Below are 70,860 nucleotides of genomic sequence, written 5' to 3'. Positions count from 1 at the left end.
TCCTCTTGAGGTGCTTGTGGTTAGGTGGTATTGCTCTGGAGTCGAAGCCAGGGCCTAACCTTTCATCTCGAGTTGATTTTTGGTCCACGGAGCTCTTTCGTGTTGCTACAGTGACCTCAGGATCCCTCTAGCCTTGAAACAGTGTTCTTGGGGTTTCTCTGGAGTGCCATCAAGGAAATCAAGGCTCCTTTCATGTGTGATGTGCAACACGGAATTGCTCTGCACGCAGTGCAGGGGAATCGGGCCTCATCTCGCGGCGAGGGGGAAGTCTCATGGTTTTTCTCGAGTTGCGGCGGGAACCTGGGCTATATTCTCGAGTTACAACGGGGATGGCCCTTCCACACACGTGTTTGTTCAGCGACGTCAGGACTCCTGCCTAGTTGCGAGGGACAACTCGGGATTCTCCTCGAGGCTTGGCAGGGCAATTGGGACGCCTCTCCAGCTGAGGCGGTAGACCAAGTGTCCCTTTCCACGTGCCACAGGAATCCTGGGACTCCTATCAAGGTTCATGAGGAGTCAGGCATCGTCTCCTTTGGAGGCACTGATCTCCACGTACCTCTGGAGTTTTCAAAGGATGTGAGGCCTCCGGTCGCGATGAGGTGGGGAAATAGGTCTTTCTCTGTGGTCTCCACAGGGGATTCACACATCCTTTCGTCTTGGGAGATGCAAGACGAGCCTGCATTCAAGTCACTGCAGGAATATCCGGCCTTATTTCGAGTCAGGGCATCGCGGTGTCCATTCCACTTGAGGCCGCAAACTCAGGGTCCCTCTCAGATACCTAGAGCTGAGAGAAGCCTCCTCTTGAGGTGCTTGTGTTAAGGTGGTATTCCTCTGGAGTGAAGCCAGGGACTAACATCTCATCTCGAGTTGATTTTTGCTCCACGGAGCTCTTTCGTGTTGCTACAGTGACCTCAGGATCCCTCTAGCCTTGAAACAGTGTTCTTGGGATTTCTCTGGAGTGCCATCAAGGAAATCAAGGCTCCTTTCATGTGTGATGTGCAACACGGAATTGCTCTGCACGCAGTGCAGGGGAATCGGGCCTCATCTCGCGGCGAGGGGGAAGTCTCATGGTTTTTCTCGAGTTGCGGCGGGAACCTGGGGTATATTCTCGAGTTACGACGGGGATGGCCCTTCCACACACGTGTTTGTTCAGCGACTTCAGGACTCCTGCCTAGTTGCGAGGGACAACTAGGGATTCTCCTCGAGGCTTGGCAGGGCAATTGGGACGCCTCTCCAGCTGAGGCGGGAGACCAAGGGTCCCTTTCCACGTGCCACTGGAATCCTGGGACTCCTATCAAGTTTCACGAGGAGTCAGGCATCGTCTTCTTTGGAGGCACTGATCTCCGCGTACCTCTGGAGTTTTCAAAGGATGTGAGGCCTCCGGTCGCGATGAGGTGGGGAACTAGGTCTTTCTCTGTGGTCTCCACAGGGGATTCAGACATCCTTTCGTCTTGGGAGATGCAAGACGAGCCTGCATTCAAGTCATTGCAGGGATATCCGACCTTATTTCGAGCCAGGGTATCGCGGTGTCCATTCCACTTGAGGCCGCAAACTCAGGGTCCCTATCACATAGCTAGAGCTGAGAGAAGACTCCTCTTGAGGTGCTTGTGGTAAGGTGGTATTCCTCTGGATTCGAAGCCAGGGACTAACCTCTCATCTCGAGTTGATTCTTTGTCCACGAAGCTCTTTCGTGTTGCTACAGTGACGTCAGGATCCCTCTAGACTTGAAACAGTGTTCTTGGGGTTTCTCTGGAGTGCCATCAAGGAAATCAAGGCTCCTTTCATGTGTGATGTGCAACACGGAATTGCTCTGCACGCAGTGCAGGGGAATGGGGCCTCATCTCGCGGCAAGGGGGAAGTCTCATGGCTTTCTCGAGTTGCGGCGGGAACCTGGGGTATATTCTCGAGTTACGACGGGGATGGCCCTTCCACCCACGTGTTTGTTCAGCGACGTCAGGACTCCTGCCTAGTTGCGAGGGACAACTCGGGATTCTCCTCGAGGCTTGGGAGGGCAATTGGGACGCCTCTCCAGCTGAGGCGGGAGACCAAGGGTCCCTTTCCACGTGCCACAGGAATCCTGGGACTCCTATCAAGTTTCACGAGGACTCAGGCATCGTCTCCTTTGGAGGCACTGATCTCCGCATACCACTGGAGTTTTCAAAGGATGTTAGGCCTCCGGTCGCGATGAGCTGGGGAACTGGGTCTTTCTCTGTGTTCTCCACAGGGGATTCAGACATCCTTTCGTCTTGGGAGATGCAAGACGAGCCTGCATTCAAGTCACTGCAGGGATATCCGGCCTTATTTCGAGTCAGGGCATTGCGGTGTCCATTCCACTTGAGGCCGCAAACTCAGGGTCCCTCTCACATACCTAGAGCTGAGAGAAGCCTCCTCTTGAGGTGCTTGTGGTTAGGTGGTATTGCTCTGGAGTCGAAGCCAGGGCCTAACCTTTCATCTCGAGTTGATTTTTGGTCCACGGAGCTCTTTCGTGTTGCTACAGTGACCTCAGGATCCCTCTAGCCTTGAAACAGTGTTCTTGGGGTTTCTCTGGAGTGCCATCAAGGAAATCAAGGCTCCTTTCATGTGTGATGTGCAACACGGAATTGCTCTGCACGCAGTGCAGGGGAATCGGGCCTCATCTCGCGGCGAGGGGGAAGTCTCATGGTTTTTCTCGAGTTGCGGCGGGAACCTGGGCTATATTCTCGAGTTACAACGGGGATGGCCCTTCCACACACGTGTTTGTTCAGCGACGTCAGGACTCCTGCCTAGTTGCGAGGGACAACTCGGGATTCTCCTCGAGGCTTGGCAGGGCAATTGGGACGCCTCTCCAGCTGAGGCGGTAGACCAAGTGTCCCTTTCCACGTGCCACAGGAATCCTGGGACCCCTATCAAGGTTCATGAGGAGTCAGGCATCGTCTCCTTTGGAGGCACTGATCTCCACGTACCTCGGGAGTTTTCAAAGGATGTGAGGCCTCCGGTCGCGATGAGGTGGGGAACTAGGTCTTTCTCTGTGGTCTCCACAGGGGATTCACACATCCTTTCGTCTTGGGAGATGCAAGACGAGCCTGCATTCAAGTCACTGCAGGGATATCCGGCCTTATTTCGAGTCAGGGCATCGCGGTGTCCATTACACTTGAGGCCGCAAACTCAGGGTCCCTCTCACATACCTAGAGCTGAGAGAAGCCTCCTCTTGAGGTGCTTGTGGTAAGGTGGTATTCCTCTGGAGTCGAAGCCAGGGACTAACCTCTCATCTCGAGTTGATTTTTCGTCCACGGAGCTCTTTCGTGTTGCTACAGTGACCTCAGGATCCCTCTAGCCTTGAAACAATGTTCTTGGGGTTTCTCTCGAGTGACATCAAGGAAATCAAGGCTCCTTTCATGTGTGATGTGCAACACGGAGTTGCTCTGCACGCAGTGCAGGGGAATCGGGCCTCATCTCGCGGCGAGGGGGAAGTCTCATGGTTTTTCTCGAGTTGCGGCGGGAACCTGGGGTATATTCTCGAGTTACGACGGGGATGGCCCTTCCACACACGTGTTTGTTCACCGACGTCAGGACTCCTGCCTAGTTGCGAGGGACAACTCGGGATTCTCCTCGAGGCTTGGCATGGCAATTGGGACGCCTCTCCAGCTGAGGCGGGAGACCAAGGGTCCCATTCCACGTGCCACAGGAATCCTGGGACTCCTAAGAAGTTTCACGAGGAGTCAGGCATCGTCTCCTTTGGAGGCACTGATCTCCGCGTACCTCTGGAGTTTTCAAAGAATGTGAGGCCTCCGATCGCGATGAGGTGGGGAACTAGGTCTTTCTCTGTGGTCTCCACAGGGGATTCAGACATCCTTTCGTCTTGGGAGATGCAAGACGAGCCTGCATTCAAGTCACTGGAGGGATATCCGGCCTTATTTCGAGTCAGGGCATCTCGGTGTCCATTCCATTTGAGGCCGCAAACTCAGGGTCCCTCTCACATACCTAGAGCTGAGAGAAGCCTCCTCTTGAGGTGCTTGTGGTAAGGTGGTATTCCTCTGGATTCGAAGCCAGGGACTAACCTCTCATCTCGAGTTGATTCTTGGTCCACGAAGCTCTTTCGTGTTGCTACAGTGACGTCAGGATTCCTCTAGCCTTGAAACAGTGTTCTTGGGGTTTCTCTGGAGTGCCATCAAGGAAATCAAGGCTCCTTTCATGTGTGATGTGCAACACGGAATTGCTCTGCACGCAGTGCAGTGGAATCGGGCCTCATCTCGCGGGGAGGGGGAAGTCTCATGGTTTTTCTCGAGTTGCGGCGGGAACCTGGGATATATTCCCGAGTTACGACGGGGATGGCCCTTCCACCCACGTGTTTCTTCAGCGACGTCAGGACTCCTGCCTAGTTGCGAGGGACAACTCGGGATTCTCCTCGAGGCTTGGCAGGGCAATTGGGACGCCTCTCCAGCTGAGGCGGGAGACCAAGGGTCCCTTTCCACGTGCCACAGGAATCCTGGGACTCCTGTCAAGTTTCACGAGGGGTCAGGAATCGTCTCCTTTTGAGGCACTGATCTCCGCGTACCTCTGGAGTTTTCAAAGGATGTGAGGCCTCCGGTCGCGATGAGGTGGGGAACTAGGTCTTTCTCTGTGGTCTCCACAGGGGATTCAGACATCCTTTCGTCTTGGGAGATGCAAGACGAGCCTGCATTCAAGTCACTGCAAGGATATCCGGCCTTATTTCGAGTCAGGGCATCGCGGTGTCCATTCCACTTGAGGCCGCAAACTCAGGGTCCCTATCACATAGCTAGAGCTGAGAGAAGACTCCTCTTGAGGTGCTTGTGGTAAGGTGGTATTCCTCTGGATTCGAAGCCAGGGACTAACCTCTCATCTCGAGTTGATTCCTGGTCCACGAAGCTCTTTCGTGTTGCTACAGTGACGTCACGATCCCTATAAACTTGAAACAGGGTTCTTGGGGTTTCTCTGGAGTGCCATCAAGGAAATCAAGGCTCCTTTCATGTGTGATGTGCAACACGGAATTGCTCTGCACACAGTGCAGGGGAATCGGGCCTCATCTCGCGGCGAGGGGGAAGTCTCATGGTTTTTCTCGAGTTGCGGCGGGACCCTGGGGTATATTCTCGAGTTACGACGGGGATGGCCCTTCCGCACACGTGTTTCTTCAGCGACGTCAGGACTCCTGCCTAGTTGCGAGGGACAACTCGGGATTCTCCTCGAGGCTTGGCAGGGCAATTGGGACGCCTCTCCAGCTGAGGCGGGAGACCAAGGGTCCATTTCCACGTGCCACTGGAATCCTGGGACTCCTATCAAGGTTCATGAGGAGTCAGGCATCGTCTCCTTTGGAGGCACTGATCTCCGCTTACCTCTGGAGTTTTCAAAGGATGTGAGGCCTCGGTCGCGATGAGGTGGGGAACTAGGTCTTTCTCTGTGGTCTGCACAGGGGATTCAGACATCCTTTCGTCTTGGGCGATGCAAGACGAGCCTGCATTCAAGTCACTGCAGGAATATCCGGCCTTATTTCCCGTCAGGGCATCGCAGTGTCCATTCCACTTGAGGCCGCAAACTCAGGGTCCCTCTCACATAGCTAGAGCTGAGAGAAGCCTCCTCTTGAGGTGCTTGTGGTAAGGTGGTATTCCCCTGGAGTCGAAGCCAGGAACTAACCTCTCATCTCGAGTTGATTTTTGGTCCACGGAGCTCTTTCGTGTTGCTACAGTGACCTCAGGATCCCTCTAGCCTTGAAACAGTGTTCTTGGGGTTTCTCTGGAGTGCCATCAAGGAAATCAAGGCTCCTTTCATGTGTGATGTGCAACACGGAATTGCTCCGCACGCAGTGCAGGGGAATCGGGCCTCATCTCGCGGCGAGGGGGAAGTCTCATGGTTTTTCTCGAGTTGCGGCGGGAACCTGGGGTATATTCTCGAGTTACGACGGGGATGGCCCTTCCACACACGTGTTTGTTCAGCGACGTCAGGACTCCTGCCTAGTTGCGAGGGACAACTCGGGATTCTCCTCGAGGCTTGGCAGGGCAATTGGGATGCCTCTCCAGCTGAGGCGGTAGACCAAGGGTCCCTTTCCACGTGCCACAGGAATCCTGGGACTCCTATCAAGGTTCATGAGGAGTCAGGCATCGTCTCCTTTGGAGGCACTGATCTCCACGTACCTCTGGAGTTTTCAAAGGATGTGAGGTCTCCGGTCGCGATGAGGTGGGGAACTAGGTCTTTCTATGTGGTCTCCACAGGGGATTCACACATCCTTTCGTCTTGGGAGATGCAAGACGAGCCTGCATTCAAGTCACTGCAGGAATATCCAGCCTTATTTCGAGTCAGGGCATCGCGGTGTCCATTACACTTGAGGCCGCACACTCAGGGTCCCTCTCACATACCTAGAGCTGAGAGAAGCCTCCTCTTGAGGTGCTTGTGGTAAGGTGGTATTCCTCCGGAGTCGAAGCCAGGGACTAACATATCATCTCGAGTTGATTTTTGGTCCACGGAGCTCTTTCGTGTTGCTACAGTGACCTCAGGATCCCTCTAGCCTTGAAACAGTGTTCTTGGGATTTCTCTGGAGTGCCATCAAGGAAATCAAGGCTCCTTTCATGTGTGATGTGCAACACGGAATTGCTCTGCACGCAGTGCAGGGGAATCGGGCCTCATCTCGCGGCGAGGGGGAAGTCTCATGGTTTTTCTCGAGTTGCGGCGGGAACCTGGGGTATATTCTCGAGTTACGACGGGGATGGCCCTTCCACACACGTGTTTGTTCAGCGACTTCAGGACTCCTGCCTAGTTGCGAGGGACAACTAGGGATTCTCCTCGAGGCTTGGCAGGGCAATTGGGACGCCTCTCCAGCTGAGGCGGGAGACCAAGTCTCCCTTTCCACGTGCCACATGAATCCTGGGACTCCTAAGAAGTTTCACGAGGAGTCAGGCATCGTCTCCTTTGGAGGCACTGATCTCCGCATACCTCTGGAGTATTCAAAGGATGTGAGGCCTCCGGTCGCGATGAGGTGGGGAACTAGGTCTTTCTCTGTGGTCTCCACAGGGGATTCAGACATCCTTTCGTCTTGGGAGATGCAAGACGAGCCTGCATTCAAGTCACTGCAGGGATATCCGGCCTTATTTCGAGCCAGGGCATTGCGGTGTCCATTCCACTTGAGGCCGCAAACTCAGGGTCCCTATCACATAGCTAGAGCTGAGAGAAGACTCCTCTTGAGGTGCTTGTGGTAAGGTGGTATTCCTCTGGATTCGAAGCCAGGGACTAACCTCTCATCTCGAGTTGATTCTTGGTCCACGAAGCTCTTTCGTGTTGCTACAGTGACGTCAGGATTCCTCTAGCCTTGAAACAGTGTTCTTGGGGTTTCTCTGGAGTGCCATCAAGGAAATCAAGGCTCCTTTCATGTGTGATGTGCAACACGGAATTGCTCTGCACGCAGTGCAGTGGAATCGGGCCTCATCTCGCGGGGAGGGGGAAGTCTCATGGTTTTTCTCGAGTTGCGGCGGGAAAGTGGGATATATTTCCGAGTTACGACGGGGATGGCCCTTCCACCCACGTGTTTCTTCAGCGACGTCAGGACTCCTGCCTAGTTGCGAGGGACAACTCGGGATTCTCCTCGAGGCTTGGCAGGGCAATTGGGACGCCTCTCCAGCTGAGGCGGGAGACCAAGGGTCCCTTTCCACGTGCCACAGGAATCCTGGGACTCCTGTCAAGTTTCACGAGGGGTCAGGAATCGTCTCCTTTTGAGGCACTGATCTCCGCGTACCTCTGGAGTTTTCAAAGGATGTGAGGCCTCCGGTCGCGATGAGGTGGGGAACTAGGTCTTTCTCTGTGGTCTCCACAGGGGATTCAGACATCCTTTCGTCTTGGGCGATGCAAGACGAGCCTGCATTCAAGTCACTGCAGGGATATCCGGCCTTATTTCGAGTCAGGGCATCGCGGTGTCCATTCCACTTGAGGCCGCAAACTCAGGGTCCCTCTCACATACCTAGAGCTGAGAGAAGCCTCCTCTTGAGGTGCTTGTGGTAAGGTGGTATTCCTCTGGAGTCGAAGTCAGGGACTAACCTCTCATCTCGAGTTGATTTTTGCTCCACGGAGCTCTTTCGTGTTGCTACAGTGACCTCAGTTTCCCTCTAGCCTTGAAACAGTGTTCTTGGGGTTTCTCTGGAGTGCCATCAAGGAAATCAAGGCTCCTTTCATGTGTGATGTGCAACACGGAATTGCTCTGCACGCAGTGCAGGGGAATTGGGCCTCATCTCGCGGCGAGGGGGAAGTCTCATGGTTTTTCTCGAGTTGTGGCGGGAACCTGGGGTATATTCTCGAGTTACGACGGGGATGGCCCTTCCACACACGTGTTTGTTCAGCGATGTCAGGACTCCTGCCTAGTTGCGAGGGACAACTCGGGATTCTCCTCGAGGCTTGGCAGGGCAATTGGGATGCCTCTCCAGCTGAGGCGGGAGACCAAGGGTCCCTTTCCACGTGCCACAGGAATCCTGGGACTCCTATCAAGGTTCATGAGGAGTCAGGCATCGTCTCCTTTGGAGGCACTGATCTCCACGTACCTCTGGAGTTTTCAAAGGATGTGAGGCCTCCGGTCGCGATGAGGTGGGGAACTAGGTCTTTCTCTGTGGTCTCCACAGGGGATTCAGACATCCTTTCGTCTTGGGAGATGCAAGACGAGCCTGCATTCAAGTCACTGCAGGGATATCCGGCCTTATTTCGAGTCAGGGCATCACGGTGTCCATTCCACTTGAGGCCGCAAACTCAGGGTCCCTATCACATAGCTAGAGCTGAGAGAAGACTCCTCTTGAGGTGCTTGTGGTAAGGTGGTATTCCTCTGGATTCGAAGCCAGGGACTAACCTCTCATCTCGAGTTGATTCCTGGTCCACGAAGCTCTTTCGTGTTGCTACAGTGACGTCAGGATCCCTATAGACTTGAAACAGGGTTCTTGGGGTTTCTCTGGAGTGCCATCAAGGAAATCAAGGCTCCTTTCATGTGTGATGTGCAACACGGAATTGCTCTGCACACAGTGCAGGGGAATCGGGCCTCATGTCGCGGCGAGGGGGAAGTCTCATGGCTTTCTCGAGTTGCGGCGGGAACCTGGGGTATATTCTCGAGTTACGACGGGATGGCCCTTCCACCCACGTGTTTGTTCAGCGACGTCAGGACTCCTGCCTAGTTGCGAGGGACAACTCGGGATTCTCCTCGAGGCTTGGCAGGGCAATTGGGACGCCTCTCCAGCTGAGGCGGGAGACCAAGGGTCCCTTTCCACGTGCCACAGGAATCCTGGGACTCCTATCAAGGTTCATGAGGAGTCAGGCATCGTCTCCTTTGGAGGCACTGATCTCCACGTACCTCTGGAGTTTTCAAAGGATGTGAGGCCTCCGGTCGCGATGAGGTGGGGAAATAGGTCTTTCTCTGTGGTCTCCACAGGGGATTCACACATCCTTTCGTCTTGGGAGATGCAAGACGAGCCTGCATTCAAGTCACTGCAGGAATATCCGGCCTTATTTCGAGTCAGGGCATCGCGGTGTCCATTCCACTTGAGGCCGCAAACTCAGGGTCCCTCTCACATACCTAGAGCTGAGAGAAGCCTCCTCTTGGGGTGCTTGTGTTAAGGTGGTATTCCTCTGGAGTGAAGCCAGGGACTAACATCTCATCTCGAGTTGATTTTTGCTCCACGAAGCTCTTTCGTGTTGCTACAGTAACCTCAGGATCCCTCTAGCCTTGAAACAGTGTTCTTGGGGTTTCTCTGGAGTGCCATCAAGGAAATCAAGGCTCCTTTCATGTGTGATGTGCAACACGGAGTTGCTCTGCACGCAGTGCAGGGGAATCGGGCCTCATCTCGCGGCGAGGGGGAAGTCTCATGGTTTTTCTCGAGTTGTGGCGGGAACCTGGGGTATATTCTCGAGTTACGACGGGGATGGCCCTTCCACACACGTGTTTGTTCACCGACGTCAGGACTCCTGCCTAGTTGCGAGGGACAACTCGGGATTCTCCTCGAGGCTTGGCATGGCAATTGGGACGCCTCTCCAGCTGAGGCGGGAGACCAAGTCTCCCTTTCCACGTGCCACAGGAATCCTGGGACTCCTATCAAGTTTCACGAGCAGTCAGGCATCGTCTCCTTTGGAGGCACTGATCTCCGCGTACCTCTGGAGTTTTCAAAGGATGTGAGGCCTCCGGTCGCGATGAGGTGGGGAACTAGGTCTTTCTCTGTGGTCTCCACAGGGGATTCAGACATCCTTTCGTCTTGGGAGATGCAAGACGAGCCTGCATTCAAGTCACTGCAGGGATATCCGGCCTTATTTCGAGTCAGGGCATCTCGGTGTCCATTCCACTTGAGGCCGCAAACTCAGGGTCCCTCTCACATACCTAAAGCTGAGAGAAGCCTCCTCTTGAGGTGCTTGTGGTAAGGTGTTATTCCTCTGGAGTCGAAGCCAGGGACTAACCTTTCATCTGGAGTTGATTTTTCGTCCACGGAGCTCTTTCGTGTTGCTACAGTGACCTCAGGATCCCTCTAGACTTGAAACAGTGTTCTTGGGGTTTCTCTGGAGTGCCATCAAGGAAATCAAGGCTCCTTTCATGTGTGATGTGCAACACGGAATTGCTCTGCACGCAGTGCAGGGGAATCGGGCCTCATCTCGCGGCGAGGGGGAAGTCTCATGGTTTTTCTCGAGTTGCGGCGGGAACCTGGGGTATATTCTCGAGTTACGACGGGGATGGCCCTTCCACACACGTGTTTGTTCAGCGACTTCAGGACTCCTGCCTAGTTGCGAGGGACAACTAGGGATTCTCTCGAGGCTTGGCAGGGCAATTGGGACGCCTCTCCAGCTGAGGCGGGAGACGAAGGGTCCCTTTCCACGTGCCACTGGAATCCTGGGACTCCTATCAAGTTTCACGAGCAGTCAGGCATCGTCTTCTTTGGAGGCACTGATCTCCGCGTACCTCTGGAGTTTTCAAAGGATGTGAGGCCTCCGGTCGCGATGTGGTGGGGAACTAGGTCTTTCTCTGTGGTCTCCACAGGGGATTCAGACATCCTTTCGTCTTGGGAGATGCAAGACGAGCCTGCATTCAAGTCATTGCAGGGATATCCGACCTTATTTCGAGCCAGGGCATCGCGGTGTCCATTCCACTTGAGGCCGCAAACTCAGGGTCCCTATCACATAGCTAGAGCTGAGAGAAGACTCCTCTTGAGGTGCTTGTGGTAAGGTGGTATTCCTCTGGATTCGAAGCCAGGGACTAACCTCTCATCTCGAGTTGATTCTTGGTCCACGAAGCTCTTTCGTGTTGCTACAGTGACGTCAGGATCCCTCTAGACTTGAAACAGTGTTCTTGGGGTTTCTCTGGAGTGCCATCAAGGAAATCAAGGCTCCTTTCATGTGTCATGTGCAACACGGAATTGCTCTGCACGCAGTGCAGGGGAATGGGGCCTCATCTCGCGGCAAGGGGGAAGTCTCATGGCTTTCTCGAGTTGCGGCGGGAACCTGGGGTATATTCTCGAGTTACGACGGGGATGGCCCTTCCACCCACGTGTTTGTTCAGCGACGTCAGGACTCCTGCCTAGTTGCGAGGGACAACTCGGGATTCTCCTCGAGGCTTGGGAGGGCAATTGGGACGCCTCTCCAGCTGAGGCGGGAGACCAAGGGTCCCTTTCCACGTGCCACAGGAATCCTGGGACTCCTATCAAGTTTCACGAGGACTCAGGCATCGTCTCCTTTGGAGGCACTGATCTCCGCATACCACTGGAGTTTTCAAAGGATGTGAGGCCTCCGGTCGCGATGAGCTGGGGAACTGGGTCTTTCTCTGTGTTCTCCACAGGGGATTCAGACATCCTTTCGTCTTGGGAGATGCAAGACGATCCTGCATTCAAGTCACTGCAGGGATATCCGGCCTTATTTCGAGTCAGGGCATTGCGGTGTCCATTCCACTTGAGGCCGCAAACTCAGGGTCCCTCTCACATACCTAGAGCTGAGAGAAGCCTCCTCTTGAGGTGCTTGTGGTTAGGTGGTATTGCTCTGGAGTCGAAGCCAGGGCCTAACCTTTCATCTCGAGTTGATTTTTGGTCCACGGAGCTCTTTCGTGTTGCTACAGTGACCTCAGGATCCCTCTAGCCTTGAAACAGTGTTCTTGGGGTTTCTCTGGAGTGCCATCAAGGAAATCAAGGCTCCTTTCATGTGTGATGTGCAACACGGAATTGCTCTGCACGCAGTGCAGGGTAATCGGGCCTCATCTCGCGGCGAGGGGGAAGTCTCATGGTTTTTCTCGAGTTGCGGCGGGAACCTGGGCTATATTCTCGAGTTACAACGGGGATGGCCCTTCCACACACGTGTTTGTTCAGCGACGTCAGGACTCCTGCCTAGTTGCGAGGGACAACTCGGGATTCTCCTCGAGGCTTGGCAGGGCAATTGGGACGCCTCTCCAGCTGAGGCGGTAGACCAAGTGTCCCTTTCCACGTGCCACAGGAATCCTGGGACCCCTATCAAGGTTCATGAGGAGTCAGGCATCGTCTCCTTTGGAGGCACTGATCTCCACGTACCTCGGGAGTTTTCAAAGGATGTGAGGCCTCCGGTCGCGATGAGGTGGGGAACTAGGTCTTTCTCTGTGGTCTCCACAGGGGATTCACACATCCTTTCGTCTTGGGAGATGCAAGACGAGCCTGCATTCAAGTCACTGCAGGAATATCCGGCCTTATTTCAAGTCAGGGCATCGCGGTGTCCATTACACTTGAGGCCGCAAACTCAGGGTCCCTCTCACATACCTAGAGCTGAGAGAAGCCTCCTCTTGAGGTGCTTGTGGTAAGGTGGTATTCCTCTGGAGTCGAAGCCAGGGACTAACCTCTCATCTCGAGTTGATTTTTCGTCCACGGAGCTCTTTCGTGTTGCTACAGTGACCTCTGGATCCCTCTAGCCTTGAAACAATGTTCTTGGGGTTTCTCTCGAGTGACATCAAGGAAATCAAGGCTCCTTTCATGTGTGATGTGCAACACGGAGTTGCTCTGCACGCAGTGCAGGGGAATCGGGCCTCATCTCGCGGCGAGGGGGAAGTCTCATGGTTTTTCTCGAGTTGCGGCGGGAACCTGGGGTATATTCTCGAGTTACGACGGGGATGGCCCTTCCACACACGTGTTTGTTCACCGACGTCAGGACTCCTGCCTAGTTGCGAGGGACAACTCGGGATTCTCCTCGAGGCTTGGCATGGCAATTGGGACGCCTCTCCAGCTGAGGCGGGAGACCAAGTCTCCCTTTCCACGTGCCACAGGAATCCTGGGACTCCTAAGAAGTTTCACGAGGAGTCAGGCATCGTCTCCTTTGGAGGCACTGATCTCCGCGTACCTCTGGAGTTTTCAAAGGATGTGAGGCCTCCGGTCGCGATGAGGTGGGGAACTAGGTCTTTCTCTGTGGTCTCCACAGGGGATTCAGACATCCTTTCGTCTTGGGAGATGCAAGACGAGCCTGCATTCAAGTCACTGGAGGGATATCCGGCCTTATTTCGAGTCAGGGCATCTCGGTGTCCATTCCATTTGAGGCCGCAAACTCAGGGTCCCTCTCACATACCTAGAGCTGAGAGAAGCCTCCTCTTGAGGTGCTTGTGGTAAGGTGGTATTCCTTTGGATTCGAAGCCAGGGACTAACCTCTCATCTCGAGTTGATTCTTGGTCCACGAAGCTCTTTCGTGTTGCTACAGTGACGTCAGGATTCCTCTAGCCTTGAAACAGTGTTCTTGGGGTTTCTCTGGAGTGCCATCAAGGAAATCAAGGCTCCTTTCATGTGTGATGTGCAACACGGAATTGCTCTGCACGCAGTGCAGTGGAATCGGGCCTCATCTCGCGGGGAGGGGGAAGTCTCATGGTTTTTCTCGAGTTGCGGCGGGAACCTGGGATATATTCCCGAGTTACGACGGGGATGGCCCTTCCACCCACGTGTTTCTTCAGCGACGTCAGGACTCCTGCCTAGTTGCGAGGGACAACTCGGGATTCTCCTCGAGGCTTGGCAGGGCAATTGGGACGCCTCTCCAGCTGAGGCGGGAGACCAATGGTCCCTTTCCACGTGCCACAGGAATCCTGGGACTCCTGTCAAGTTTCACGAGGGGTCAGGAATCGTCTCCTTTTGAGGCACTGATCTCCGCGTACCTCTGGAGTTTTCAAAGGATGTGAGGCCTCCGGTCGCGATGAGGTGGGGAACTAGGTCTTTCTCTGTGGTCTCCACAGGGGATTCAGACATCCTTTCGTCTTGGGAGATGCAAGACGAGCCTGCATTCAAGTCACTGCAAGGATATCCGGCCTTATTTCGAGTCAGGGCATCGCGGTGTCCATTCCACTTGAGGCCGCAAACTCAGGGTCCCTCTCACATACCTAGAGCTGAGAGAAGCCTCCTCTTGAGGTGCTTGTGGTAAGGTGGTATTCCTCTGGATTCGAAGCCAGGGACTAACCTCTCATCTCGAGTTGATTCTTGGTCCACGAAGCTCTTTCGTGTTGCTACAGTGACGTCAGGATCACTCTAGACTTGAAACAGTGTTCTTGGGGTTTCTCTGGAGTGCCATCAAGGAAATCAAGGCTCCTTTCATGTGTGATGTGCAACACGGAATTGCTCTGCACGCAGTGCAGGGGAATGGGGCCTCATCTCGCGGCGAGGGGGAAGTCTCATGGCTTTCTCGAGTTGCGGCGGGAACCTGGGGTATATTCTCGAGTTACGACGGGATGGCCCTTCCACCCACGTGTTTGTTCAGCGACGTCAGGACTCCTGCCTAGTTGCGAGGGACAACTCGGGATTCTCCTCGAGGCTTGGCAGGGCAATTGGGACGCCTCTCTAGCTGAGAAGGGAGACCAAGGGTCCCTTTCCACGTGCCACTGGAATCCTGGGACTCCTATCAAGTTTCACGAGGAGTCAGGCATCGTCTCCTTTGGAGGCACTGATCTCCGCGTACCTCTGGAGTTTTCAAAGGATGTGAGGCCTCCGGTCGCGATGAGGTGGGGAACTAGGTCTTTCTCTGTGGTCTCCACAGGGGATTCAGACATCCTTTCGTCTTGGGAGATGCAAGACGAGCCTGCATTCAAGTCACTGCAGGGATATCCGGCCTTATTTCGAGCCAGGGCATCGCGGTGTCCATTCCACTTGAGGCCGCAAACTCAGGGTCCCTCTCACATACCTAGAGCTGAGAGAAGCCTCCTCTTGAGGTGCTTGTGGTAAGGTGGTATTCCTCTGGAGTCGAAGCCAGGGACTAACCTCTCATCTCGAGTTGATTTTTCGTCCACGGAGCTCTTTCGTGTTGCTACAGTGACCTCAGTTTCCCTCTAGCCTTGAAACAGTGTTCTTGGGGTTTCTCTGGAGTGCCATCAAGGAAATCAAGGCTCCTTTCATGTGTGATGTGCAACACGGAATTCCTCTGCACGCAGTGCAGTGGAATCGGGCCTCATCTCGCGGCGAGGGGGAAGTCTCATGGTTTTTCTCGAGTTGCGGCGGGAACCTGGGATATATTGTCAAGTTACGACGGGGATGGCCCGTCCACCCACGTGTTTCTTTAGCGACGGCAGCACTCCTGCCTAGTTGCGAGGGACAACTCGGGATTCTCCTCGAGGCTTAGCAGGGCAATTGGGACGCCTCTCCAGCTGAGGCGGGAAACCAAGGGTCCCTTTCCACGTGCCACAGGAATCCTGGGACTCCTATCAAGTTTCACGAGGAGTCAGGCATCGTCTCCTTTGGAGGCACTGATCTCGGCGTACCTCTGGAGTTTTCAAAGGATGTGAGGCCTCCGGTCGCGATGAGGTGGGGAACTAGGTCTTTCTCTGTGGTCTCCACAGGGGATTCACACATCCTTTCGTCTTGGGAGATGCAAGACGAGCCTGCATTCAAGTCACTGCAGGAATATCCGGCCTTATTTCGAGTCAGGGCATCGCGGTGTCCATTACACTTGAGGCCGCAAACTCAGGGTCCCTCTCACATACCTAGAGCAGAGAAGCCTCCTCTTGAGGTGCTTGTGGTAAGGTGGTATTCCTCTGGAGTCGAAGCCAGGGACTAACATCTCATCTCGAGTTGATTTTTGGTCCACGGAGCTCTTTCGTGTTGCTACAGTGACCTCAGGATCCCTCTAGCCTTGAAAGAGTGTTCTTGGGATTTCTCTGGAGTGCCATCAAGGAAATCAAGGCTACTTTCATGTGTGATGTGCAACACGGAATTGCTCTGCACGCAGTGCAGGGGAATCGGGCCTCATCTCGCGGCGAGGGGGAAGTCTCATGGCTTTCTCGAGTTGCGGCGGGAACCTGGGGTATATTCTCGAGTTACGACGGGGATGGCCCTTCCACACACGTGTTTCTTCAGCGACTTCAGGACTCCTGCCTAGTTGCGAGGGACAACTAGGGATTCTCTTCGAGGCTTGGCAGGGCAATTGGGACGCCTCTCTAGCTGAGAAGGGAGACCAAGGGTCCCTTTCCACGTGCCACTGGAATCCTGGGACTCCTATCAAGTTTCACGAGGAGTCAGGCATCGTCTCCTTTGGAGGCACTGATCTCCGCGCACCTCTGGAGTTTTCAAAGGATGTGAGGCCTCCGGTCGCGATGAGGTGGGGAACTAGGTCTTTCTCTGTGGTCTCCACAGGGGATTCAGACATCCTTTCGTCTTGGGAGATGCAAGACGAGCCTGCATTCAAGTCACTGCAGGAATATCCGGCCTTATTTCGAGCCAGGGCATCGCGGTGTCCATTCCACTTGAGGCCGCAAACTCAGGGTCCCTATCACATAGCTAGAGCTGAGAGAAGCCTCCTCTTGAGGTGCTTGTGGTAAGGTGGTATTCCTCTGGATTCGAAGCCAGGGACTAACCTCTCATCTCGAGTTGATTCTTGGTCCACGAAGCTCTTTCGTGTTGCTACAGTGACGTCAGGATCCCTCTAGACTTGAAACAGTGTTCTTGGGGTTTCTCTGGAGGGCCATCAAGGAAATCAAGGCTTCTTTCATGTGTGATGTGCAACACGGAATTGCTCTGCACGCAGTGCAGGGGAATGGGGCCTCATCTTGCGGCGAGGGGGAAGTCTAATGGCTTTCTCGAGTTGCGGCGGGAACCTGGGGTATATTCTCGAGTTCCGACGGGGATGGCCCTTCCACCCACGTGTTTCTTCAGCGACGTCAGGACTCCTGCCTAGTTGCGAGGGACAACTCGGGATTCTCCTCGAGGCTTGGCAGGGCAATTGGGACGCCTCTCCAGCTGAGGCGGGAGACCAAGGGTCCCTTTCCACGTGCCACAGGAATCCTGGGACTCCTATCAAGTTTCACGAGGGGTCAGGAATCGTCTCCTTTTAAGGCACTGATCTCCGCGTACCTCTGGAGTTTTCAAAGGATGTGAGGCCTCCGGTCGCGATGAGGTGGGGAACTAGGTCTTTCTCTGTGGTCTCCACAGGGGATTCAGACATCCTTTCGTCTTGGGAGATGCAAGACGGCCTGCATTCAAGTCACTGCAGGTATATCCGGCCTTATTTCGAGCCAGGGCATCGCGGTGTCCATTCCACTTGAGGCCACAAACTCGGGGTCCCTTTCACATACCTAGAGTTGGGAGAAGCCTCCTCTTGAGGTGCTTGTGGTAAGGTGGTATTCCTCTGGATTCGAAGCCAGGGACTAACCTCTCATCTCGAGTTGATTTTTCTTCCATGGAGCTCTTTCGTGTTGCTACAGTGACCTCAGGATCCCTCTAGCCTTGAAACAGTGTTCTTGGGGTTTCTCTGGAGTGCCATCAAGGAAATCAAGGCTCCTTTCATGTGTGATGTGCAACACGGAATTGCTCTGCACGCAGTGCAGGGGAATCGGGCCTCATCTCGCGGCGAGGGGGAAGTCTCATGGCTTTTCTCGAGTTGCGGCGGGAACCTGGGGTATATTCTCGAGTTACGACGGGGATGGCCCTTCCACACACGTGTTTCTTCAGCGACGTCAGGACTCCTGCCTAGTTGCGAGGGACAACTCGGGATTCTCTTCGAGGCTTGACAGGGCAATTGGGTCGCCTCTCCAGCTGAGGCGGGAGACCAAGGGTCCCTTTCAACGTGCCAGAGGAATCCTGGGACTCCTATCAAGTTTCACGAGGAGTCAGGCATCGTCTCCTTTGGAGGCACTGATCTCCGCGTACCTCTGGAGTTTTCAAAGGATGTGAGGCCTCCGGTCGAGATGAGCTGGGGAACTATGTCTTTCTCTGTTGTCTCCACAGGGGATTCAGACATCCTTTCGTCTTGGGAGATGCAAGACGAGCCTGCATTCAAGTCACTGCAGGGATATCCGGCGTTATTTCGAGTCAGGGCATCGCGGTGTCCATTCCACTTGAGGCCGCAAACTCAGGGTCCCTCTCACATACCTAGAGCTGAGAGAAGCCTCCTCTTGAGGTGCTTGTGGTAAGGTGGTATTCCTCTGGAGTCGAAGTCAGGGACTAACCTCTCATCTCGAGTTGATTTTTGGTCCACGGAGCTCTTTCGTGTTGCTACAGTGACCTCAGTTTCCCTCTAGCCTTGAAACAGTGTTCTTGGGGTTTCTCTGGAGTGCCATCAAGGAAATCAAGGCTCCTTTCATGTGTGATGTGCAACACGGAATTCCTCTGCACGCAGTGCAGGGGAATGGGGCCTCATCTCGCGGCGAGGGGGAAGTTTCATTGCTTTCTCGAGTTGCGGCGGGAACCTGGGGTATATTCTCGAGTTACGACGGGATGGCCCTTCCACCCACGTGTTTGTTCAGCGACGTCAGGACTCCTGCCTAGTTGCGAGGGACAACTCGGGATTCTCCTCGAGGCTTGGCAGGGCAATTGGGACGCCTCTCCAGCTGAGGCGGGAGACCAAGGGTCCCTTTCCACGTGCCACAGGAATCCTGGGACTCCTATCAAGTTTCACGAGGACTCAGGCATCGTCTCCTTTGGAGGCACTGATCTCCGCGTACCTCTGGAGTTTTCAAAGGATGTGAGGCCTCCGGTCGCGATGACCTGGGGAACTGGGTCTTTCTCTGTGTTCTCCACAGGGGATTCAGACATCCTTTCGTCTTGGGAGATGCAAGACGAGCCTGCATTCAAATCACTGCAGGGATATCCGGCCTTATTTAGAGTCAGGGCATTGCGGTGTCCATTCCACTTGAGGCCGCAAACTCAGGGTCCCTCTCACATACCTAGAGCTGAGAGAAGCCTCCTCTTGAGGTGCTTGTGGTTAGGTGGTATTCCTCTGGAGTCGAAGCCAGGGACTAACCTCTCATCTCGAGTTCATTTTTGGTCCACGGAGCTCTTTCGTGTTGCTACAGTGACCTCAGGATCCCCCTAGCCTTAAAACAGTGTTCTTGGGGTTTCTCTGGAGTGCCATCAAGGAAATCAAGGCTCCTTTCATGTGTGATGTGCAACACGGAATTGCTCTGCACGCAGTGCAGGGGAATCGGGCCTCATCTCGCGGCGAGGGGGAAGTCTCATGGTTTTTCTCGAGTTGCGGCGGGAACCTGGGGTATATTCTCGAGTTACGACGGGGATGGCCCTTCCACACACGTGTTTGTTCAGCGACGTCAGGACTCCTGCCTAGTTGCGAGGGACAACTCGGGATTCTCCTCGAGGCTTGGCATGGCAATTGGGACGCCTCTCCATCTGAGGCGGGAGACCAAGGCTCCCTTTCCACGTGCCACAGGAATCCTGGGACTCCTAAGAAGTTTCACGAGGAGTCAGGCATCGTCTCCTTTGGAGGCACTGATCTCCACGTACCTCTGGAGTATTCAAAGGATGTGAGGCCTCCTGTCGCGATGAGGTGGGGAACTAGGTCTTTCTCTGTGGTCTCCACAGGGGATTCAGACATCCTTTCGTCTTGGGAGATGCAAGACGAGCCTGCATTCAAGTCACTGCAGGGATATCCGGCTTTATTTCGAGTCAGGGCATCGCGGTGTCCATTCCACTTGAGGCCGCAAACTCAGGGTCCCTCTCACATACCTAGAGCTGAGAGAAGCCTCCTCTTGAGGTGCTTGTGGTAAGGTGGTATTCCTCTGGATTCGAAGCCAGGGACTAACCTCTCATCTCGAGTTGATTTTTGGTCCACGGAGCTCTTTCGTGTTGCTACAGTGACCTCAGGATCCCTCTAGCCTTGAAACAGTGTTCTTGGGGTTTCTCTGGAGTGCCATCAAGGAAATCAAGGCTCCTTTCATGTGTGATGTGCAGCACGGAATTGCTCTGCACGCAGTGCAGGGGAATCGGGCCTCATCTCGCGGCGAGGGGGAAGTCTCATGGTTTTTCTCGAGTTGCGGCGGGAACCTGGGGTATATTCTCGAGTTACGACGGGGATGGCCCTTCCACACACGTGTTTGTTCAACGAATTCAGGACTCCTGCCTAGTTGCGAGGGACAACTAGGGATTCTACTCGAGGCTTGGCAGGGCAATTGGGACGCCTCTCCAGCTGAGGCGGGAGACCAAGGGTCCCTTTCCACGTGCCACTGGAATCCTGGGACTCCTATCAAGTTTCACGAGGAGTCAGGCATCGTCTCCTTTGGAGGCACTGATCTCCGCGTACCTCTGGAGTTTTCAAAGGATGTGAGGCCTCCGGTCGCGATGAGGTGGGGAACTAGGTCTTTCTCTGTGGTCTCCACAGGGGATTCACACATCCTTTCGTCTTGGGAGATGCAAGACGAGCCTGCATTCAAGTCACTGCAGGGATATCCGGCCTTATTTCGAGCCAGGGCATCGCTGTGTCCATTCCACTTGAGGCCGCAAACTCAGGGTCCCTATCACATAGCTAGAGCTGAGAGAAGACTCCTCTTGAGGTGCTTGTGGTAAGGTGGTATTCCTCTGGATTCGAAGCCAGGGACTAACCTCTCATCTCGAGTTGATTCTTGGTCCACGAAGCTCTTTCGTGTTGCTACAGTGACGTCAGGATCCCTCTAGACTTGAAACAGTGTTCTTGGGGTTTCTCTGGAGTGCCATCAAGGAAATCAAGGCTCCTTTCATGTGTGATGTGCAACACGGAATTGCTCTGCACGCAGTGCAGGGGAATCGGGCCTCATCTCGCGGCGAGGGGGAAGTCTCATGGCTTTCTCGAGTTGCGGCGGGAACCTGGGGTATATTCTCGAGTTACGACGGGATGGCCCTTCCACCCACGTGTTTGTTCAGCGAAGTCAGGACTCCTGCCTAGTTGCGAGGGACAACTCGGGATTCTCCTCGAGGCTTGGCAGGGCAATTGGGACGCCTCTCTAGCTGAGAAGGGAGACCAAGGGTCCCTTTCCACGTGCCACTGGAGTCCTGGGACTCCTATCAAGTTTCACGAGGAGTCAGGCATCGTCTCCTTTGGAGGCACTGATCTCCGCGTACCTCTGGAGTTTTCAAAGGATGTGAGGCCTCCGGTCGTGATGAGGTGGGGAACTAGGTCTTTCTCTGTGGTCTCCACAGGGGATTCAGACATCCTTTCGTCTTGGGAGATGCAAGACGAGCCTGCATTCAAGTCACTGCAGGGATATCCGGCCTTATTTCGAGCCAGGGCATCGCGGTGTCCATTCCACTTGAGGCCGCAAACTCAGGGTCCCTATCACATAGCTAGAGCTGAGAGAAGCCTCCTCTTGAGGTGCTTGTGGTAAGGTGGTATTCCTCTGGAGTCGAAGCCAGGGACTAACCTCTCATCTCGAGTTGATTCTTGGTCCACGAAGCTCTTTCGTGTTGCTACAGTGACGTCAGGATCCCTCTAGACTTGAAACAGTGTTCTTGGGGTTTCTCTGGAGTGCCATCAAGGAAATCAAGGCTCCTTTCATGTGTGATGTGCAACACGGAATTGCTCTGCACGCAGTGCAGGGGAATGGGGCCTCATCTCGCGGCGAGGGGGAAGTCTCATGGCTTTCTCGAGTTGCGGCGGGAACCTGGGGTATATTCTCGAGTTACGACGGGGATGGCCCTTCCACAGACGTGTTTCTTCAGCGACGTCAGGACTCCTGCCTAGTTGCGAGGGACAACTCGGGATTCTCCTCGAGGCTTGACAGGGCAATTGGGACGCCTCTCCAGCTGAGGCGGGAGACCAAGGGTCCCTTTCAACGTGCCACAGTAATCCTGGGACTCCTATCAAGTTTCACGAGGAGTCAGGCATCGTCTCCTTTGGAGGCACTGATCTCCGCGTACCTCTGGAGTTTTCAAAGGATGTGAGGCCTCCGGTCGAGATGAGGTGGGGAACTAGGTCTTTCTCTGTGGTCTCCACAGGGGATTCAGACATCCTTTCGTCTTGGGAGATGCAAGACGAGCCTGCATTCAAGTCACTGCAGGGATATCCGGCCTTATTTCGAGTCAGGGCATCGCGGTGTCCATTCCACTTGAGGCCGCAAACTCAGGGTCCCTCTCACATACCTAGAGCTGAGAGAAGCCTCCTCTTGAGGTGCTTGTGGTAAGGTGGTATTCCTCTGGAGTCGAAGTCAGGGACTAACCTCTCATCTCGAGTTGATTTTTGGTCCACGAAGCTCTTTCGTGTTGCTACAGTGACCTCAGGATCCCTCTAGCCTTGAAACAGTGTTCTTGGGGTTTCTCTGGAGTGCCATCAAGGAAATCAAGTCTCCTTTCATGTGTGGTGTGCAACACGGAATTGCTCTGCACGCAGTGCAGTGGAATCGGGCCTCATCTCGCGGCGAGGGGGAAGTCTCATGGTTTTTCTCGAGTTGCGGCGGGAACCTGGGATATATTGTCAAGTTACGACGGGGATGGCCCGTCCACCCACGTGTTTCTTCAGCGACGGCAGGACTCCTGCCTAGTTGCGAGGGACAACTCGGGATTCTCCTCGAGGCTTGGCAGGGCAATTGGGACGCCTCTCCAGCTGAGGCGGGAGACCAAGGGTCCCTTTCCACGTGCCACAGGAATCCTGGGACTCCTATCAAGTTTCACAAGGAGTCAGGCATCGTCTCCTTTGGAGGCACTGATCTCGACTTACCTGTGGAGTTTTCAAAGGATGTGAGGCCTCCGGTCGCGATGAGGTGGGGAACTAGGTCTTTCTCTGTGGTCTCCACAGGGGATTCAGACATCCTTTCGTCTTGGTAGATGCAAGACGAGCCTGCATTCAAGTCACTGCAGGGATATCCGGCCTTATTTCGAGTCAGGGCATCGCGGTGTCCATTCCACTTGAGGCCGCAAACTCAGGGTCCCTCTCACATACCTAGAGCTGAGAGAAGCCTCCTCTTGAGGTGCTTGTGGTTAGGTGGTATTCCTCTGGATTCGAAGCCAGGGACTAACCTCTCATCTCGAGTTGATTTTTGGTCCACGGAGCTCTTTCGTGTTGCTACAGTGACCTCAGGATCCCTCTAGCCTTGAAACTGTGTTCTTGGAGTTTCTCTGGAGTGCCATCAAGGAAATCAAGGCTCCTTTCATGTGTGATGTGCAACACGGAATTGCTCTGCACGCAGTGCAGGGGAATCGGGCCTCATCTCGCGGCGAGGGGGAAGGCTCATGGTTTTTCTCGAGTTGCGGCGGGAACCTGGGGTATATTCTCGAGTTACGACGGGGATGGCCCTTCCACACACGTGTTTGTTTAGCAACGGCAGGACTCCTGCGTAGTTGCGAGGGACAACTCGGGATTCTCCTCGAGGCTTGACAGGGCAATTGGGACGCCTCTCCAGCTGAGGCGGGAGACCAAGGGTCCCTTTCCACGTGCCACAGGAATCCTGGGACTCCTGTCAAGTTTCACGAGGAGTCAGGCATCGTCTCCTTTGGAGGCACTGATCTCCGCGTACCTCTGGAGTTTTCAAAGGATGTGAGGCCTCCGGTAGCGATGAGGTGGGGAACTAGGTCTTTCTCTGTGGTCTGCACAGGGGATTCAGACATCCTTTCGTCTTGGGAGATGCAAGACGAGCCTGCATTCAAGTCAATGCAGGGATATCCGGCCTTATTTCGCGTCAGGGCATCGCAGTGTCCATTCCACTTGAGGCCGCAAACTCAGGGTCCCTCTCACATAGCTAGAGCTGAGAGAAGCCTCCTCTTGAGGTGCTTGTTGTAAGGTGGTATTCCTCTGGAGTCGAAGCCAGGAACTAACCTCTCATCTCGAGTTGATTTTTGGTCCACGGAGCTCTTTCGTGTTGCAACAGTGACCTCAGGATCCCTCTAGCCTTGAAACAGTGTTATTGGGGTTTCTCTGGAGTGCCATCAAGGAAATCAAGGCTCCTTTCATGTGTGATGTGCAACACGGAATTGCTCTGCACGCAGTGCAGGGGAATCGGGCCTCATCTCGCGGCGAGGGGGAAGTCTCATGGTTTTTCTCGAGTTGCGGCGGGAACCTGGGGTATATTCTCGAGTTACGACGGGGATGGCCCTTCCACCCACGTGTTTGTTCAGCGACGTCAGGACTCCTGCCTAGTTGCGAGGGACAACTCGGGATTCTCCTCGAGGCTTGGCAGGGCAATTGGGATGCCACTCCAGCTGAGGCGGTAGACCAAGTGTCCCTTTCCACGTGCCACAGGAATCCTGGGACTCCTATCAAGGTTCATGAAGAGTCAGGCATCGTCTCCTTTGGAGGCACTGATCTCCACGTACCTCTGGAGTTTTCAAAGGATGTGAGGCCTCCGGTCGCGATGAGGTGGGGAACTAGGTCTTTCTCTGTGGTCTCCACAGGGGATTCAGACATCATTTCGTCTTGGGAGATGCAAGACGATCCTGCATTCAAGTCACTGTAGGAATATCCGGCCTTATTTCGAGTCAGGGCATCGCGGTGTCCATTCCACTTGAGGCCGCAAACTCAGGGTCCCTCTCACATACCTAGAGCTGAGAGAAGCCTCCTCTTGAGGTGCTTGTGGTAAGGTGGTATTCCTCTGGATTCGAAGCCAGGGACTAACCTCTCATCTCGAGTTGATTTTTCTTCCATGGAGCTCTTTCGTATTGCTACAGTGACCTCAGGATCCCTCTAGCCTTGAAACAGTGTTCTTGGGGTTTCTCTCGAGTGCCATCAAGGAAATCAAGGCTCCTTTCATGTGTGATGTGCAACACGGAATTGCTCTGCACGCAGTGCAGGGGAATCGGGCCTCATCTCGCGGCGAGGGGGAAGTCTCATGGCTTTTCTCGAGTTGCGGCGGGAACATGGGGTATATTCTCGAGTTACGACGGGGATGGCCCTCCCACACACGTGTTTCTTCAGCGACGTCAGGATTCCTGCCTAGTTGCGAGGGACAACTCGGGATTCTCCTCGAGGCTTGACAGGGCAATTGGGACGCCTCTCCAGCTGAGTCGGGAGACCAAGGGTCCCTTTCAACGTGCCACAGGAATCCTGGGACTCCTATCAAGTTTCACAAGGAGTCAGGCATCGTCTCCTTTGGAGGCACTGATCTCCGCGTACCTCTGGAGTTTTCAAAGGATGTGAGGCCTCTGGTCGCCATGAGGTGGGGAACTAGGTCTTTCTCTGTGGTCTCCACAGGGGATTCAGACATCCTTTCGTCTTGGGAGATGCAGGACGAGCCTGCATTCAAGTCACTACAGGGATATCCGGCCTTATTTCGAGTCAGGGCATCGCGGTGTCCATTCCACTTGAAGCCGCAAACTCAGGGTCCCTCTCACATACCTAGAGCTGAGAGAAGCCTCCTCTTGAGGTGCTTGTGGTAAGGTGGTATTCCTTTGGAGTCGAAGCCAGGGACTAACATCTCATCTCGAGTTGATTTTTGGTCCATGGAGCTCTTTCGTGTTGCTACAGTGACCTCAGGATCCCTCTAGCCTGGAAACAGTGTTCTTGGGGTTTCTCTGGAGTGCCATCAAGGAAATCAAGGCTCCTTTCATGTGTGGTGTGCAACACGGAATTGCTCTGCACGCAGTGCAGTGGAATCGGACCTCATCTCGCGGCGAGGGGGAAGTCTCATGGATTTTCTCGAGTTGCGGCGGGAACCTGGGATATATTGTCAAGTTACGACGGGGATGGCCCGTCCACCCACGTGTTTCTTCAGCGACGGCAGGACTCCTGCGTAGTTGCGAAGGACAACTCAGGATTCTCCTCGAGGCTTGGCAGGGCAATTGGGACGCCTCTCCAGCTGAGGCGGGAGACCAAGGGTCCCTTTCCACGTGCCACAGGAATCCTGGGACTCCTATCAAGTTTCACAAGGAGTCAGGCATCGTCTCCTTTGGAGGCACTGATCTCGGCGTACCTGTGGAGTTTTCAAAGGATGTGAGGCCTCCGGTCGCGATGAGGTGGGGAACTAGGTCTTTCTCTGTGGTCTCCACAGGGGATTCAGACATCCTTTCGTCTTGGTAGATGCAAGACGAGCCTGCATTCAAGTCACTGCAGGGATATCCGGCCTTATTTCGAGTCAGGGCATTGCGGTGTCCATTCCACTTGAGGCCGCAAACTCAGGGTCCCTCTCACATACCTAGAGCTGAGAGAAGCCTCCTCTTGAGGTGCTTGTGGTAAGGTGGTATTCCTCTGGAGTCGAAGCCAGGGACTAACCTCTCATCTCGAGTTGATTCTTGGTCCACGGAGCTCTTTCGTGTTGCTACAGTGACCTCAGGATCCCTCTAGACTTGAAACAGTGTTCTTGGGGTTTCTCTGGAGTGCCATCAAGGAAATCAAGGCTCCTTTCATGTGTGATGTGCAACACGGAATTGCTCTGCACGCAGTGCATAGGAATCGGGCCTCATCTCGCGGCGAGGGGGAAGGCTCATGGTTTTTCTCGAGTTGCGGCGGGAACCTGGGGTATATTCTCGAGTTACGACGGGGATGGCCCTTCCACACACGTGTTTGTTCAGCAACGGCAGGACTCCTGGGTAGTTGCGAGGGACAACTCGGGATTCTCCTCGAGGCTTGACAGGGCAATTGGGACGCCTCTCCAGCTGAGGCGGGAGACCAAGGGTCCCTTTCCACGTGCCACAGGAATCCTGGGACTCCTATCAAGTTTCACGAGGAGTCAGGCATCGTCTACTTTGGAGGCACTGATCTCCGCGTACCTCTGGAGTTTTCAAAGGATGTGAGGCCTCCGGTCGCGATGAGGTGGGGAACTAGGTCTTTCTCTGTGGTCTCCACAGGGGATTCAGACATCCTTTCGTCTTGGGAGATGCAAGACGAGCCTGCATTCAAGTCACTGCAGGAATATCCGGCCTTATTTCGAGTCAGGGCATCGCGGTGTCCATTACACTTGAGGCCGCAAACTCAGGGTCCCTCTCACATACCTAGAGCTGAGAGAAGCCTCCTCTTGAGGTGCTTGTGGTAAGGTGGTATTCCTCTGGAGTCGAAGCCAGGGACTAACCTCTCATCTCGAGTTGATTTTTGGTCCACGGAGCTCTTTCGTGTTGCTACAGTGACCTCAGGATCCCTCTAGCCTTGAAACAGTGTTCTTGGGGTTTCTCTGGAGTGCCATCAAGGAAATCAAGGCTCCTTTCATGTGTGATGTGCAGCACGGAATTGCTCTGCACGCAGTGCAGGGGAATCGGGCCTCATCTCGCGGCGAGGGGGAAGTCTCATGGCTTTCTCGAGTTGCGGCGGGAACCTGGGGTATATTCTCGAGTTACGACGGGATGGCCCTTCCACCCACGTGTTTGTTCAGCGAAGTCAGGACTCCTGCCTAGTTGCGAGGGACAACTCGGGATTCTCCTCGAGGCTTGGCAGGGCAATTGGGACGCCTCTCCAGCTGAGGCGGGAGACCAAGGGTCCCTTTCCACGTGCCACAGGAATCCTGGGACTCCTATCAAGTTTCACGAGGACTCAGGCATCGTCTCCTTTGGAGGCACTGATATCCGCGTACCTCTGGAGTTTTCAAAGGATGTGAGGCCTCCGGTCGCGATGAGCTGGGGAACTGGGTCTTTCTCTGTGTTCTCCACAGGGGATTCAGACATCCTTTCGTCTTGGGAGATGCAAGACGAGCCTGCATTCAAGTCACTGCAGGGATATCCGGCCTTATTTCGAGTCAGGGCATTGCGGTGTCCATTCCACTTGAGGCCGCAAACTCAGGGTCCCTCTCACATACCTAGAGCTGAGAGAAGCCTCCTCTTGAGGTGCTTGTGGTTAGGTGGTATTCCTCTGGAGTCGAAGCCAGGGACTAACCTCTCATCTCGAGTTGATTCTTGGTCCACGGAGCTCTTTCGTGTTGCTACAGTGACCTCAGGATCCCTCTAGACTTGAAACAGTGTTCTTGGGGTTTCTCTGGAGTGCCATCAAGGAAATCAAGGCTACTTTCATGTGTGATGTGCAACACGGAATTGCTCTGCACGCAGTGCAGGGGAATCGGGCCTCATCTCGCGGCGAGGGGGAAGTCTCATGGTTTTTCTCGAGTTGCGGCGGGAACCTGGAGTATATTCTCGAGTTACGACGGGGATGGCCCTTCCACACACGTGTTTCTTCAGCGACTTCAGGACTCCTGCCTAGTTGCGAGGGACAACTAGGGATTCTCCTCGAGGCTTGGCAGGGCAATTGGGACGCCTCTCTAGCTGAGAAGGGAGACCAAGGGTCCCTTTCCACGTGCCACTGGAATCCTGGGACTCCTATCAAGTTTCACGAGAAGTCAGGCATCGTCTCCTTTGGAGGCACTGATCTCCGCGTACCTCTGGAGTTTTCAAAGGATGTGAGGCCTCCGGTCGTGATGAGGTGGGGAACTAGGTCTTTCTCTGTGGTCTCCACAGGGGATTCAGACATCCTTTCGTCTTGGGAGATGCAAGACGAGCCTGCATTCAAGTCACTGCAGGGATATCCGGCCTTATTTCGAGCCAGGGCATCGCGGTGTCCATTCCACTTGAGGCCGCAAACTCAGGGTCCCTATCACATAGCTAGAGCTGAGAGAAGCCTCCTCTTGAGGTGCTTGTGGTAAGGTGGTATTCCTCTGGAGTCGAAGCCAGGGACTAACCTCTCATCTCGAGTTGATTCTTGGTCCACGAAGCTCTTTCGTGTTGCTACAGTGACGTCAGGATCCCTCTAGACTTGAAACAGTGTTCTTGGGGTTTCTCTGGAGTGCCATCAAGGAAATCAAGGCTCCTTTCATGTGTGATGTGCAACACGGAATTGCTCTGCACGCAGTGCAGGGGAATGGGGCCTCATCTCGCGGCGAGGGGGAAGTCTCATGGCTTTCTCGAGTTGCGGCGGGAACCTGGGGTATATTCTCGAGTTACGACGGGGATGGCCCTTCCACAGACGTGTTTCTTCAGCGACGTCAGGACTCCTGCCTAGTTGCGAGGGACAACTCGGGATTCTCCTCGAGGCTTGACAGGGCAATTGGGACGCCTCTCCAGCTGAGGCGGGAGACCAAGGGTCCCTTTCAACGTGCCACAGGAATCCTGGGACTCCTATCAAGTTTCACGAGGAGTCAGGCATCGTCTCCTTTGGAGGCACTGATCTCCGCGTACCTCTGGAGTTTTCAAAGGATGTGAGGCCTCCGGTCGAGATGAGGTGGGGAACTAGGTCTTTCTCTGTGGTCTCCACAGGGGATTCAGACATCCTTTCGTCTTGGGAGATGCAAGACGAGCCTGCATTCAAGTCAATGCAGGGATATCCGGCCTTATTTCGAGTCAGGGCATCGCGGTGTCCATTCCACTTGAGGCCGCAAACTCAGGGTCCCTCTCACATACCTAGAGCTGAGAGAAGCCTCCTCTTGAGGTGCTTGTGGTTAGGTGGTATTCCTCTGGATTCGAAGCCAGGGACTAACCTCTCATCTCGAGTTGATTTTTGGTCCACGGAGCTCTTTCGTGTTGCTACAGTGACCTCAGGATCCCTCTAGCCTTGAAACTGTGTTCTTGGAGTTTCTCTGGAGTGCCATCAAGGAAATCAAGGCTCCTTTCATGTGTGATGTGCAACACGGAATTGCTCTGCACGCAGTGCAGGGGAATCAGGCCTCATCTCGCGGCGAGGGGGAAGGCTCATGGTTTTTCTCGAGTTGCGGCGGGAACCTGGGGTATATTCTCGAGTTACGACGGGGATGGCCCTTCCACACACGTGTTTGTTTAGCAACGGCAGGACTCCTGCGTAGTTGCGAGGGACAACTCGGGATTCTCCTCGAGGCTTGACAGGGCAATTGGGACGTCTCTCCAGCTGAGGCGGGAGACCAAGGGTCCCTTTCCACGTGCCACAGGAATCCTGGGACTCCTGTCAAGTTTCACGAGGAGTCAGGCATCGTCTCCTTTGGAGGCACTGATCTCCGCGTACCTCTGGAGTTTTCAAAGGATGTGAGGCCTCCGGTAGCGATGAGGTGGGGAACTAGGTCTTTCTCTGTGGTCTGCACAGGGGATTCAGACATCCTTTCGTCTTGGGAGATGCAAGACGAGCCTGCATTCAAGTCAATGCAGGGATATCCGGCCTTATTTCGCGTCAGGGCATCGCAGTGTCCATTCCACTTGAGGCCGCAAACTCAGGGTCCCTCTCACATACCTAGAGCTGAGAGAAGCCTCCTCTTGAGGTGCTTGTGGTAAGGTGGTATTCCTCTGGATTCGAAGCCAGGGACTAACCTCTCATCTCGAGTTGATTTTTCTTCCATGGAGCTCTTTCGTATTGCTACAGTGACCTCAGGATCCCTCTAGCCTTGAAACAGTGTTCTTGGGGTTTCTCTGGAGTGCCATCAAGGAAATCAAGGCTCCTTTCATGTGTGATGTGCAACACGGAATTGCTCTGCACGCAGTGCAGGGGAATCGGGCCTCATCTCGCGGCGAGGGGGAAGTCTCATGGCTTTTCTCGAGTTGCGGCGGGAACATGGGGTATATTCTCGAGTTACGACGGGGATGGCCCTCCCACACACGTGTTTCTTCAGCGACGTCAGGATTCCTGCCTAGTTGCGAGGGACAACTCGGGATTCTCCTCGAGGCTTGACAGGGCAATTGGGACGCCTCTCCAGCTGAGTCGGGAGACCAAGGGTCCCTTTCAACGTGCCACAGGAATCCTGGGACTCCTATCAAGTTTCACAAGGAGTCAGGCATCGTCTCCTTTGGAGGCACTGATCTCCGCGTACCTCTGGAGTTTTCAAAGGATGTGAGGCCTCTGGTCGCCATGAGGTGGGGAACTAGGTCTTTCTCTGTGGTCTCCACAGGGGATTCAGACATCCTTTCGTCTTGGGAGATGCAGGACGAGCCTGCATTCAAGTCACTACAGGGATATCCGGCCTTATTTCGAGTCAGGGCATCGCGGTGTCCATTCCACTTGAAGCCGCAAACTCAGGGTCCCTCTCACATACCTAGAGCTGAGAGAAGCCTCCTCTTGAGGTGCTTGTGGTAAGGTGGTATTCCTTTGGAGTCGAAGCCAGGGACTAACATCTCATCTCGAGTTGATTTTTGGTCCATGGAGCTCTTTCGTGTTGCTACAGTGACCTCAGGATCCCTCTAGCCTGGAAACAGTGTTCTTGGGGTTTCTCTGGAGTGCCATCAAGGAAATCAAGGCTCCTTTCATGTGTGGTGTGCAACACGGAATTGCTCTGCACGCAGTGCAGTGGAATCGGGCCTCATCTCGCGGCGAGGGGGAAGTCTCATGGATTTTCTCGAGTTGCGGCGGGAACCTGGGATATATTGTCAAGTTACGACGGGGATGGCCCGTCCACCCACGTGTTTCTTCAGCGACGGCAGGACTCCTGCGTAGTTGCGAAGGACAACTCAGGATTCTCCTCGAGGCTTGGCAGGGCAATTGGGACGCCTCTCCAGCTGAGGCGGGAGACCAAGGGTCCCTTTCCACGTGCCACAGGAATCCTGGGACTCCTATCAAGTTTCACAAGGAGTCAGGCATCGTCTCCTTTGGAGGCACTGATCTCGGCGTACCTGTGGAGTTTTCAAAGGATGTGAGGCCTCCGGTCGCGATGAGGTGGGGAACTAGGTCTTTCTCTGTGGTCTCCACAGGGGATTCAGACATCCTTTCGTCTTGGTAGATGCAAGACGAGCCTGCATTCAAGTCACTGCAGGGATATCCGGCCTTATTTCGAGTCAGGGCATTGCGGTGTCCATTCCACTTGAGGCCGCAAACTCAGGGTCCCTCTCACATACCTAGAGCTGAGAGAAGCCTCCTCTTGAGGTGCTTGTGGTAAGGTGGTATTCCTCTGGAGTCGAAGCCAGGGACTAACCTCTCATCTCGAGTTGATTCTTGGTCCACGGAGCTCTTTCGTGTTGCTACAGTGACCTCAGGATCCCTCTAGACTTGAAACAGTGTTCTTGGGGTTTCTCTGGAGTGCCATCAAGGAAATCAAGGCTCCTTTCATGTGTGATGTGCAACACGGAATTGCTCTGCACGCAGTGCATAGGAATCGGGCCTCATCTCGCGGCGAGGGGGAAGGCTCATGGTTTTTCTCGAGTTGCGACGGGAACCTGGGGTATATTCTCGAGTTACGACGGGGATGGCCCTTCCACACACGTGTTTGTTCAGCAACGGCAGGACTCCTGGGTAGTTGCGAGGGACAACTCGGGATTCTCCTCGAGGCTTGACAGGGCAATTGGGACGCCTCTCCAGCTGAGGCGGGAGACCAAGGGTCCCTTTCCACGTGCCACAGGAATCCTGGGACTCCTATCAAGTTTCACGAGGAGTCAGGCATCGTCTACTTTGGAGGCACTGATCTCCGCGTACCTCTGGAGTTTTCAAAGGATGTGAGGCCTCCGGTCGCGATGAGGTGGGGAACTAGGTCTTTCTCTGTGGTCTCCACAGGGGATTCAGACATCCTTTCGTCTTGGGAGATGCAAGACGAGCCTGCATTCAAGTCACTGCAGGAATATCCGGCCTTATTTCGAGTCAGGGCATCGCGGTGTCCATTACACTTGAGGCCGCAAACTCAGGGTCCCTCTCACATACCTAGAGCTGAGAGAAGCCTCCTCTTGAGGTGCTTGTGGTAAGGTGGTATTCCTCTGGAGTCGAAGCCAGGGACTAACATCTCATCTCGAGTTGATTTTTGGTCCACGGAGCTCTTTCGTGTTGCTACAGTGACCTCAGGATCCCTCTAGCCTTGAAACAGTGTTCTTGGGATTTCTCTGGAGTGCCATCAAGGAAATCAAGGCTCCTTTCATGTGTGATGTGCAACACGGAATTGCTCTGCACGCAGTGCAGGGGAATCGGGCCTCATCTCGCGGCGAGGGGGAAGTCTCATGGTTTTTCTCGAGTTGCGGCGGGAACCTGGGGTATATTCTCGAGTTACGACGGGGATGGCCCTTCCACACACGTGTTTGTTCAGCGACGTCAGGACTCCTGCCTAGTTGCGAGGGACAACTCGGGATTCTCCTCGAGGCTTGGCAGGGCAATTGGGACGCCTCTCCAGCTGAGGCGGTAGACCAAGGGTCCCTTTCCACGTGCCACAGGAATCCTGGGACTCCTATCAAGGTTCATGAGGAGTCAGACATCGTCTCCTTTGGAGGCACTGATCTCCACGTACCTGTGGAGTTTTCAAAGGATGTGAGGTCTCCGGTCGCAATGAGGTGGGGAACTAGGTCTTTCTATGTGGTCTCCACAGGGGATTCACACACCTTTCGTCTTGGGAGATGCAAGACGAACCTGCATTCAAGTCACTGCAGGAATATCCAGCCTTATTTCGAATCAGGGCATCGCGGTGTCCATTACACTTGAGGCCGCAAACTCAGGGTCCCTCTCACATACCTAGAGCTGAGAGAAGCCTCCTCTTGAGGTGCTTGTGGTAAGGTGGTATTCCTCTGGAGTCGAAGCCAGGGACTAACATATCATCTCGAGTTGATTTTTGGTCCACGGAGCTCTTTCGTGTTGCTACAGTGACCTCAGGATCCCTCTAGCCTTATAACAGTGTTTTTGGGATTTCTCTGGAGTGCCATCAAGGAAATCAAGGCTCCTTTCATGTGTGGTGTGCAACACGGAATTGCTCTGCACGCAGTGCAGTGGAATCGGGCCTCATCTCGCGTCGAGGGGGAAGTCTCATGGTTTTTCTCGAGTTGCGGCGGGAACCTGGGGTATATTCTCGAGTTACGACGGGGATGGCCCTTCCGCACACGTGTTTCTTCAGCGACTTCAGGACTCCTGCCTAGTTGCGAGGGACAACTAGGGATTCTCCTCGAGGCTTGGCATGGCAATTGGGACGCCTCTCCAGCTGAGGCGGGAGACCAAGGGTCCCTTTCCACGTGCCACAGGAATCCTGGGACTCCTAAGAAGTGTCACGAGGAGTCAGGCATCGTCTCCTTTGGAGGCACTGATCTCCGCGTACCTCTGGAGTATTCAAAGGATGTGAGGCCTCCTGTCGCGATGAGGTGGTGAACTAGGTCTTTCTCTGTGGTCTCCACAGGGGATTCAGACATCCTTTCGTCTTGGGAGATGCAAGACGAGCCTGCATTCAAGTCACTGCAGGGATATCCGGCTTTATTTCGAGTCAGGGCATTGCGGTGTCCATTCCACTTGAGGCCGCAAACTCAGGGTCCCTCTCACATACCTAGAGCTGAGAGAAGCCTCCTCTTGAGGTGCTTGTGGTAAGGTGGTATACCTCTGGAGTCGAAGCCAGGGACTAACCTCTCATCTCGAGTTGATTTTTGGTCCACGGAGCTCTTTCCTGTTGCTACAGTGACCTCAGGATCCCTCTAGCCTTGAAACAGTGTTCTTGGGGTTTCTCTGGAGTGCCATCAAGGAAATCAAGGCTCCTTTCATGTGTGATGTGCAGCACGGAATTGCTCTGCGGGCAGTGCAGGGGAATCGGGCCTCATCTCGCGGCGAGGGGGAAGTCTCATGGTTTTTCTCGAGTTGCGGCGGGAACCTGGGGTATATTCTCGAGTTACGACGGGGATGGCCCTTCCACCCACGTGTTTCTTCAGCGACGACAGGACTCCTGCCTAGTTGCGAGGGACAACTCGGGATTCTCCTCGAGGCTTGACAGGGCAATTGGGACGCCTCTCCAGCTGAGGCGGGAGACCAAGGGTCCCTTTCCACGTGCCACAGGAATCCTGGGACTCCTATCAAGTTTCACGAGGGGTCAGGTATCGTCTCCTTTTGAGGCACTGATCTCCGCGTACCTCTGGAGTTTTCAAAGGATGTGAGGCCTCCGGTTGCGATGAGGTGGGGAACTAGGTCTTTCTCTGTGGTCTCCACAGGGGATTCAGACATCCTTTCGTCTTGGGAGATGCAAGACGGCCTGCATTCAAGTCACTGCAGGGATATCCGGCTTTATTTCGAGCCTGGGCATCGCGGTGTCCATTCCACTTGAGGCCGCAAACTCGGGGTCCCTTTCACATACCTAGAGCTGGGAGAAGCCTCCTCTTGAGGTGCTTGTGGTAAGGTGGTATTCCTCTGGATTCGAAGCCAGGGACTAACCTCTCATCTCGAGTTGATTTTTCTTCCATGGAGCTCTTTCGTGTTGCTACAGTGACCTCAGGATCCCTCTAGCCTTGAAACAGTGTTCTTGGGGTTTCTCTGGAGTGCCATCAAGGAAATCAAGGCTCCTTTCATGTGTGATGTGCAACACGGAATTGCTCTGCACGCAGTGCAGGGGAATCGGGCCTCATTTCGCGGCGAGGGGGAAGTCTCATGGCTTTTCTCGAGTTGTGGCGGGAACATGGGGTATATTCTCGAGTTACGACGGGGATGGCCCTCCCACACACGTGTTTCTTCAGCGACGTCAGGACTCCTGCCTAGTTGGGAGAGACAACTCGGGATTCTCCTCGAGGCTTGACAGGGCAATTGGGACGCCTCTCCAGCTGAGGCGGGAGACCAAGGGTCCCTTTCAACGTGCCACAGGAATCCTGGGACTCCTATCAAGTTTCACGAGGAGTCAGGCATCGTCTCCTTTGGAGGCACTGATCTCCGCGTACCTCTGGAGTTTTCAAAGGATGTGAGGTCTCTGGTCGCCATGAGGTGGGGAACTAGGTCTTTCTCTGTGGTCTCCACAGGGGATTCAGACATCCTTTCGTCTTGGGAGATGCAGGACGAGCCTGCATTCAAGTCACTACAGGGATATCCGGCCTTATTTCGAGTCAGGGCATCGCGGTGTCCATTCCACTTGAAGCCGCAAACTCAGGGTCCCTCTCACATACCTAGAGCTGAGAGAAGCCTCCTCTTGAGGTGCTTGTGGTAAGGTGGTATTCCCCTGGAGTCGAAGTCAGGGACTAACCTCTCATCTCGAGTTGATTTTTGGTCCACGGAGCTCGTTCGTGTTGCTACAGTGACCTCAGGATCCCTCTAGCCTTGAAACAGTGTTCTTGGGGTTTCTCTGGAGTGCCATCAAGGAAATCAAGGCTCCTTTCATGTGTGATGTGCAACACGGAATTGCTCTGCACGCAGTGCAGGGGAATCGGTCCTCATCTCGCGGCGAGGGGGAAGTCTCATGGCTTTTCGCGAGTTGCGGCGGGAACCTGGTATATATTCTCGAGTTACGACGGGGATGGCCCTTCCACACACGTGTTTGTTCAGCGACGTCAGGACTCCTGCATAGTTGCGAGGGACAACTCGGGATTCTCCTCGAGGCTTGGCAGGGCAATTGGGACGCCTCTCCAGCTGAGGCGGGAGACCAAGCGTCCCTTTCCACGTGCCACAGGAATCCTGGGACGCCTATCAAGTTTCACGAGTCAGGCATCGTCTCCTTTGGAGGCACTGATCTCCGCGAACCTCTGAAGTTTTCAAAGGATGTGAGGCCTCCGGTCGCGATGAGGTTGGGAACTAGGTCTTTCTCTGTGGTCTCCACAGGGGATTCAGACACCCTTTTGTCTTGGGAGAAGCAAGACGAGCCTGCATTCAAGTCACTGCAGGAATATCCGGCCTTATTTCGAGTCAGGGCATCGCGGTGTCCATTCCACTTGAGCCCGCAAACTCAGTGTCCCTCTCACATACATAGAGCTGAGAGAAGCCTCCTCTTGAGGTGCTTGTGGTAAGGTGGTATTCCTCTGGAGTCGAAGCCAGGGACTAACCTCTCATCTCGAGTTGATTTTTGGTCCACGGAGTTCTTTCGTGTTGCTACAGTGACCTCAGGATCCCTCTAGCCTTGAAACAGTGTTCTTGGGGTTTCTCTGGAGTGCCATCAAGGAAATCAAGGCTCCTTTCATGTGTGATGTGCAACACGGAATTGCTCTGCACGCAGTGCAGGGGAATCGGGCCTCATCTCGCGGCGAGGGGGAAGTTTCATGGTTTTTCTCGAGTTGCGGCGGGAACCTGGGGTATATTCTCGAGTTACGACGGGGATGGCCCTTCCACCCACGTGTTTCTTCAGCGACGTCAGGACTCCTGCCTAGTTGCGAGGGACAACTTGGGATTCTCCTCGAGGCTTGGCAGGGCAATTGGGACGCCTCTCCAGCTGAGGCGGGAGACCAAGTGTCCCTTTCCACGTGCCACAGGAATCCTGGGACTCCTATCAGTTTCAGGAGGAGTCAGGCATCGTCTCCGTTGGAGGCACTGATCTCCGCGTACCTCTGGAGTTTTCAAAGGATGTGAGGCCTCCGGTCGCGATAGGTGGGGAACTAGATCTTTCTCTGAGGTCTCCACAGGGGATTCAGACATCCTTTCATCTTGGGAGATGCAAGACGAGCCAGCATTCAAGTCACTGCAGGGATATCCGGCCTTATTTCGAGTCAGGGCATCGCGGTGTCCATTCCACTTGAGGCCGCAAACTCAGGGTCCCTGTCACATACCTAGAGCTGAGAGAAGCCTCCTCTTGAGGTGCTTGTGGTAAGGTGGTATTCCTCTGGAGTCGAAGCCAGGGACTAACCTCTCATCTCGAGTTGATTCTTGGTCAACGGAGCTCTTTCGTGTTGCTACAGTGACCTCAGGATCCCTCTAGCCTTGAAACAGTGTTCTTGGGGTTTCTCTGGAGTGCCATCAAGGAAATCAAGGATCCTTTCATGTGTGATGTGCAACACGGAATTGCTCTGCACGCAGGGCAGGGGAATCAGGCCACATCTCACGGCGATGGGGAAGTCTCATGGTTTTTCTCGACTTGCGGCGGTAACCTGGGGAATATTCTCGAGTTACGACGGTGATAGCCCTTCCACCCACGTGTTTGTTCAGCGACGTCAGGACTCCTGCCTAGTTGCGAGGGACAACTCGGGATTCTCCTCGAGGCTTGGCACGGCAATTGGGACGCCTCTCCAGCTGAGGCGGGAGACCAAGGGTCCCTTTCCACGTGCCACAGGAATCCTGGGACTCCTATCAAGTTTCACGAGGAGTCAGACATCATCTCCGTTGGAGGCACTGATCTCCGCGTACCTCTGGAGTTTTCAAAGGATGTGAGGCCTCCGGTCGCGATGAGGTGGGGAAGTAGATCTTTCTCTGTGGTCTCCACAGGGGATTCAGACATCCTTTCATCTTGGGAGATGCAAGACGAGCCTGCATTCAATTCACTGCAGGGATATCCGGCCTTATTTCGCGTCAGGGCATCGCAGTGTCCATTCCACTTGAGTCCGCAAAGTCAGGGTCCCTCTCACATACCTAGAGCTGAGAGAAGCCTCCTCTTGAGGTGCTTGTGGTAAGGTGGTATTCCTCTGGAGTCGAAGTCAGGGACTAACCTCTCATCTCGAGTTGATTTTTGGTCCACGGACCTCTTTCGTGTTGCTACAGTACCCTCAGGATCCCTCTAGAATTGAAACAGTGTTCTTGGGGTTTCTCTGGAGTGCCATCAAGGAAATCAAGGCTCCTTTCATGTATGATGTGCAACACGGAATTGCTCTGCATGCAGTGCCGGAGAATCGAGCCTCATCTCGCGGCGAGGGGGAAGTCTCATGGTTTTTCTCGAGTTGCGGCGGGACCCTGCGGTATATTCTCGAGTTATGACGGGGATGGCCCTTCCAGCCACGTGTTTGTTCACCGACATCAGGACTCCTGCCTAGTTGCGAGGGACAACTCGGGATTCTCCTCGAGGCTTGGCAGGGCAATTGGGACGCCTCTCCAGCTGAGGCGGGAGACCAAGGGTCCCTTTCCACGTGCCACTGGAATCCTGGGACTCCTATCAAGTTTCACGAGGAGTCAGGCATCGTCTCCTTTGGAGGCACTGATCTCCGCGTACCTCTGGAGTTTTCAAAGGATGTGAGGCCTCCGCTCACTATGAGGTGGGGAACTAGGTCTTTCTCTGTGGTCTCCACAGGGTCTCAGACATCCTTTCGTCTTGGGAGATGCAAGACGAGCCTGCATTCCAGTCACTGCAGGGATATCCGGCCTTATTTCGAGTCAGGGCATCGCGGTGTCCATTCCACTTGAGGCCGCAAACTCAGGGTCCCTCTCACATACCTTGAGCTGAAAGAAGCCTCCTCTTCAGGTGCTTGTGGTAAGGTGGTATTCCTCTGGAGTCGAAGCCAGGGACTAACCTCCCATCTCGAGTTGATTTTTGGGCCACGGAGCTCTTTCGTGTGGCTACAGTGACGTCAGGAACCCTCTAGCCTTGAAACAGTGTTCTTGGGGTTTCTCTGGAGTGCTATGAAGGAAATCAAGGCTCCTTTCATGTGTGATGTGCAACACGGAATTTCTCTGCACGCAGTGCAGGGCAATCGGGCCTCATCTCTCGGCGAGGGGGAAGTCTCATGGTTTTTCTCGAGTTGCGGCGGGAACCTGGGGTATATTCTCGAGTTACGCCGGGGATGGCCCTTCCACACACGTGTTTGTTCAGCGAAGTCAGGACTCCTGCCTAGTTGCGAGGGACAACTCGGGATTCTCCTCGAGGCTTGGCACGGCAATTGGGACGCCTCTCCATCTGAGGCGGGAGATCAAGGGTCCCTTTCCACGTGCCACAGGAATCCTGGGACTCCTATCAAGTTTCACGAGAAGTCAGGCATCGTCTCCGTTGGAGGCACTGATCTCCGCGTCCCTCTGGAGTTTTCAAAGGATGTGAGGCCTCCGGTCGCGATGAGGTGGGGAAGTAGGTCTTTCTCTGTGGTCTCCACAGGGGATTCAGACATCCTTTCATCTTGGGAGATGCAAGACGAGCCTGCATTCAAGTCACTGCAGGGATATCCGGCCTTATTTCGAGTCAGGGCATCGCGGTGTCCATTCCACTTGAGGCCGCAAACTCAGGGCCCCTCTCACATACCTAGAGCTGAGAGAAGCCTCCTCTTGAGGTGCTTGTGGTAAGCTGGTATTCCTCTGGAGTCGAAGCCAGGGACTAACCTCTCATCTCGAGTTGATTTTTGGTCCACGGAGCTCTGTCGTGTTGCTACAGTGAATTCAGGATCCCTCTAGCCTTGAAATAGTGTTCTTGGGGTATCTCTGGAGTGCCACCAAGGAAATCAAGGCTCCTTTCATGTGTGATGTGCAACACGGAATTGCTCTGCACGCAGGGCAGGGGAATCAGGCCACATCTCACGGCGAGGGGGAAGTCTCATGGTTTTTCTCGAGTTGCGGCGGGAACCTGGGAAATATTCTCGAGTTACGACGGGGATGGCCCTTCCACCCACGTGTTTGTTCAGCGACGTCAGGACTCCTGCCTAGTTGCGAGGGACAACTCGGGATTCTCCTCGAGGCTTGGCAGGGCAATTGTGACGCCTCTCCAGCTGAGGCGGGAGACCAAGGGTCCCTTTCCACGTGCCAGAGGAATCCTGGGACTCCTATCAAGTTTCACGAGGAGTCAGGCATCGTCTCCGTTGGAGGCACTGATCTCCGCGTACCTCTGGAGTTTTCAAGGGATGTGAGGCCTCCGGTCGCGATGAGGTGGGGAACTAGGTCTTTCTCTGAGGTCTCCACAGGGGATTCAGACATCCTTTCATCTTGGGAGATGCAAGACGAGCCAGCATTCAAGTCACTGCAGGGATATCCGGCCTTATTTCGAGTCAGGGCATCGCGGTGTCCATTCCACTTGAGGCCGCAAACTCAGGGTCCCTCTCACATACCTAGAGCTGAGAGAAGCCTCCTCTTGAGGTGCTTGTGGTAAGGTGGTATTCCTCTGGAGTCGAAGCCAGGGACTAACCTCTCATCTCGAGTTGATTTTTGGGCCACGGAGCTCTTTTGTGTTGCTACAGTGACGTCAGGATCCCTCTAGCCTTGAAACAGTGTTCTTGGGGTTTCTCTGGAGTGCTATGAAGGAAATCGAGGCTCCTTTCATGTGTGATGTGCATCACTGAATTGCTCTGCACGCAGTGCAGGGGAATCGGGCCTCATCTCGCGGCGAGGGGGAAGTCTCATGGTTTTTCTCGAGTTGCGGCGGGAACCTGGGGTATATTCTCGAGTTTCGACGGGGATGGCCCTTCCACACACGTGTTTGTTCAGCGACGTCAGGACTCCTGCCTAGTTGCGAGGGACAACTCGGGATTCTCCTCGAGGCTTGGCAGGGCAATTGGGACGCCTCTCCAGCTGAGGCGGGAGACCAAGGGTCCCTTTCCACGTGCCACAGGAATCCTGGGACTCCTATCAAGTTTCACGAGGAGTCAGGCATCGTCTCCTTTGGAGGCACTGATCTCCGCGTACCTCTGGAGTTTTCAAAGGATGTGAGGCCTCCGGTCGAGATGAGGTGGGGAACTAGGTCTTTCTCTGTGGTCTCCACAGGGGATTCAGACATCCTTTCGTCTTGGGAGATGCAAGACGAGCCTGCATTCAAGTCACTGCAGGGATATCCGGCCTTATTTCGAGTCAGGGCATCGCGGTGTCCATTCCACTTGAGGCCGCAAACTCAGGGTCCCTCTCACATACCTAGAGCTGAGAGAAGCCTTCTCTTGAGGTGCTTGTGGTAAAGTGGTATTCCTCTGGAGTCGAAGCCAGGGACTAACCTCTCATCTCGAGTTGATTCTTGGTCCACGGAGCTCTTTCGTGTTGCTACAGTGACCTCAGGATCCCTCTAGCCTTGAAACAGTGTTCTTGGGGTTTCTCTGGAGTGCCATCAAGGAAATCAAGGCTGCTTTCATGTGTGATGTGCAACACGGAATTGCTCTGCACGCAGGGCAGGGGAATCAGGCCACATCTCACGGCGAGGGGGAAGTCTCATGGTTTTTCTCGACTTGCGGCGGTAACCTGGGGAATATTCTCGAGTTACGACGCGGATAGCCCTTCCACCCACGTGTTTGTTCAGCGACGTCAGGACTCCTGCCTAGTTGCGAGGGACAACTCGGGATTCTCCTCGAGGCTTGGCACGGCAATTGGGACGCCTCTCCAGCTGAGGCGGGAGACCAAGGGTCCCTTTCCACGTGCCACAGGAATCCTGGGACTCCTATCAAGTTTCACGAGGAGTCAGGCATCATCTCCGTTGGAGGCACTGATCTCCGCGTACCTCTGGAGTTTTCAAAGGATGTGAGGCCTCCGGTCGCGATGAGGTGGGGAAGTAGATCTTTCTCTGTGGTCTCCACAGGGGATTCAGACATCCTTTCATCTTGGGAGATGCAAGACGAGCCTGCATTCAATTCACTGCAGGGATATCCGGCCTTATTTCGAGTCAGGGCATCGCAGTGTCCATTCCACTTGAGTCCGCAAAGTCAGGGTCCCTCTCACATACCTAGAGCTGAGAGAAGCCTCCTCTTGAGGTGCTTGTGGTAAGGTGGTATTCCTCTGGAGTCGAAGTCAGGGACTAACCTCTCATCTCGAGTTGATTTTTGGTCCACGGACCTCGTTCGTGTTGCTACAGTAACCTCAGGATCCCTCTAGCCTTGAAACAGTGTTCTTGGGGTTTCTCTGGAGTGCCATCAAGGAAATCAAGGCTCCTTTCATGTATGATGTGCAACACGGAATTGCTCTGCATGCGGTGCCGGAGAATCGAGCCTCATCTCGCGGCGAGGGGGAAGTCTCATGGTTTTTCTCGAGTTGCGGCGGGGAACCTGGGGTATATTCTCGAGGTACGACGGGGATGGCCCTTCCACCCACGTGTTTATTCAGCGACGTCAGGACTCCTGCCTAGTTGCGAGGGACAACTCGGGATACTCCTCGAGGCTTGGCAGGGCAATTGGGACGCCTCTCCAGCTGAGGGGGGAGACCAAGTGTCCCTTTCCACGTGCCACAGGAATCCTGGGACTCCTATCAAGTTTCATGAGGTGTCAGGCATCGTCTCCTTTGGAGGCACTGATCTCCGCGTACCTCTGGAGTTTTCAAAGGATGTGAGGCCTCCGGTCGCGATGAGATGGGGAACTAGATCTTTCTCTGAGGTATCCACAGGGGATTCAGACATCCTTTCGTCTTGGGAGATGCAAGACGAGCCTGTATTCAAGTCACTGCAGGGATATCCGGCCTTATTTCGAGTCAGGGCATCGCGGTGTCCATTCCACTTGAGGCCGCAAACTCAGGGTCCCTCTCACATACCTAGAGCTGAGAGAAGCCTCCTCTTGAGGTGCTTGTGGTAAGGTGGTATTCCTCTGGAGTCGAAGCCAGGGACTAACCTCTCATCTCGAGTTGATTTTTGGTCCACGGAGCACTTTCGTGTTGCTACAGTGACCTCAGGATCCCTCTAGCCTTGAAACAGTGTTCTTGGGGTTTCTCTGGAGTGCCATCAAGGAAATCAAGGCTCCTTTCATGTGTGATGTGCAACACAGAATTGCTCTGCACGCAGTGCAGGGGAATCGGGCCTCATCTCGCGGCGAGGGGGAAGTCTCATGGTTTTTCTCGAGTTGCGGAGGGAACCTGGGGTATATTCTCGAGATACGACGGGGATGGCCCTTCCACCCACGTGTTTGTTCAGCGACGTCAGGACTCCTGCCTAGTTGCGAGGGACAACTCGGGATTCTCCTCGAGGCTTGGCAGGGCAATTGGGACGCCTCTCCAGCTGAGGCGGGAGACCAAGGGTCCCTTTCCACGTGCCACAGGAATCCTGGGACTCCTATCAAGTTTCATGAGGACTCAGGCATCGTCTCCTATGGAGGCACTGATCTCCGCGTACCTCTGAAGTTTTCAAAGGATGTGAGGCCTCCGGTCGCGATGAGGTGGGGAACTAGGTCTTTCTCTGTGGTCTCCACAGGGGATTCAGACATCCTTTCATCTTGGGAGATGCAAGACGAGCCTGCATTCAAGTCACTGCAGGGATATCCGGCTTTATTTCGAGTCAGGGCATCGCGGTGTCCATTCCAGTTGAGGCCGCAAACTCAGGGTCCCTCTCACATACCTAGAGCTGAGAGAAGCCTCCTCTTGAGGTGCTTGTGGTAAGGTGGTATTCCTCTGGAGTCGAAGCCAGGGACAAACCTCTCATCTCGAGTTGATTTTTGGTCCACGGAGCTCTTTCGTGTTGCTACAGTAACCTCAGGATCCCTCTAGCCTTGAAACAGTGTTCTTGGGGTTTCTCTGGAGTGCCATCAAGGAAATCAAGGCTCCTTCCATGTTTGATGTGCAACACGGAATTGCTGTGCATGCAGTGCAGGAGAATCGAGCCTCATCTCACGGCGAGGGGGAAGTCTCATGGTTTTTCTCGAGTTGCGGCGGGAACCTGGGGTATATTCTCGAGTTTCGACGGGGATGGCCCTTCCACACACGTGTTTGTTCAGCGACGTCAGGACTCCTGCCTAGTTGCGAGGGACAACTCTGGATTCTCCTCGAGGCTTGGCAGGGCAATTGGGACGCCTCTCCAGCTGAGGCGGGAGACCAAGGGTCCCATTCCACGTGCCACAGGAATCCTGGGACTCCTATCAAGTTTCACGAGCAGTCAGGCATCGTCTCCTTTGGAGGCACTGATCTCCGCGTACCTCTGGAGTTTTCAAAGGATGTGAGGCCTCCGGTCGAGATGAGGTGGGGAACTAGGTCTTTCTCTGTGGTCTCCACAGGGGATTCAGACATCCTTTCGTCTTGGGAGATGCAAGACGAGCCTGCATTCAAGTCACTGCAGGGATATCCGGCCTTATTTCGAGTCAGGGCATCGCGGTGTCCATTCCACTTGAGGCCGCAAATTCAGGGTCCCTCTCACATACCTAGAGCTGAGAGAAGCCTCCTCTTGAGGTGCTTGTGGTAAAGTGGTATTCCTCTGGATTCGAAGCCAGGGATTAACCTCTCATCTCGAGTTGATTCTTGGTCCACGGAGCTCTTTCGTGTTGCTACAGTGACCTCAGGATCCCTCTAGCCTTGAAACAGTGTTCTTGGGGTTTCTCTGGAGTGCCATCAAGGAAATCAAGGCTCCTTTCATGTGTGATGTGCAACACGGAATTGCTCTGCACGCAGGGCAGGGGAATCAGGCCACATCTCACGGCGAGGGGGAAGTCTCATGGTTTTTCTCGACTTGCGGCGGGAACCTGGGGAATATTCTCGAGTTACGACGGGGATAGCCCATCCACCCACGTGTTTGTTCAGCGACGTCAGGACTCCTGCCTAGTTGCGAGGGACAACTCGGGATTCTCCTCGAGGCTTGGCACGGCAATTGGGACGCCTCTCCAGCTGAGGCGGGAGACCAAGGGTCCCTTTCCACGTGCCACAGGAATCCTGGGACTCCTATCAAGTTTCACGAGGAGTCAGGCATCATCTCCGTTGGAGGCACTGATCTCCGCGTACCTCTGGAGTTTTCAAAGGATGTGAGGCCTCCGGTCGCGATGAGGTGGGGAAGTAGATCTTTCTCTGTGGTCTCCACAGGGGATTCAGACATCCTTTCATCTTGGGAGATGCAAGACGAGCCTGCATTCAATTCACTGCAGGGATATCCGGCCTTATTTCGCGTCAGGGCATCGCAGTGTCCATTCCACTTGAGTCCGCAAAGTCAGGGTCCCTCTCACATACCTAGAGCTGAGAGAAGCCTCCTCTTGAGGTGCTTGTGGTAAGGTGGTATTCCTCTGGAGTCGAAGTCAGGGACTAACCTCTCATCTCGAGTTGATTTTTGGTCCACGGAACTCTTTCGTGTTGCTACAGTGACGTCAGGATCCCTCTAGCCTTGAAACAGTGTTCTTGGGGTTTCTCTGGAGTGCTATGAAGGAAATCGAGGCTCCTTTCATGTGTGATGTGCATCACTGAATTGCTCTGCACGCAGTGCAGGGGAATTGGGCCTCATCTCGCGGCGAGGGGGAAGTCTCATGGTTTTTCTCGAGTTGCGGCGGGACCCTGCGGTATATTCTCGAGTTATGACGGGGATGGCCCTTCCAGCCACGTGTTTGTTCACCGACATCAGGACTCCTGCCTAGTTGCGCGGGACAACTCGGGATTCTCCTCGAGGCTTGGCAGGGCAATTGGGACGCCTCTCCAGCTGAGGCGGGAGACCAAGGGACCCTTTCCAGGTGCCACAGGAATCCTGGGACTCCTATCAAGTTTCACGAGGAGTCAGGCATCGTCTCCTTTGGAGGCACTGATCTCCGCGTACCTCTGGAGTTTTCAAAGGATGTGAGGCCTCCGGTCGCGATGAGGTGGGGAACTAGATCTTTCTCTGAGGTCTCCACAGGGGATTCAGACATCCTTTCATCTTGGGAGATGCGAAGACGAGCCAGCATTCAAGTCACTGCAGGGATATCCGGCCTTATTTCGAGTCAGGGCATCGCGGTGTCCATTCCACTTGAGGCCGCAAACTCAGGGTCCCTCTCACATACCTAGAGCTGAGAGAAGCCTTCTCTTGAGGTGCTTGTTGTAAAGTGGTATTCCTCTGGAGTCGAAGCCAGGGACTAACCTCTCATCTCGAGTTGATTCTTGGTCCACGGAGCTCTTTCGTGTTGCTACAGTGACCTCAGGATCCCTCTAGCCTTGAAACAGTGTTCTTGGGGTTTCTCTGGAGTGCCATCAAGGAAATCAAGGCTGCTTTCATGTGTGATGTGCAACACGGAATTGATCTGCACGCAGGGCAGGGGAATCAGGCCACATCTCACGGCGAGGGGGAAGTCTCATGGTTTTTCTCGACTTGCGGCGGGAACCTGGGGAATATTCTCGAGTTACGACGGGGATAGCCCTTCCACCCACGTGTTTGTTCAGCGACGTCAGGACTCCCTGCCTAGTTGCGAGGGACAACTCGGGATTCTCCTCGAGGCTTGGCACGGCAATTGGGACGCCTCTCCAGCTGAGGCGGGAGACCAAGGGTCCCTTTTCCACGTGCCACAGGAATCCTGGGACTCCTATCAAGTTTCACGAGGAGTCAGGCATCATCTCCGTTGGAGGCACTGATCTCCGCGTACCTCTGGAGTTTTCAAAGGATGTGAGGCCTCCGGTCGCGATGAGGTGGGGAAGTAGATCTTTCTCTGTGGTCTCCACAGGGGATTCAGACATCCTTTCATCTTGGGAGATGCAAGACGAGCCTGCATTCAATTCACTGCAGGGATATCCGGCCTTATTTCGAGTCAGGGCATCGCAGTGTCCATTCCACTTGAGTCCGCAAAGTCAGGGTCCCTCTCACATACCTAGAGGCTGAGAGAAGCCTCCTCTTGAGGTGCTTGTGGTAAGGTGGTATTCCTCTGGAGTCGAAGTCAGGGACTAACCTCTCATCTCGAGTTGATTTTTGGTCCACGGACCTCTTTCGTGTTGCTACAGTAACCTCAGGATCCCTCTAGCCTTGAAACAGTGTTCTTGGGGTTTCTCTGGAGTGCCATCAAGGAAATCAAGGGCTCCTTTCATGTATGATGTGCAACACGGAATTGCTCTGCATGCGGTGCCGGAGAATCGAGCCTCATCTCGCGGCGAGGGGGAAGTCTCATGGTTTTTTCTCGAGTTGCGGCGGGAACCTGGGGTATATTCTCGAGGTACGACGGGGATGGCCCTTCCACCCACGTGTTTATTCAGCGACGTCAGGACTCCTGCCTAGTTGCGAGGGACAACTCGGGATACTCCTCGAGGCTTGGCAGGGCAATTGGGACGCCTCTCCAGCTGAGGGGGGAGACCCCTTCCCACGTGCCACAGGAATCCTGGGACTCCTATCAAGTTTCATGAGTGTCCAGGCATCGTCTCCTTTGGAGGCACTGATCTCCGCGTACCTCTGGAGTTTTCAAAGGATGTGAGGCCTCCGGTCGCGATGAGATGGGGAACTAGATCTTTCTCTGAGGTATCCACAGGGGATTCAGACATCCTTTCGTCTTGGGAGATGCAAGACGAGCCTGTATTCAAGTCACTGCAGGGATATCCGGCCTTATTTCGAGTCAGGGCATCGCGGTGTCCATTCCACTTGAGGCCGCAAACTCAGGGTCCCTCTCACATACCTAGAGCTGAGAGAAGCCTCCTCTTGAGGTGCTTGTGGTAAGGTGGTATTCCTCTGGAGTCGAAGCCAGGGACTAACCTCTCATCTCGAGTTGATTTTTTGGTCCACGGAGCACTTTCGTGTTGCTACAGTGACCTCAGGATCCCTCTAGCCTTGAAACAGTGTTCTTGGGGTTTCTCTGGAGTGCCATCAAGGAAATCAAGGCTCCTTTCATGTGTGATGTGCAACACAGAATTGCTCTGCACGCAGTGCAGGGGAATCGGGCCTCATCTCGCGGCGAGGGGGAAGTCTCATGGTTTTTCTCGAGTTGCGGAGGGAACCTGGGGTATATTCTCGAGGTACGACGGGGATGGCCCTTCCACCCACGTGTTTGTTCAGCGACGTCAGGACTCCTGCCTAGTTGCGAGGGACAACTCGGGATTCTCCTCGAGGCTTGGCAGGGCAATTGGGACGCCTCTCCAGCTGAGGCGGGAGACCAAGGGTCCCTTTCCACGTGCCACAGGAATCCTGGGACTCCTATCAAGTTTCATGAGGACTCAGGCATCGTCTCCTATGGAGGCACTGATCTCCGCGTACCTCTGAAGTTTTCAAAGGATGTGAGGCCTCCGGTCGCGATGAGGTGGGGAACTAGGTCTTTCTCTGTGGTCTCCACAGGGGATTCAGACATCCTTTCATCTTGGGAGATGCAAGACGAGCCTGCATTCAAGTCACTGCAGGGATATCCGGCCTTATTTCGAGTCAGGGCATCGCAGTGTCCCATTCCACTTGAGTCCGCAAAGTCAGGGTCCCTCTCACATACCTAGAGCTGAGAGAAGCCTCCTCTTGAGGTGCTTGTGGTAAGGTGGTATTCCTCTGGAGTCGAAGTCAGGGACTAACCTCTCATCTCGAGTTGATTTTTGGTCCACGGACCTCTTTCGTGTTGCTACAGTAACCTCAGGATCCCTCTAGCCTTGAAACAGTGTTCTTGGGGTTTCTCTGGAGTGCCATCAAGGAAATCAAGGCTCCTTTCATGTATGATGTGCAACACGGAATTGCTCTGCATGCGGTGCCGGAGAATCGAGCCTCATCTCGCGGCGAGGGGGAAGTCTCATGGTTTTTCTCGATTTGCGGCGGGACCCTGCGGTATATTCTCGAGTTATGACGGGGATGGCCCTTCCAGCCACGTGTTTGTTCACCGACATCAGGACTCCTGCCTAGTTGCGAGGGACAACTCGGGATTCTCCTCGAGGCTTGGCAGGGCAATTGGGACGCCTCTCCAGCTGAGGCGGGAGACCAAGGGTCCCTTTCCACGTGCCACAGGAATCCTGGGACTCCTATCAGTTTCAGGAGGAGTCAGGCATCGTCTCCGTTGGAGGCACTGATCTCCGCGTACCTCTGGAGTTTTCAAAGGATGTGAGGCCTCCGGTCGCGATAGGTGGGGAACTAGATCTTTCTCTGAGGTCTCCACAGGGGATTCAGACATCCTTTCATCTTGGGAGATGCAAGACGAGCCAGCATTCAAGTCACTGCAGGGATATCCGGCCTTATTTCGAGTCAGGGCATCGCGGTGTCCATTCCACTTGAGGCCGCAAACTCAGGGTCCCTGTCACATAACTAGAGCTGAGAGAAGCCTCCTCTTGAGGTGCTTGTGGTAAGGTGGTATTCCTCTGGAGTCGAAGCCAGGGACTAACCTCTCATCTCGAGTTGATTCTTGGTCAACGGAGCTCTTTCGTGTTGCTACAGTGACCTCAGGATCCCTCTAGCCTTGAAACAGTGTTCTTGGGGTTTCTCTGGAGTGCCATCAAGGAAATCAAGGATCCTTTCATGTGCTGATGTGCAACACGGAATTGCTCTGCACGCAGGGCAGGGGAATCAGGCCACATCTCACGGCGATGGGGAAGTCTCATGGTTTTTCTCGACTTGCGGCGGTAACCTGGGGAATATTCTCGAGTTACGACGGTGATAGCCCTTCCACCCACGTGTTTGTTCAGCGACGTCAGGACTCCTGCCTAGTTGCGAGGGACAACTCGGGATTCTCCTCGAGGCTTGGCACGGCAATTGGGACGCCTCTCCAGCTGAGGCGGGAGACCAAGGGTCCCTTTCCACGTGCCACAGGAATCCTGGGACTCCTATCAAGTTTCACGAGGAGTCAGACATCATCTCCGTTGGAGGCACTGATCTCCGCGTACCTCTGGAGTTTTCAAAGGATGTGAGGCCTCCGGTCGCGATGAGGTGGGGAAGTAGATCTTTCTCTGTGGTCTCCACAGGGGATTCAGACATCCTTTCATCTTGGGAGATGCAAGACGAGCCTGCATTCAATTCACTGCAGGGATATCCGGCCTTATTTCGCGTCAGGGCATCGCAGTGTCCATTCCACTTGAGTCCGCAAAGTCAGGGTCCCTCTCACATACCTAGAGCTGAGAGAAGCCTCCTCTTGAGGTGCTTGTGGTAAGGTGGTATTCCTCTGGAGTCGAAGTCAGGGACTAACCTCTCATCTCGAGTTGATTTTTGGTCCACGGACCTCTTTCGTGTTGCTACAGTAACCTCAGGATCCCTCTAGAATTGAAACAGTGTTCTTGGGGTTTCTCTGGAGTGCCATCAAGGAAATCAAGGCTCCTTTCATGTATGATGTGCAACACGGAATTGCTCTGCATGCAGTGCCGGAGAATCGAGCCTCATCTCGCGGCGAGGGGGAAGTCTCATGGTTTTTCTCGAGTTGCGGCGGGACCCTGCGGTATATTCTCGAGTTATGACGGGGATGGCCCTTCCAGCCACGTGTTTGTTCACCGACATCAGGACTCCTGCCTAGTTGCGAGGGACAACTCGGGATTCTCCTCGAGGCTTGGCAGGGCAATTGGGACGCCTCTCCAGCTGAGGCGGGAGACCAAGGGTCCCTTTCCACGTGCCACTGGAATCCTGGGACTCCTATCAAGTTTCACGAGGAGTCAGGCATCGTCTCCTTTGGAGGCACTGATCTCCGCGTACCTCTGGAGTTTTCAAAGGATGTGAGGCCTCCGCTCACTATGAGGTGGGGAACTAGGTCTTTCTCTGTGGTCTCCACAGGGTCTCAGACATCCTTTCGTCTTGGGAGATGCAAGACGAGCCTGCATTCCAGTCACTGCAGGGATATCCGGCCTTATTTCGAGTCAGGGCATCGCGGTGTCCATTCCACTTGAGGCCGCAAACTCAGGGTCCCTCTCACATACCTTGAGCTGAAAGAAGCCTCCTCTTGAGGTGCTTGTGGTAAGGTGGTATTCCTCTGGAGTCGAAGCCAGGGACTAACCTCCCATCTCGAGTTGATTTTTGGGCCACGGAGCTCTTTCGTGTGGCTACAGTGACGTCAGGAACCCTCTAGCCTTGAAACAGTGTTCTTGGGGTTTCTCTGGAGTGCTATGAAGGAAATCAAGGCTCCTTTCATGTGTGATGTGCAACACGGAATTGCTCTGCACGCAGTGCAGGGCAATCGGGCCTCATCTCTCGGCGAGGGGGAAGTCTCATGGTTTTTCTCGAGTTGCGGCGGGAACCTGTGGTATATTCTCGAGTTACGCCGGGGATGGCCCTTCCACACACGTGTTTGTTCAGCGAAGTCAGGACTCCTGCCTAGTTGCGAGGGACAACTCGGGATTCTCCTCGAGGCTTGGCACGGCAATTGGGACGCCTCTCCATCTGAGGCGGGAGATCAAGGGTCCCTTTCCACGTGCCACAGGAATCCTGGGACTCCTATCAAGTTTCACGAGAAGTCAGGCATCGTCTCCGTTGGAGGCACTGATCTCCGCGTCCCTCTGGAGTTTTCAAAGGATGTGAGGCCTCCGGTCGCGATGAGGTGGGGAAGTAGGTCTTTCTCTGTGGTCTCCACAGGGGATTCAGACATCCTTTCATCTTGGGAGATGCAAGACGAGCCTGCATTCAAGTCACTGCAGGGATATCCGGCCTTATTTCGAGTCAGGGCATCGCGGTGTCCATTCCACTTGAGGCCGCAAACTCAGGGCCCCTCTCACATACCTAGAGCTGAGAGAAGCCTCCTCTTGAGGTGCTTGTGGTAAGCTGGTATTCCTCTGGAGTCGAAGCCAGGGACTAACCTCTCATCTCGAGTTGATTTTTGGTCCACGGAGCTCTGTCGTGTTGCTACAGTGAATTCAGGATCCCTCTAGCCTTGAAATAGTGTTCTTGGGGTATCTCTGGAGTGCCACCAAGGAAATCAAGGCTCCTTTCATGTGTGATGTGCAACACGGAATTGCTCTGCACGCAGGGCAGGGGAATCAGGCCACATCTCACGGCGAGGGGGAAGTCTCATGGTTTTTCTCGAGTTGCGGCGGGAACCTGGGAAATATTCTCGAGTTACGACGGGGATGGCCCTTCCACCCACGTGTTTGTTCAGCGACGTCAGGACTCCTGCCTAGTTGCGAGGGACAACTCGGGATTCTCCTCGAGGCTTGGCAGGGCAATTGGGACGCCTCTCCAGCTGAGGCGGGAGACCAAGGGTCCCTTTCCACGTGCCAGAGGAATCCTGGGACTCCTATCAAGTTTCACGAGGAGTCAGGCATCGTCTCCGTTGGAGGCACTGATCTCCGCGTACCTCTGGAGTTTTCAAGGGATGTGAGGCCTCCGGTCGCGATGAGGTGGGGAACTAGGTCTTTCTCTGAGGTCTCCACAGGGGATTCAGACATCCTTTCATCTTGGGAGATGCAAGACGAGCCAGCATTCAAGTCACTGCAGGGATATCCGGCCTTATTTCGAGTCAGGGCATCGCGGTGTCCATTCCACTTGAGGCCGCAAACTCAGGGTCCCTCTCACATACCTAGAGCTGAGAGAAGCCTCCTCTTGAGGTGCTTGTGGTAAGGTGGTATTCCTCTGGAGTCGAAGCCAGGGACTATCCTCTCATCTCGAGTTGATTTTTGGGCCACGGAGCTCTTTTGTGTTGCTACAGTGACGTCAGGATCCCTCTAGCCTTGAAACAGTGTTCTTGGGGTTTCTCTGGAGTGCTATGAAGGAAATCGAGGCTCCTTTCATGTGTGATGTGCATCACTGAATTGCTCTGCACGCAGTGCAGGGGAATCGGGCCTCATCTCGCGGCGAGGGGGAAGTCTCATGGTTTTTCTCGAGTTGCGGCGGGAACCTGGGGTATATTCTCGAGTTTCGACGGGGATGGCCCTTCCACACACGTGTTTGTTCAGCGAAGTCAGGACTCCTGCCTAGTTGCGAGGGACAACTCGGGATTCTCCTCGAGGCTTGGCAGGGCAATTGGGACGCCTCTCCAGCTGAGGCGGGAGACCAAGGGTCCCTTTCCACGTGCCACAGGAATCCTGGGACTCCTATCAAGTTTCACGAGGAGTCAGGCATCGTCTCCTTTGGAGGCACTGATCTCCGCGTACCTCTGGAGTTTTCAAAGGATGTGAGGCCTCCGGTCGAGATGAGGTGGGGAACTAGGTCTTTCTCTGTGGTCTCCACAGGGGATTCAGACATCCTTTCGTCTTGGGAGATGCAAGACGAGCCTGCATTCAAGTCACTGCAGGGATATCCGGCCTTATTTCGAGTCAGGGCATCGCGGTGTCCATTCCACTTGAGGCCGCAAACTCAGGGTCCCTCTCACATACCTAGAGCTGAGAGAAGCCTTCTCTTGAGGTGCTTGTGGTAAAGTGGTATTCCTCTGGAGTCGAAGCCAGGGACTAACCTCTCATCTCGAGTTGATTCTTGGTCCACGGAGCTCTTTCGTGTTGCTACAGTGACCTCAGGATCCCTCTAGCCTTGAAACAGTGTTCTTGGGGTTTCTCTGGAGTGCCATCAAGGAAATCAAGGCTGCTTTCATGTGTGATGTGCAACACGGAATTGCTCTGCACGCAGGGCAGGGGAATCAGGCCACATCTCACGGCGAGGGGGAAGTCTCATGGTTTTTCTCGACTTGCGGCGGTAACCTGGGGAATATTCTCGAGTTACGACGCGGATAGCCCTTCCACCCACGTGTTTGTTCAGCGACGTCAGGACTCCTGCCTAGTTGCGAGGGACAACTCGGGATTCTCCTCGAGGCTTGGCACGGCAATTGGGACGCCTCTCCAGCTGAGGCGGGAGACCAAGTGTCCCTTTCCACGTGCCACAGGAATCCTGGGACTCCTATCAAGTTTCACGAGGAGTCAGGCATCATCTCCGTTGGAGGCACTGATCTCCGCGTACCTCTGGAGTTTTCAAAGGATGTGAGGCCTCCGGTCGCGATGAGGTGGGGAAGTAGATCTTTCTCTGTGGTCTCCACAGGGGATTCAGACATCCTTTCATCTTGGGAGATGCAAGACGAGCCTGCATTCAATTCACTGCAGGGATATCCGGCCTTATTTCGAGTCAGGGCATCGCAGTGTCCATTCCACTTGAGTCCGCAAAGTCAGGGTCCCTCTCACATACCTAGAGCTGAGAGAAGCCTCCTCTTGAGGTGCTTGTGGTAAGGTGGTATTCCTCTGGAGTCGAAGTCAGGGACTAACCTCTCATCTCGAGTTGATTTTTGGTCCACGGACCTCGTTCGTGTTGCTACAGTAACCTCAGGATCCCTCTAGCCTTGAAACAGTGTTCTTGGGGTTTCTCTGGAGTGCCATCAAGGAAATCAAGGCTCCTTTCATGTATGATGTGCAACACGGAATTGCTCTGCATGCGGTGCCGGAGAATCGAGCCTCATCTCGCGGCGAGGGGGAAGTCTCATGGTTTTTCTCGAGTTGCGGCGGGAACCTGGGGTATATTCTCGAGGTACGACGGGGATGGCCCTTCCACCCACGTGTTTATTCAGCGACGTCAGGACTCCTGCCTAGTTGCGAGGGACAACTCGGGATACTCCTCGAGGCTTGGCAGGGCAATTGGGACGCCTCTCCAGCTGAGGGGGGAGACCAAGTGTCCCTTTCCACGTGCCACAGGAATCCTGGGACTCCTATCAAGTTTCATGAGGTGTCAGGCATCGTCTCCTTTGGAGGCACTGATCTCCGCGTACCTCTGGAGTTTTCAAAGGATGTGAGGCCTCCGGTCGCGATGAGATGGGGAACTAGATCTTTCTCTGAGGTATCCACAGGGGATTCAGACATCCTTTCGTCTTGCGAGATGCAAGACGAGCCTGTATTCAAGTCACTGCAGGGATATCCGGCCTTATTTCGAGTCAGGGCATCGCGGTGTCCATTCCACTTGAGGCCGCAAACTCAGGGTCCCTCTCACATACCTAGAGCTGAGAGAAGCCTCCTCTTGAGGTGCTTGTGGTAAGGTGGTATTCCTCTGGAGTCGAAGCCAGGGACTAACCTCTCATCTCGAGTTGATTTTTGGTCCACGGAGCACTTTCGTGTTGCTACAGTGACCTCAGGATCCCTCTAGCCTTGAAACAGTGTTCTTGGGGTTTCTCTGGAGTGCCATCAAGGAAATCAAGGCTCCTTTCATGTGTGATGTGCAACACAGAATTGCTCTGCACGCAGTGCAGGGGAATCGGGCCTCATCTCGCGGCGAGGGGGAAGTCTCATGGTTTTTCTCGAGTTGCGGAGGGAACCTGGGGTATATTCTCGAGATACGACGGGGATGGCCCTTCCACCCACGTGTTTGTTCAGCGACGTCAGGACTCCTGCCTAGTTGCGAGGGACAACTCGGGATTCTCCTCGAGGCTTGGCAGGGCAATTGGGACGCCTCTCCAGCTGAGGCGGGAGACCAAGGGTCCCTTTCCACGTGCCACAGGAATCCTGGGACTCCTATCAAGTTTCATGAGGACTCAGGCATCGTCTCCTATGGAGGCACTGATCTCCGCGTACCTCTGAAGTTTTCAAAGGATGTGAGGCCTCCGGTCGCGATGAGGTGGGGAACTAGGTCTTTCTCTGTGGTCTCCACAGGGGATTCAGACATCCTTTCATCTTGGGAGATGCAAGACGAGCCTGCATTCAAGTCACTGCAGGGATATCCGGCTTTATTTCGAGTCAGGGCATCGCGGTGTCCATTCCACTTGAGGCCGCAAACTCAGGGTCCCTCTCACATACCTAGAGCTGAGAGAAGCCTCCTCTTGAGGTGCTTGTGGTAAGGTGGTATTCCTCTGGAGTCGAAGCCAGGGACAAACCTCTCATCTCGAGTTGATTTTTGGTCCACGGAGCTCTTTCGTGTTGCTACAGTAACCTCAGGATCCCTCTAGCCTTGAAACAGTGTTCTTGGGGTTTCTCTGGAGTGCCATCAAGGAAATCAAGGCTCCTTCCATGTTTGATGTGCAACACGGAATTGCTGTGCATGCAGTGCAGGAGAATCGAGCCTCATCTCACGGCGAGGGGGAAGTCTCATGGTTTTTCTCGAGTTGCGGCGGGAACCTGGGGTATATTCTCGAGTTTCGACGGGGATGGCCCTTCCACACACGTGTTTGTTCAGCGACGTCAGGACTCCTGCCTAGTTGCGAGGGACAACTCTGGATTCTCCTCGAGGCTTGGCAGGGCAATTGGGACGCCTCTCCAGCTGAGGCGGGAGACCAAGGGTCCCATTCCACGTGCCACAGGAATCCTGGGACTCCTATCAAGTTTCACGAGCAGTCAGGCATCGTCTCCTTTGGAGGCACTGATCTCCGCGTACCTCTGGAGTTTTCAAAGGATGTGAGGCCTCCGGTCGAGATGAGGTGGGGAACTAGGTCTTTCTCTGTGGTCTCCACAGGGGATTCAGACATCCTTTCGTCTTGGGAGATGCAAGACGAGCCTGCATTCAAGTCACTGCAGGGATATCCGGCCTTATTTCGAGTCAGGGCATCGCGGTGTCCATTCCACTTGAGGCCGCAAATTCAGGGTCCCTCTCACATACCTAGAGCTGAGAGAAGCCTCCTCTTGAGGTGCTTGTGGTAAAGTGGTATTCCTCTGGATTCGAAGCCAGGGATTAACCTCTCATCTCGAGTTGATTCTTGGTCCACGGAGCTCTTTCGTGTTGCTACAGTGACCTCAGGATCCCTCTAGCCTTGAAACAGTGTTCTTGGGGTTTCTCTGGAGTGCCATCAAGGAAATCAAGGCTCCTTTCATGTGTGATGTGCAACACGGAATTGCTCTGCACGCAGGGCAGGGGAATCAGGCCACATCTCACGGCGAGGGGGAAGTCTCATGGTTTTTCTCGACTTGCGGCGGGAACCTGGGGAATATTCTCGAGTTACGACGGGGATAGCCCATCCACCCACGTGTTTGTTCAGCGACGTCAGGACTCCTGCCTAGTTGCGAGGGACAACTCGGGATTCTCCTCGAGGCTTGGCACGGCAATTGGGACGCCTCTCCAGCTGAGGCGGGAGACCAAGGGTCCCTTTCCACGTGCCACAGGAATCCTGGGACTCCTATCAAGTTTCACGAGGAGTCAGGCATCATCTCCGTTGGAGGCACTGATCTCCGCGTACCTCTGGAGTTTTCAAAGGATGTGAGGCCTCCGGTCGCGATGAGGTGGGGAAGTAGATCTTTCTCTGTGGTCTCCACAGGGGATTCAGACATCCTTTCATCTTGGGAGATGCAAGACGAGCCTGCATTCAATTCACTGCAGGGATATCCGGCCTTATTTCGCGTCAGGGCATCGCAGTGTCCATTCCACTTGAGTCCGCAAAGTCAGGGTCCCTCTCACATACCTAGAGCTGAGAGAAGCCTCCTCTTGAGGTGCTTGTGGTAAGGTGGTATTCCTCTGGAGTCGAAGTCAGGGACTAACCTCTCATCTCGAGTTGATTTTTGGTCCACGGAACTCTTTCGTGTTGCTACAGTAACCTCAGGATCCCTCTAGCCTTGAAACAGTGTTCTTGGGGTTTCTCTGGAGTGCCATCAAGGAAATCAAGGCTCCTTTCATGTATGATGTGCAACACGGAATTGCTCTGCATGCAGTGCCGGAGAATCGAGCCTCATCTCGCGGCGAGGGGGAAGTCTCATGGTTTTTCTCGAGTTGCGGCGGGACCCTGCGGTATATTCTCGAGTTATGACGGGGATGGCCCTTCCAGCCACGTGTTTGTTCACCGACATCAGGACTCCTGCCTAGTTGCGCGGGACAACTCGGGATTCTCCTCGAGGCTTGGCAGGGCAATTGGGACGCCTCTCCAGCTGAGGCGGGAGACCAAGGGTCCCTTTCCACGTGCCACAGGAATCCTGGGACTCCTATCAAGTTTCACGAGGAGTCAGGCATCGTCTCCTTTGGAGGCACTGATCTCCGCGTACCTCTGGAGTTTTCAAAGGATGTGAGGCCTCCGGTCGCGATGAGGTGGGGAACTAGATCTTTCTCTGAGGTCTCCACAGGGGATTCAGACATCCTTTCATCTTGGGAGATGCAAGACGAGCCAGCATTCAAGTCACTGCAGGGATATCCGGCCTTATTTCGAGTCAGGGCATCGCGGTGTCCATTCCACTTGAGGCCGCAAACTCAGGGTCCCTCTCACATACCTAGAGCTGAGAGAAGCCTTCTCTTGAGGTGCTTGTTGTAAAGTGGTATTCCTCTGGAGTCGAAGCCAGGGACTAACCTCTCATCTCGAGTTGATTCTTGGTCCACGGAGCTCTTTCGTGTTGCTACAGTGACCTCAGGATCCCTCTAGCCTTGAAACAGTGTTCTTGGGGTTTCTCTGGAGTGCCATCAAGGAAATCAAGGCTGCTTTCATGTGTGATGTGCAACACGGAATTGCTCTGCACGCAGGGCAGGGGAATCAGGCCACATCTCACGGCGAGGGGGATGTCTCATGGTTTTTCTCGACTTGCGGCGGGAACCTGGGGAATATTCTCGAGTTACGACGGGGATAGCCCTTCCAACCACGTGTTTGTTCAGCGACGTCAGGACTCCTGCCTAGTTGCGAGGGACAACTCGGGATTCTCCTCGAGGCTTGGCACGGCAATTGGGACGCCTCTCCAGCTGAGGCGGGAGACCAAGGGTCCCTTTCCACGTGCCACAGGAATCCTGGGACTCCTATCAAGTTTCACGAGGAGTCAGGCATCATCTCCGTTGGAGGCACTGATCTCCGCGTACCTCTGGAGTTTTCAAAGGATGTGAGGCCTCCGGTCGCGATGAGGTGGGGAAGTAGATCTTTCTCTGTGGTCTCCACAGGGGATTCAGACATCCTTTCATCTTGGGAGATGCAAGACGAGCCTGCATTCAATTCACTGCAGGGATATCCGGCCTTATTTCGAGTCAGGGCATCGCAGTGTCCATTCCACTTGAGTCCGCAAAGTCAGGGTCCCTCTCACATACCTAGAGCTGAGAGAAGCCTCCTCTTGAGGTGCTTGTGGTAAGGTGGTATTCCTCTGGAGTCGAAGTCAGGGACTAACCTCTCATCTCGAGTTGATTTTTGGTCCACGGACCTCTTTCGTGTTGCTACAGTAACCTCAGGATCCCTCTAGCCTTGAAACAGTGTTCTTGGGGTTTCTCTGGAGTGCCATCAAGGAAATCAAGGCTCCTTTCATGTATGATGTGCAACACGGAATTGTTCTGCATGCGGTGCCGGAGAATCGAGCCTCATCTCGCGGCGAGGGGGAAGTCTCATGGTTTTTCTCGATTTGCGGCGGGACCCTGCGGTATATTCTCGAGTTACGACGGGGATGGCCCTTCCAGCCACGTGTTTGTTCACCGACATCAGGACTCCTGCCTAGTTGCGAGGGACAACTCGGGATTCTCCTCGAGGCTTGGCAGGGCAATTGGGACGCCTCTCCAGCTGAGGCGTGAGACCAAGGGTTCCTTTCCACGTGCCACAGGAATCCTGGGACTCCTATCAAGTTTCACGAGGAGTCAGGCATCGTCTCCGTTGGAGGCACTGATCTCCGCGTACCTCTGGAGTTTTCAAAGGATGTGAGGCCTCCGGTCGCGATGAGGTGGGGAACTAGATCTTTCTCTGAGGTCTCCACAGGGGATTCAGACATCCTTTCATCTTGGGAGATGCAAGACGAGCCAGCATTCAAGTCACTGCAGGGATATCCGGCCTTATTTCGAGTCAGGGCATCGCGGTGTCCATTCCACTTGAGGCCACAAACTCAGGGTCCCTCTCACATACCTAGAGCTGAGAGAAGCCTCCTCTTGAGGTGCTTGTGGTAAGGTGGTATTCCTCTGGAGTCGAAGCCAGTGACTAACCTCTCATCTCGAGTTGATTTTTGGGCCACGGAGCTCTTTCGTGTTGCTACAGTGACGTCAGGATCCCTCTAGCCTTGAAACAGTGTTCTTGGGGTTTCTCTGGAGTGCTATGAAGGAAATCGAGGCTCCTTTCATGTGTGATGTGCATCACTGAATTGCTCTGCACGCAGTGCAGGGGAATCGGGCCTCATCTCTCGGCGAGGGGGAAGTCTCATGGTTTTTCTCGAGTTGCGGCGGGAACCTGGGGTATATTCTCGAGTTTCGACGGGGATGGCCCTTCCACACACGTGTTTGTTCAGCGACGTCAGGACTCCTGCCTAGTTGCGAGGGACAACTCTGGATTCTCCTCGAGGCTTGGCAGGGCAATTGGGACGCCTCTCCAGCTGAGGCGGGAGACCAAGGGACCCTTTCCAGGTGCCACAGGAATCCTGGGACTCCTATCAAGTTTCACGAGGAGTCAGGCATCGTCTCCTTTGGAGGCACTGATCTCCGCGTACCTCTGGAGTTTTCAAAGGATGTGAGGCCTCCGGTCGAGATGAGGTGGGGAACTAGGTCTTTCTCTGTGGTCTCCACAGGGGATTCAGACATCCTTTCGTCTTGGGAGATGCAAGACGAGCCTGCATTCAAGTCACTGCAGGGATATCCGGCCTTATTTCGAGTCAGGGCATCGCGGTGTCCATTCCACTTGAGGCCGCAAACTCAGGGTCCCTCTCACATACCTAGAGCTGAGAGAAGCCTTCTCTTGAGGTGCTTGTTGTAAAGTGGTATTCCTCTGGAGTCGAAGCCAGGGACTAACCTCTCATCTCGAGTTGATTCTTGGTCCACGGAGCTCTTTCGTGTTGCTACAATGACCTCAGGATCCCTCTAGCCTTGAAACAGTGTTCTTGGGGTTTCTCTGGAGTGCCATCAAGGAAATCAAGGCTGCTTTCATGTGTGATGTGCAACACGGAATTGATCTGCACGCAGGGCAGGGGAATCAGGCCACATCTCACGGCGAGGGGGAAGTCTCATGGTTTTTCTCGACTTGCGGCGGGAACCTGGGGAATATTCTCGAGTTACGACGGGGATAGCCCTTCCACCCACGTGTTTGTTCAGCGACGTCAGGACTCCTGCCTAGTTCCGAGGGACAACTCGGGATTCTCCTCGAGGCTTGGCACGGCAATTGGGACGCCTCTCCAGCTGAGGCGGGAGACCAAGGGTCCCTTTCCACGTGCCACAGGAATCCTGGGACTCCTATCAAGTTTCACGAGGAGTCAGGCATCATCTCCGTTGGAGGCACTGATCTCCGCGTACCTCTGGAGTTTTCAAAGGATGTGAGGCCTCCGGTCGCGATGAGGTGGGGAAGTAGATCTTTCTCTGTGGTCTCCACAGGGGATTCAGACATCCTTTCATCTTGGGAGATGCAAGACGAGCCTGCATTCAATTCACTGCAGGGATATCCGGCCTTATTTCGAGTCAGGGCATCGCAGTGTCCATTCCACTTGAGTCCGCAAAGTCAGGGTCCCTCTCACATACCTAGAGCTGAGAGAAGCCTCCTCTTGAGGTGCTTGTGGTAAGGTGGTATTCCTCTGGAGTCGAAGTCAGGGACTAACCTCTCATCTCGAGTTGATTTTTGGTCCACGGACCTCTTTCGTGTTGCTACAGTAACCTCAGGATCCCTCTAGCCTTGAAACAGTGTTCTTGGGGTTTCTCTGGAGTGCCATCAAGGAAATCAAGGCTCCTTTCATGTATGATGTGCAACACGGAATTGCTCTGCATGCGGTGCCGGAGAATCGAGCCTCATCTCGCGGCGAGGGGGAAGTCTCATCGTTTTTCTCGAGTTGCGGCGGGAACCTGGGGTATATTCTCGAGTTACGACGGGGATGGCCCTTCCACCCACGTGTTTATTCAGCGACGTCAGGACTCCTGCCTAGTTGCGAGGGACAACTCGGGATACTCCTCGAGGCTTGGCAGGGCAATTGGGACGCCTCTCCAGCTGAGGGGGGAGACCAAGTGTCCCTTCCCACGTGCCACAGGAATCCTGGGACTCCTATCAAGTTTCATGAGGTGTCAGGCATCGTCTCCTTTGGAGGCACTGATCTCCGCGTACCTCTGGAGTTTTCAAAGGATGTGAGGCCTCCGGTCGCGATGAGATGGGGAACTAGATCTTTCTCTGAGGTATCCACAGGGGATTCAGACATCCTTTCGTCTTGGGAGATGCAAGACGAGCCTGTATTCAAGTCACTGCAGGGATATCCGGCCTTATTTTGAGTCAGGGCATCGCGGTGTCCATTCCACTTGAGGCCGCAAACTCAGGGTCCCTCTCACATACCTAGAGCTGAGAGAAGCCTCCTCTTGAGGTGCTTGTGGTAAGGTGGTATTCCTCTGGAGTCGAAGCCAGGGACTAACCTCTCATCTCGAGTTGATTTTTGGTCCACGGAGCACTTTCGTGTTGCTACAGTGACCTCAGGATCCCTCTAGCCTTGAAACAGTGTTCTTGGGGTTTCTCTGGAGTGCCATCAAGGAAATCAAGGCTCCTTTCATGTGTGATGTGCAACACAGAATTGCTCTGCACGCAGTGCAGGGGAATCGGGCCTCATCTCGCGGCGAGGGGGAAGTCTCATGGTTTTTCTCGAGTTGCGGAGGGAACCTGGGGTATATTCTCGAGGTACGACGGGGATGGCCCTTCCACCCACGTGTTTGTTCAGCGACGTCAGGACTCCTGCCTAGTTGCGAGGGACAACTCGGGATTCTCCTCGAGGCTTGGCAGGGCAATTGGGACGCCTCTCCAGCTGAGGCGGGAGACCAAGGGTCCCTTTCCACGTGCCACAGGAATCCTGGGACTCCTATCAAGTTTCATGAGGACTCAGGCATCGTCTCCTATGGAGGCACTGATCTCCGCGTACCTCTGAAGTTTTCAAAGGATGTGAGGCCTCCGGTCGCGATGAGGTGGGGAACTAGGTCTTTCTCTGTGGTCTCCACAGGGGATTCAGACATCCTTTCATCTTGGGAGATGCAAGATGAGCCTGCATTCAAGTCACTGCAGGGATATCCGGCCTTATTTCGAGTCAGGGCATCGCAGTGTCCATTCCACTTGAGTCCGCAAAGTCAGGGTCCCTCTCACATACCTAGAGCTGAGAGAAGCCTCCTCTTGAGGTGCTTGTGGTAAGGTGGTATTCCTCTGGAGTCGAAGTCAGGGACTAACCTCTCATCTCGAGTTGATTTTTGGTCCACGGACCTCTTTCGTGTTGCTACAGTAACCTCAGGATCCCTCTAGCCTTGAAACAGTGTTCTTGGGGTTTCTCTGGAGTGCCATCAAGGAAATCAAGGCTCCTTTCATGTATGATGTGCAACACGGAATTGCTCTGCATGCGGTGCCGGAGAATCGAGCCTCATCTCGCGGCGAGGGGGAAGTCTCATGGTTTTTCTCGATTTGCGGCGGGACCCTGCGGTATATTCTCGAGTTATGACGGGGATGGCCCTTCCAGCCACGTGTTTGTTCACCGACATCAGGACTCCTGCCTAGTTGCGAGGGACAACTCGGGATTCTCCTCGAGGCTTGGCAGGGCAATTGGGACGCCTCTCCAGCTGAGGCGTGAGACCAAGGGTTCCTTTCCACGTGCCACAGGAATCCTGGGACTCCTATCAAGTTTCACGAGGAGTCAGGCATCGTCTCCGTTGGAGGCACTGATCTCCGCGTACCTCTGGAGTTTTCAAAGGATGTGAGGCCTCCGGTCGCGATGAGGTGGGGAACTAGATCTTTCTCTGAGGTCTCCACAGGGGATTCAGACATCCTTTCATCTTGGGAGATGCAAGACGAGCCAGCATTCAAGTCACTGCAGGGATATCCGGCCTTATTTCGAGTCAGGGCATCGCGGTGTCCATTCCACTTGAGGCCGCAAACTCAGGGTCCCTCTCACATACCTAGAGCTGAGAGAAGCCTCCTCTTGAGGTGCTTGTGGTAAGGTGGTATTCCTCTGGAGTCGAAGCCAGGGACTAACCTCTCATCTCGAGTTGATTTTTGGGCCACGGAGCTCTTTCGTGTTGCTACAGTGACGTCAGGATCCCTCTAGCCTTGAAACAGTGTTCTTGGGGTTTCTGGAGTGCTATGAAGGAAATCGAGGCTCCTTTCATGTGTGATGTGCATCACTGAATTGCTCTGCACGCAGTGCAGGGGAATCGGGCCTCATCTCTCGGCGAGGGGGAAGTCTCATGGTTTTTCTCGAGTTGCGGCGGGAACCTGGGGTATATTCTCGAGTTTCGACGGGGATGGCCCTTCCACACACGTGTTTGTTCAGCGACGTCAGGACTCCTGCCTAGTTGCGAGGGACAACTCTGGATTCTCCTCGAGGCTTGGCAGGGCAATTGGGACGCCTCTCCAGCTGAGGCGGGAGACCAAGGGACCCTTTCCAGGTGCCACAGGAATCCTGGGACTCCTATCAAGTTTCACGAGGAGTCAGGCATCGTCTCCTTTGGAGGCACTGATCTCCGCGTACCTCTGGAGTTTTCAAAGGATGTGAGGCCTCCGGTCGAGATGAGGTGGGGAACTAGGTCTTTCTCTGTGGTCTCCACAGGGGATTCAGACATCCTTTCCTCTTTGGAGATGCAAGACGAGCCTGCATTCAAGTCACTGCAGGGATATCCGGCCTTATTTCGAGTCAGGGCATCGCGGTGTCCATTCCACTTGAGGCCGCAAACTCAGGGTCCCTCTCACATACCTAGAGCTGAGAGAAGCCTTCTCTTGAGGTGCTTGTTGTAAAGTGGTATTCCTCTGGAGTCGAAGCCAGGGACTAACCTCTCATCTCGAGTTGATTCTTGGTCCACGGAGCTCTTTCGTGTTGCTACAGTGACCTCAGGATCCCTCTAGCCTTGAAACAGTGTTCTTGGGGTTTCTCTGGAGTGCCATCAAGGAAATCAAGGCTGCTTTCATGTGTGATGTGCAACACGGAGTTGCTCTGCACGCAGGGCAGGGGAATCAGGCCACATCTCACGGCGAGGGGGAAGTCTCATGGTTTTTCTCGACTTGCGGCGGGAACCTGGGGAATATTCTCGAGTTACGACGGGGATAGCCCTTCCACCCACGTGTTTGTTCAGCGACGTCAGGACTCCTGCCTAGTTCCGAGGGACAACTCGGGATTCTCCTCGAGGCTTGGCACGGCAATTGGGACGCCTCTCCAGCTGAGGCGGGAGACCAAGGGTCCCTTTCCACGTGCCACAGGAATCCTGGGACTCCTATCAAGTTTCACGAGGAGTCAGGCATCATCTCCGCTGGAGGCACTGATCTCCGCGTACCTCTGGAGTTTTCAAAGGATGTGAGGCCTCCGGTCGCGATGAGGTGGGGAAGTAGATCTTTCTCTGTGGTCTCCACAGGGGATTCAGACATCCTTTCATCTTGGGAGATGCAAGACGAGCCTGCATTCAATTCACTGCAGGGATATCCGGCCTTATTTCGAGTCAGGGCATCGCAGTGTCCATTCCACTTGAGTCCGCAAAGTCAGGGTCCCTCTCACATACCTAGAGCTGAGAGAAGCCTCCTCTTGAGGTGCTTGTGGTAAGGTGGTATTCCTCTGGAGTCGAAGTCAGGGACTAACCTCTCATCTCGAGTTGATTTTTGGTCCACGGACCTCTTTCGTGTTGCTACAGTAACCTCAGGATCCCTCTAGCCTTGAAACAGTGTTCTTGGGGTTTCTCTGGAGTGCCATCAAGGAAATCAAGGCTCCTTTCATGTATGATGTGCAACACGGAATTGCTCTGCATGCGGTGCCGGAGAATCGAGCCTCATCTCGCGGCGAGGGGGAAGTCTCATCGTTTTTCTCGAGTTGCGGCGGGAACCTGGGGTATATTCTCGAGGTACGACGGGGATGGCCCTTCCACCCACGTGTTTATTCAGCGACGTCAGGACTCCTGCCTAGTTGCGAGGGACAACTCGGGATACTCCTCGAGGCTTGGCAGGGCAATTGGGACGCCTCTCCAGCTGAGGGGGGAGACCAAGTGTCCCTTCCCACGTGCCACAGGAATCCTGGGACTCCTATCAAGTTTCATGAGGTGTCAGGCATCGTCTCCTTTGGAGGCACTGATCTCCGCGTACCTCTGGAGTTTTCAAAGGATGTGAGGCCTCCGGTCGCGATGAGATGGGGAACTAGATCTTTCTCTGAGGTATCCACAGGGGATTCAGACATCCTTTCGTCTTGGGAGATGCAAGACGAGCCTGTATTCAAGTCACTGCAGGGATATCCGGCCTTATTTCGAGTCAGGGCATCGCGGTGTCCATTCCACTTGAGGCCGCAAACTCAGGGTCCCTCTCACATACCTAGAGCTGAGAGAAGCCTCCTCTTGAGGTGCTTGTGGTAAGGTGGTATTCCTCTGGAGTCGAAGCCAGGGACTAACCTCTCATCTCGAGTTGATTTTTGGTCCACGGAGCACTTTCGTGTTGCTACAGTGACCTCAGGATCCCTCTAGCCTTGAAACAGTGTTCTTGGGGTTTCTCTGGAGTGCCATCAAGGAAATCAAGGCTCCTTTCATGTGTGATGTGCAACACAGAATTGCTCTGCACGCAGTGCAGGGGAATCGGGCCTCATCTCGCGGCGAGGGGGAAGTCTCATGGTTTTTCTCGAGTTGCGGAGGGAACCTGGGGTATATTCTCGAGGTACGACGGGGATGGCCCTTCCACCCACGTGTTTGTTCAGCGACGTCAGGACTCCTGCCTAGTTGCGAGGGACAACTCGGGATTCTCCTCGAGGCTTGGCAGGGCAATTGGGACGCCTCTCCAGCTGAGGCGGGAGACCAAGGGTCCCTTTCCACGTGCCACAGGAATCCTGGGACTCCTATCAAGTTTCATGAGGACTCAGGCATCGTCTCCTATGGAGGCACTGATCTCCGCGTACCTCTGAAGTTTTCAAAGGATGTGAGGCCTCCGGTCGCGATGAGGTGGGGAACTAGGTCTTTCTCTGTGGTCTCCACAGGGGATTCAGACATCCTTTCATCTTGGGAGATGCAAGACGAGCCTGCATTCAAGTCACTGCAGGGATATCCGGCCTTATTTCGAGTCAGGGCATCGCGGTGTCCATTCCACTTGAGGCCGCAAACTCAGGGTCCCTCTCACATACCTAGAGCTGAGAGAAGCCTCCTCTTGAGGTGCTTGTGGTAAGGTGGTATTCCTCTGGAGTCGAAGCCAGGGACAAACCTCTCATCTCGAGTTGATTTTTGGTCCACGGAGCTCTTTCTTGTTGCTACAGTAACCTCAGGATCCCTCTAGCCTTGAAACAGTGTTCTTGGTGTTTCTCTGGAGTGCCATCAAGGAAATCAAGGCTCCTTCCATGTTTGATGTGCAACACGGAATTGCTATGCATGCAGTGCAGGAGAATCGAGCCTCATCTCACGGCGAGGGGGAAGTCTCATGGTTTTTCTCGAGTTGCGGCGGGAACCTGGGGTATATTCTCGAGTTTCGACGGGGATGGCCCTTCCACACACGTGTTTGTTCAGCGACGTCAGGACTCCTGCCTAGTTGCGAGGGACAACTCTGGATTCTCCTCGAGGCTTGGCAGGGCAATTGGGACGCCTCTCCAGCTGAGGCGGGAGACCAAGGGTCCCATTCCACGTGCCACAGGAATCCTGGGACTCCTATCAAGTTTCACGAGGAGTCAGGCATCGTCTCCTTTGGAGGCACTGATCTCCGCGTACCTCTGGAGTTTTCAAAGGATGTGAGGCCTCCGGTCGAGATGAGGTGGGGAACTAGGTCTTTCTCTGTGGTCTCCACAGGGGATTCAGACATCCTTTCGTCTTGGGAGATGCAAGACGAGCCTGCATTCAAGTCACTGCAGGGATATCCGGCCTTATTTCGAGTCAGGGCATCGCGGTGTCCATTCCACTTGAGGCCGCAAATTCAGGGTCCCTCTCACATACCTAGAGCTGAGAGAAGCCTCCTCTTGAGGTGCTTGTGGTAAAGTGGTATTCCTCTGGAGTCGAAGCCAGGGATTAACCTCTCATCTCGAGTTGATTCTTGGTCCACGGAGCTCTTTCGTGTTGCTACAGTGACCTCAGGATCCCTCTAGCCTTGAAACAGTGTTCTTGGGGTTTCTCTGGAGTGCCATCAAGGAAATCAAGGCTCCTTTCATGTGTGATGTGCAACACGGAATTGCTCTGCACGCAGGGCAGGGGAATCAGGCCACATCTCACGGCGAGGGGGAAGTCACATGGTTTTTCTCGACTTGCGGCGGGAACCTGGGGAATATTCTCGAGTTACGACGGGGATAGCCCATCCACCCACGTGTTTGTTCAGCGACATCAGGACTCCTGCCTAGTTGCGAGGGACAACTCGGGATTCTCCTCGAGGCTTGGCACGGCAATTGGGACGCCTCTCCAGCTGAGGCGGGAGACCAAGGGTCCCTTTCCACGTGCCACAGGAATCCTGGGACTCCTATCAAGTTTCACGAGGAGTCAGGCATCATCTCCGTTGGAGGCACTGATCTCCGCGTACCTCTGGAGTTTTCAAAGGATGTGAGGCCTCCGGTCGCGATGAGGTGGGGAAGTAGATCTTTCTCTGTGGTCTCCACAGGGGATTCAGACATCCTTTCATCTTGGGAGATGCAAGACGAGCCTGCATTCAATTCACTGCAGGGATATCCGGCCTTATTTCGCGTCAGGGCATCGCAGTGTCCATTCCACTTGAGTCCGCAAAGTCAGGGTCCCTCTCACATACCTAGAGCTGAGAGAAGCCTCCTCTTGAGGTGCTTGTGGTAAGGTGGTATTCCTCTGGAGTCGAAGTCAGGGACTAACCTCTCATCTCGAGTTGATTTTTGGTCCACGGAACTCTTTCGTGTTGCTACAGTAACCTCAGGATCCCTCTAGCCTTGAAACAGTGTTCTTGGGGTTTCTCTGGAGTGCCATCAAGGAAATCAAGGCTCCTTTCATGTATGATGTGCAACACGGAATTGCTCTGCATGCAGTGCCGGAGAATCGAGCCTCATCTCGCGGCGAGGGGGAAGTCTCATGGTTTTTCTCGAGTTGCGGCGGGACCCTGCGGTATATTCTCGAGTTATGACGGGGATGGCCCTTCCAGCCACGTGTTTGTTCACCGACATCAGGACTCCTGCCTAGTTGCGAGGGACAACTCGGGATTCTCCTCGAGGCTTGGCAGGGCAATTGGGACGCCTCTCCAGCTGAGGCGGGAGACCAAGGGTCCCTTTCCACGTGCCACAGGAATCCTGGGACTCCTATCAAGTTTCACGAGGAGTCAGGCATCGTCTCCTTTGGAGGCACTGATCTCCGCGTACCTCTGGAGTTTTCAAAGGATGTGAGGCCTCCGGTCGCGATGAGGTGGGGAACTAGATCTTTCTCTGAGGTCTCCACAGGGGATTCAGACATCCTTTCATCTTGGGAGATGCAAGACGAGCCTGCATTCAAGTCACTGCAGGGATATCCGGCCTTATTTCGAGTCAGGGCATCGCGGTGTCCATTCCACTTGAGGCCGCAAACTCAGGGTCCCTCTCACATACCTAGAGCTGAGAGAAGCCTCCTCTTGAGGTGCTTGTGGTAAGGTGGTATTCCTCTGGAGTCGAAGCCAGGGACTAACCTCTCATCTCGAGTTGATTTTTGGGCCACGGAGCTCTTTTGTGTTGCTACAGTGACGTCAGGATCCCTCTAGCCTTGAAACAGTGTTCTTGGGGTTTCTCTGGAGTGCTATGAAGGAAATCGAGGCTCCTTTCATGTGTGATGTGCATCACGGAATTGCTCTGCACGCAGTGCAGGGGAATCGGTCCTCATCTCTCGGCGAGGGGGAAGTCTCATGGTTTTTCTCGAGTTGCGGCGGGAACCTGGGGTATATTCTCGAGTTTCGACGGGGATGGCCCTTCCACACACGTGCTTGTTCAGCGACGTCAGGACTCCTTCCTAGTTGCGAGGGACAACTCGGGATTCTCCTCGAAGCTTGGCAGGGCAATTGGGACGCCTCTCCAGCTGAGGCGGGAGACCAAGGGTCCCTTTCCACGTGCCACAGGAATCCTGGGACTCCTATCAAGTTTCACGAGGAGTCAGGCATCGTCTCCTTTGGAGGCACTGATCTCCGCGTACCTCTGGAGTTTTCAAAGGATGTGAGGCCTCCGGTCGAGATGAGGTGGGGAACTAGGTCTTTCTCTGTGGTCTCCACAGGGGATTCAGACATCCTTTCGTCTTGGGAGATGCAAGACGAGCCTGCATTTAAGTCACTGCAGGGATATCCGGCCTTATTTCGAGTCAGGGCATCGCGGTGTCCATTCCACTTGAGGCCGCAAACTCAGGGTCCCTCTCACATACCTAGAGCTGAGAGAAGCCTTCTCTTGAGGTGCTTGTTGTAAAGTGGTATTCCTCTGGATTCGAAGCCAGGGACTAACCTCTCATCTCGAGTTGATTCTTGGTCCACGGAGCTCTTTCGTGTTGCTACAGTGACCTCAGGATCCCTCTAGCCTTGAAACAGTGTTCTTGGGGTTTCTCTGGAGTGCCATCAAGGAAATCAAGGCTGCTTTCATGTGTGATGTGCAACACGGAATTGCTCTGCACGCAGGGCAGGGGAATCAGGCCACATCTCACGGCGAGGGGGAAGTCTCATGGTTTTTCTCGACTTGCGGCGGGAACCTGGGGAATATTCTCGAGTTACGACGGGGATAGCCCTTCCACCCACGTGTTTGTTCAGCGACGTCAGGACTCCTGCCTAGTTGCGAGGGACAACTCGGGATTCTCCTCGAGGCTTGGCACGGCAATTGGGACGCCTCTCCAGCTGAGGCGGGAGACCAAGGGTCCCTTTCCACGTGCCACAGGAATCCTGGGACTCCTATCAAGTTTCACGAGGAGTCAGGCATCATCTCCGTTGGAGGCACTGATCTCCGCGTACCTCTGGAGTTTTCAAAGGATGTGAGGCCTCCGGTCGCGATGAGGTGGGGAAGTAGATCTTTCTCTGTGGTCTCCACAGGGGATTCAGACATCCTTTCATCTTGGGAGATGCAAGACGAGCCTGCATTCAATTCACTGCAGGGATATCCGGCCTTATTTCGAGTCAGGGCATCGCAGTGTCCATTCCACTTGAGTCCACAAAGTCAGGGTCCCTCTCACATACCTAGAGCTGAGAGAAGCCTCCTCTTGAGGTGCTTGTGGTAAGGTGGTATTCCTCTGGAGTCGAAGTC

Source organism: Cervus elaphus, chromosome 19, assembly GCF_910594005.1.
Source record: "Cervus elaphus chromosome 19, mCerEla1.1, whole genome shotgun sequence".
NCBI lineage: Eukaryota > Metazoa > Chordata > Mammalia > Artiodactyla > Cervidae > Cervus > Cervus elaphus.
Note: the sequence above shows the minus strand (reverse complement) of the source record.